The sequence below is a fragment of the Panicum virgatum genome, chromosome 7N (genome assembly GCF_016808335.1).
Source record: "Panicum virgatum strain AP13 chromosome 7N, P.virgatum_v5, whole genome shotgun sequence".
NCBI classification, from domain to species: domain Eukaryota; kingdom Viridiplantae; phylum Streptophyta; class Magnoliopsida; order Poales; family Poaceae; genus Panicum; species Panicum virgatum.
The window spans coordinates 31,697,902-31,767,568 of NC_053151.1; the positions used below are offsets into that span (position 1 = coordinate 31,697,902).

General features: G+C 46.8%; 7 protein-coding genes across 12 annotated transcripts; 4 read left to right on the plus strand and 3 right to left on the minus strand.

Moving 5' to 3' along the window:
• Positions 1-2,976: 2,976 nt before the first annotated feature.
• LOC120680770 (pentatricopeptide repeat-containing protein At2g06000-like) lies at positions 2,977-10,893 on the minus strand. 5 transcript variants are annotated; one of them, XM_039962296.1, is made up of 7 exons: positions 9,010-10,893; positions 7,883-8,652; positions 5,893-6,254; positions 4,753-5,090; positions 4,263-4,654; positions 3,961-4,134; positions 2,977-3,864 (listed from the first exon to the last, which is right to left on the minus strand). In XM_039962296.1, exon 1 carries the CDS (start codon positions 10,778-10,780, stop codon positions 9,116-9,118), a length of 1,665 nt encoding a protein of 554 aa, XP_039818230.1. In that variant the 5' UTR covers positions 10,781-10,893; the 3' UTR covers positions 2,977-3,864; positions 3,961-4,134; positions 4,263-4,654; positions 4,753-5,090; positions 5,893-6,254; positions 7,883-8,652; positions 9,010-9,115. The 5 variants fall into 5 exon arrangements, with proteins under 5 accessions (XP_039818230.1, XP_039818229.1, XP_039818232.1 ...); XM_039962295.1 differs by having other exon boundaries at positions 3,961-4,654; positions 5,893-6,040; XM_039962298.1 differs by lacking the exon at positions 3,961-4,134.
• Positions 10,894-12,130: 1,237 nt separating this feature from the next.
• Positions 12,131-15,373, plus strand: LOC120680772. Of its 2 annotated transcripts, XM_039962300.1 has the most exons (5): positions 12,131-12,185; positions 12,218-12,409; positions 12,764-12,916; positions 14,583-14,758; positions 14,951-15,373. In XM_039962300.1, the coding sequence occupies exons 2-5, from the start codon at positions 12,251-12,253 to the stop codon at positions 15,051-15,053; spliced, it is 591 nt and encodes a 196-aa protein (XP_039818234.1). In that variant the 5' UTR covers positions 12,131-12,185; positions 12,218-12,250; the 3' UTR covers positions 15,054-15,373. The 2 variants fall into 2 exon arrangements, 1 of the variants encoding a protein (XP_039818234.1); XR_005677787.1 differs by having other exon boundaries at positions 12,133-12,409; positions 14,583-14,867; positions 14,951-15,333.
• Positions 15,374-15,519: 146 nt separating this feature from the next.
• Positions 15,520-25,426, minus strand: LOC120680771 (probable signal peptidase complex subunit 2). Its single transcript, XM_039962299.1, has 5 exons — positions 25,202-25,426; positions 24,923-25,074; positions 24,712-24,793; positions 23,422-23,564; positions 15,520-15,849 (listed from the first exon to the last, which is right to left on the minus strand). The coding sequence occupies exons 1-5, from the start codon at positions 25,307-25,309 to the stop codon at positions 15,756-15,758; spliced, it is 579 nt and encodes a 192-aa protein (XP_039818233.1). The 5' UTR covers positions 25,310-25,426; the 3' UTR covers positions 15,520-15,755.
• Positions 25,427-27,606: 2,180 nt separating this feature from the next.
• On the minus strand, positions 27,607-28,727 carry LOC120680773 (proline-rich receptor-like protein kinase PERK9). The gene has a single exon (XM_039962301.1). The coding sequence runs from the start codon at positions 28,717-28,719 to the stop codon at positions 28,051-28,053; it is 669 nt and encodes a 222-aa protein (XP_039818235.1). The 5' UTR covers positions 28,720-28,727; the 3' UTR covers positions 27,607-28,050.
• A 7,555-nt stretch (positions 28,728-36,282) lies between these two features.
• Positions 36,283-40,281, plus strand: LOC120680774 (peptidyl-prolyl cis-trans isomerase FKBP53-like). The gene is made up of 12 exons (XM_039962302.1): positions 36,283-36,501; positions 36,582-36,655; positions 36,762-36,979; positions 37,200-37,305; positions 37,384-37,480; positions 38,373-38,667; positions 38,762-38,980; positions 39,084-39,309; positions 39,538-39,622; positions 39,706-39,747; positions 39,836-39,884; positions 39,965-40,281. Exons 1-12 carry the CDS (start codon positions 36,486-36,488, stop codon positions 40,041-40,043), a joined length of 1,506 nt encoding a protein of 501 aa, XP_039818236.1. The 5' UTR covers positions 36,283-36,485; the 3' UTR covers positions 40,044-40,281.
• A 659-nt stretch (positions 40,282-40,940) lies between these two features.
• LOC120680775 (pentatricopeptide repeat-containing protein At1g09900-like) lies at positions 40,941-43,139 on the plus strand. The gene has a single exon (XM_039962303.1). It carries the CDS (start codon positions 41,063-41,065, stop codon positions 42,848-42,850), a length of 1,788 nt encoding a protein of 595 aa, XP_039818237.1. The 5' UTR covers positions 40,941-41,062; the 3' UTR covers positions 42,851-43,139.
• A 20,156-nt stretch (positions 43,140-63,295) lies between these two features.
• Positions 63,296-64,737, plus strand: LOC120681153. The gene is made up of 4 exons (XM_039962686.1): positions 63,296-63,713; positions 63,803-63,890; positions 63,984-64,208; positions 64,417-64,737. Exons 1-4 carry the CDS (start codon positions 63,391-63,393, stop codon positions 64,735-64,737), a joined length of 957 nt encoding a protein of 318 aa, XP_039818620.1. The 5' UTR covers positions 63,296-63,390.
• The last annotated feature ends 4,930 nt before the right edge of the window (positions 64,738-69,667 follow it).

Here is a 69,667-nt window from a genome sequence, read left to right on the forward strand (position 1 = left end):
TGATTCCAAAGGCAAGTCATTGGGCTATGCAATTTAAGCCAATCATAACCAAGAATAGCATCATAAGCAGTCAAGTCCAAAACCTGCATATCATGTACCAGAGTATGACCCTGGCACCACCATTCCATCTGTGGTACCTTACTATCACTGACTAGCAGCTGACCATTAGGTAATTTAACCTGTTTTGGAGTGGTAGGGACTGTGGTGAGACCAGCTCTATTCAAGAAGGAAGCACTGACCAAAACTGTTAGAACTGCCACTGTCAATCAAGACAAGCATGACTTTGTTCTGGACACGGCCTCTGAGTTGCAGAACATCACCCACTGCAGTGCCAGCTAAAGCATTCAAGGATAATTGTTCCAGTTCTTGAGTGACAGACTCCTCCATAGCCAGTTGTGTGAGGATTTCATCAGAGAGGGGCTGATCCAAGTCATTGACTACCAAAGAGTGGACTTGATTCTGTGGTCTCTTGGAGCAACTAGCAGCATGAGCAGCATCAAATTTGTCCCCACAATACATGCAGAGCCCATTGGCTTTTCTGAAATCTCGTAGTTGCCTTTCCTTCCAGAGTGAACTTGTACTATTGTTGCTTCTGACATCAGACTTGGTGGACTGAGTACTGAACTTAGAAAACTGCTGGTATTTAGTAGCCTTGGAGGGTTTACTATCTGCTATTTGCTGCTGAACTCGAGCCAGCATAATAGCCCTTTGCATGGTGTCTGGTACTTGAGACTGAACACCAAATCTCAATTCAGGTTTTAGCCCTTTAATGAACTGTGTAACAAAATAAATCTGATCCATTCCAGTATTATACATGGTGATCTGATATTGAAGATTCACAAATGCAGAGATATAGTCCTCTAAAGCACCCTCCTGATACAAGGACACCAACTCAACCATATCATCTCTATACTCAAAGGAGCCAAACTGTTGTTCAACAGCCTTTATAAATTCAGACCAAGTGCTAACCCCATTAGTCAGTTTGTACATTTGATACCATTTAGAAGAATTTTCATCCATGTTCAGAGATGCTGATGTCACCCACAAACTCTCAGGGATGTTGTAAAAATGGAAGTAATCTAAGCATTTATCTTTCCAGATAGCAGGATTCACACCATAGAACATTGGAAAAGACAATTTAGGCAGTGCATTGCGAGAGTAACTGTGCTGCTCAGAGTGATTCCTGTGAATGTCACGATGATTGTAAGAAGGAAATACCTCGTTATCACGGGAACTGGTACCCTGCTGGAAACCCCTGTGGCGAGCATCATGGTGGAGGGGATGGGGAGACTCTGGTGGAGGATGATGGCGATCCAAAGTCAACTGCGCCACTGCCTGCCCAGTGAGCTCCATTTGCTTTGCGAGCGCTTCCTGGTCACACAACATCCTCTCTACCACTTGAGCACTCAGATCCATTTGGGTATTGAGCTGTTGCTGATTGTGATCAATCACCCCGACCTTGGCGAATAAGAGATCCACACTCTCCATGAGGTGTTCCCATCGAGCATCCTCACGCTGCTCGGCGGCAGCCATGGCTTCCAAGAGGAGCTGGGACTGTGCTGAAGGTTTGGGAGGCGCCGTTGTGTCCGCACCGCAAGTCGATCCAAGCGAGAAAGGAATTACGGGCAGTGACTCCGCCGCAGATCGCAGCCGGAATCACACACTCTCAACCGAATCGATTGCTCAGATCAAGACCGACGGGTTGCCGCGGACACGCACCTGAAGACGCTGTCCAACAGAGTTCGCCGGATTTCCGCGCTAAAACCTAAGCGGCAGAGGAGAATATGTGGACGGCGGCGCCGGGGCGGCTAACCGACGTGTGGCGTGGGTGCCGAAATCGGACGAAATCGGCGGAGCGGTCTCGCGCGCCGGGATGGCGGCCGGACCAGGTGGAAATCGCGACGGCGAGGGGGAAGCGGCGGCCGAGAAAGGCTGAATCTGATACCACTATAACTACCCTTGGCCTACAGAGATCGAGATCTCGAAGACGTGAGCAAGCCAGACATGGGCGGCGACCGGACGACTACAGATTCCTCTCCGAGAGTTTTCTTACTTCTTTCACAAGTTGGTCTCGTTCCCTACATGCCTAGCTTATAAGCACAGACTAACACAGCCACGCAGGGCCCACACGACAGGTCTTAAATGTAAATGAAATAACAAGGTAATTCTAAAACAAATCATAATCCTTCTTCCTTGTCACGCCGTGCCACCAGTGACGGTTGTGAGACGCCGCCGGTGGGTGCGGCAGAACCCCACCCCCTCTCACAAAGAAATGCCGGATATCACTGCTCAAGTCAGTACGCTGCGGTGTCCGATGGAAACCGCATCGCCCCAACAACCCATTTCTCAGAGCATCGATCATCACAACACTTTCACACATTGTTTGTGCAACCAAAAAAGACTTCGGATTCGGAGCGAACAAAAGGCGTAAACCCAGTCTCCACGGAACTCTCTGAACCTTCCGTCCACTTCGCAGCAGAAGACCAATGATCGAGCCAGCAGCATTTTGTTCGTCTTGCAGTAAGGTAGGAGGAGAACAAAAGCAAGTGCCCACAGATTCCATCTGCAAAAACTGAACTTCGCTGAGAAAAGATGCGGTCAAGTTTTCCTTTAGCAGGTGGTTGCTTAGTCCCAAAGGTTCGGTCGGAAGGGCTCGCCGGCAATTCCTCCGGCGGCCAGTCGGCATGTCAACACGCCGGCCCTTGTTAACTGGCTACGGCTTCGCTTGCCAGAAATGTTTGACGATGCCCCGGCAGCGCCACTGTTCGGCTTTCCCTGGCCACGAATAAACAGTAGGGTTAGGCAGGAGAATCAATTAGGGTTAGGCGCTTTGTACCAAAGCTACATAGAGGCTGAAACAAGCCAACAATAGGCCACAGCTCTAGGTGATGCTTGATCGACTCTTACTGCAACGGCATAGCCTGTTAACCAATGTCAGAATATGGGGGGGCATGCAGCTTAGAACACACACGATAATAAAAACACAAGCCACAGAGTTAGTGGTTGGCTTTACAAAATACTATGAAGAATTACAAATGTATTCTTTCCCCAAATCTCGAATAGTTCACCAATCACCAGCGAAGGTCAGAAATATAGGAGAATCAAGCATTCTTTTAGCCCAAAAAAGAAAGGCATGAACATTTAGAGTGCTCCAGAAAGCACCAGCGATGGAATATAGTCAAATCCTTTTCAGCCCAAGTGATATTCACATCAACAGTAGAAATGCAGTGCGCTTTTTCTTGCAAAGTGCCTCAGAAATCAAGGATCCTAAGATTCAACAGCTCCGGCCAGCATGATTGATAATTGATTGCATGAAAGGGACACTCAAGAGATATCGTCCTCCAGACAAAGAAAAGGAAAAGTTGTCAGCGACAACAAAAGGACATGATGCAAACAGTAGTGAAAATTTTTTTTTTTGCAGTAAAGATACCAAAGTCAACCTGCGGAATGGCAATAACAAAAAAAAATCTAAATTAAGAAAAATTTCAGAATTCAATCGCTTGCACTTTTTTTGAACGAAGAACACATAAAAAGGACTTCAATTCATATGCAATTGCTTGGACATTTAAATTCTAATAGTTGCACTCAAGACAGGCTAAAAAGAGATTCTCTTGAAAACACACAAAAATACAGGATTATAGGCGCCAATCAACGACACGCTAACAAGATGCAAGGCCCATTTCATTATTGGTAAAGCTTTGGCATTTTCCTTGAATAGGTTAATAGCGTGCTCAGCCAAGCTTTTGCCAAATTGGATTGGCTAGCAAAATCAGGTTGCCTGTTTTCATTTCCTTTCCTCCAAAGTCTTCTTTTCTTTCTGCTGACCTCCCAAAACATATCTGCTCCCATGCTAATCCACACGTTCTGCATAAGTAATTCTTGAGATTAATTTCATGACATATGAATTCATGAGCAAATGAAAGCATTAACAATTAGAAAACAAAAGAAATTATTGATCACCTGGGATTACAAACAATAGTAGCATGCAGAGAGCATGTGCCAATAGCCCAGAAACCAGAAATACTATTGCATGGACATGGATCCCACAAGGCTAACTTCATTCAGATTAAAGTACGCGTAATAAGAAATGCACCGGTTACAAATATTCCTGCCTTCTGGTAAAATTATTATCATCTAATAGTGCCATGCGCACATTTGAGATGTTAGAAGTTTGAGATGAAAAAAAAATCAAAAGACAGTTTGCAACCTCAAATGAAATGATTAAAATGCACATAAGAAGCACTCACAGAAGAGATACATACAATTGCCAAGGAGAAACTTCTGGGCGACACCGCCAGAAAGATGCTGCTTTATGAAAGTTGGACAAACTATATTCAACCAGAGCAGTTTTTCTTTTTTCAGGATTGCTTTATGCAGGGCTTTTGTCCAACTTGCAAGAGAAGTTCTTGCAGTGACTTTCCATTGTAGAGAGACTGAACCACACCAACCTACTGGATTTTCCTCATTGCTTCTCAGCTTGGGAGACTGTCTTGTTTGAAACGATCGCCTTTTGCTCCAATATAAGTACTCGCCTGCTGGCCACAGAACTTGCTAAAGGCAAGGCGGGCAAACAGAAACGGGGGTTCAGATCCAAGCAAGAGATTCTCTCCCTCCACTTTGTGAGCAGCATTAAGCAAAATGGACAACAGCATTCCTGTAGTTAGCAAGATTTTTTGCTCAGGCACTCCAACAATGCTGATGATCAGGAGACGACCCATTGTAGTGAATGGTGGTGGTTTTGTAGTTACTGACCTCAGTCATAATGTTGTCTTCACCGTAGATGGTTGTGGAATACTTGGATCCAAGGGAGAGATTATGGTCAAAGATGGCGAAGGAGAACCAATACTATTCATCTCTAAAAAGGTAACGGATCATAACTGCAAAATATCAATGCATGCTTTCTTGATCTTCAGTGCTTCACTTGAGCTAAGATGGTGAAGAAGAACCAATATTATGTTGATCCAATTCTATGAGCATACTTGCATCAATTCATACTTCGCTTGCACTGGCTAGCTCTTAAATTTTGTAGAGATGCGGCAACAGCTTTTTGTTCCAGCTCCCATAGTCCCATTTACAATAGGGGACTAGCTCTTAAAGAAGAAAATAGTGAGAATGCAAGAACTTCATACAGAGAAATGGCAGAAACATAAATGTGAAAAAGAAACACAACTATTTGTCCTACAATATCTTCACTTCCTATGTTTCTTTGATGTTTGCATTATTAAAACTCTAAACCGCAGGGAGGAATTGTCCAGGCTCTAAGCACTAGGAACAAATGGAATGGATACTCGATGGATTACCAAGGAAAAGACAAGTTGGTCTTCAGCCTAACTGATCCGAAATCATGCATAGCACAAAGTGCTCCAATTAGAATTCATATTGAACCCAAAAGGCACTGCAAAAATTGGGATTTCGAAATTGGTGGATCTTTTGCAGATAGAGACTGTAGAATAGTTGATTGCACCAGAAAAATAGTGGCCCAGGTATGCCATCCGGACCATTATAGTCGGCTACTCTTACCTCAGCTTTTGTAGTAAATTATCTTTCCGACATTCTTTTTATTGTCACTGAATTGATTAAGGCATACATAAACTAATTCAGATCATGATTAACAAGAATTATTCCATGACAACAGCAAAAACAAAGTATATTCTACAAATCTACAGTCATGGTTCATGTTGGACTAACAGAAGTGCTTAATCATCTCAAGCTATATTGCTACCCTGTTATCCAAATAAATCTAAATGCACTTGTCTATATGAAAGTGTAGAAGTGTATTGTCAGCATCACATTCATGCCACCAACATTTAAGCACCAGGGATTGGGATCTAACGCATGGTATCTGTTCTGCAGATGGGTAGGAGAGAACTGATAGGAGGCAAGGACTTTTACCATGTGGAAGTGCAGTCAGGATATGACCAAGCTTTCATCATTGGGGTGATGGCAATTCTTGACAACATTCATGGAGAATCAACCAGATGCTGATAGCATGGATGAGAGAATAGAGTAGACTCATGTTCAATAGCACTGATCTTGCAACCTACTTTCATCTTCAAGTTAGAAACCAATGCATGCTGGCACCATCATATGATTATATGCCGCACTGAATATCATTTTGAGGCCAGCTGATATGATCCTTTCGCTGCGACTCATTTGCTTCTTTGATAAAAATGGAGACATATAAGAAGCAAGAGGCCTAATCGACTGAGTGCGCGCGCAGAAGCATAGAGCATCCCTATTCCAATGTTACCCGCCTGCTATGTATTATAACTCAACGAACAAAAATTGCAATTTTCATGAATTATCAACAAAGTTGCTAAATGTGTACACCTTGTACCATGGTCCATGGTCACTAGAAATCTGGGTCAAAGTCAACCGGGCCGTGGGTAGCAGGTGTCTAAAAATTAGCAGGTCTAAAAATATGGGTCGCTATGATATGTCATGCATAAGTAGTTATAGAGGTTCAATACAAAGTAAAAAAAAGGACAAGTAAATTCATCCAACCCATCCAACCAACTACCCCACCTAATGTAACCCTACAATAGTCACGCATGCAGCTGCCTCCTGCGGTCCTGCGGTGCCTTGCTACTCGCTTTCTCTCTCCTCTCCGGCAACCCACCTCTGAAGTCCACAAATCAACCACTGCTAGCCAACATCTCGCAGCAGGCAGTAGTAAAATTGATTTCCCATGGTGTCCTCTTCCCTTTCGTGCCCTAAGTTTTATTGGAGACAGTTTTATTCTCTGTTGGCTGTTTCTGCTCCCTAAGTGGTGTGGTACTGTCAGCTATTGGCCGTAGACCTCTTCGATATCAGCTGTGTCCCACATCTCAGCAAAAGAAACCCACATCATCCCACTCTCCCTCCTTTCCCCTGTTTTTATGTACGGCTCACGTGCTCTGCTGCTGCAGAGTGGTGACCCAAGCAGAAATGGGGCATCAACCCTGCTACACCCTGACCCTGGATTTGGGAATGCGACATCTATCCTGACTTCTGTGACTATGCCTTGTACAGTCAAAAGTAGTGCTCAAGGATATTCCTTAAGCAGTGAAATAAGAAAGAAGGATGGGAAATGTCTTGACTTAGAAATTGAAATTATGACTTACGAGTTACGACTTACGACCACCTTTACTTGGACTTCAGAAAAAAGACGGGAAATGTCTTGACTTAGTAATTGAAATTATGAAGAACTTTACCACCTCAACATGTACTTCTTTGGGACAGCTTAAATTTAATTAAAAAAACACGGCTTGCAGGGGGTAGAAACACGCAAGCATTGAATAAGAGAAGACCTCTCACGCAGGCCGAGAAAACCCCCGAACCCTTGCCCCACCCTTAAACAGGGGCGCCGTTGCCTGAGTGAGTGCGGGCCGGGACCTTCCTTTATGCTTTGGCGTGGTGGCAGGTGAGGGGATTTTTTTTTAACCCCAAGCCGAAATTCACTCCCACGGGTAGTCGAACTCAGGACCTGGGGAGTGCTACTAAGGCCATCTAACCAAGTCAGCTTAAACTAAATTTTAATGCTCGAACAAACTGAAGTCCTTCCAAAAAGCGTGATATTTGAGGCCTAGCAGACAAGCCAACATGGAACTTTCATGAACAGGCCGAAGTCCTTTCATGGCTTAACTGATTCCAGCTCCTCAACAGACTGATTATGCTAGTAAAATTAGAAACTACTCACCACCTCAAAGGCAAGTTTAAAAATTGCAATGGAAAAAACATATATTCAAACTTGTGGAGAGATAGCTAGCAAAAATTGTGTACAATGCCACTGCAGACATAGCTATCTGGGCATGAAAAACGCACAAGTGTGCATACTCTTTCCTAAAAAGAATCTATATGAGGATGAACAATAGACAGAGAAGAAATAATACAACTGAAGTACCTCTGCTTGAGTGTAAATCACTTCCATCCAATTCTTCAAGCATAATCTTCAACTGAAGAAGGGATATAAGTCATATAATTGAAGTAGCTCTGCTAGAGAGTAACTTTACTTCCATACATTCTTTCCAACATTGAGTCTTCAACTGCTAGTTCAATTTTATTCGGTTAAAAATCTCCTGAACATAGCTGCTCTTGAATCCTGGCAAAATGCCCAAAGTGACTGTTGAATTGATCATTGAAATCATCCCACCAGAGCATATGAACTTGAGGTGGGGGCTCAATCTCGTCAGTCTCCCGGGTTCCAGTCATGTCTCTACCATCAGTTTCTCCCTTTTCTCCAGCTGGCGTAATAATGAGGGAGTCAGAGACTACCAACAACTTATTCTCAAACCTGGTGGCTCGCTTGATTGGCAGTCCCGTCCAGAGTAGAAGGTACAGGCCTTTTTAATAGATCAAATTCCCAACTCCAACTCTTTGATTTCCTATAGTAAGTGTCCATTCACCGCAGAAATTATGCTCAGATATAATGTTTACAGGAGCATGTCAAGCATCATCTGTGCAAGTTTTGTAGCATCACTGCAATGGACGCTCATTTGACTCCTCTTCATGAGACTCACCAAATCATTTCACTGAATGCACAGTGCACCAAATAGCTTAACCTTTCCATTCTAATTCAGAATGAACTTGGTTTGATTACTTTCTCGACAATTAGGTAGCCTTGGTGCAACCAACATCTCAATATTTACACTTGAGTTTCTTCAGATGAATGTCCTGCAAAGCGACAATTTTGTTTCATTGAATAAATTGAATAAAACTCAACTGGGAATGTGAGATTCACAGGATTGAGGCATGTTAACAAACTAAGAGGGAAACATGTCAATTAGGTCTTTAATTTAGAAATAGTAACATTATGACTGGGGCAGTTCACACCCAACATTTCTCTCGGATTAAACATGCTACCATATTTGCGGGGGGAGGGGGGTATTAAGGCATATCTTACACAGCTTACAGAATCAGAGTGCTGATTGGGTAATTATGAGTTAGAGTAGAAATGGAGGTAGTTCAAAAAACAAAATGTACGACCTAGCACAGTTGTGATGCAGGAGGAAACTGATAAAAAAAACTTACCGGGGCCTGTTGCTCTCATCAAGATATGTCCCAGTTCTACGATGCAATAAGCACCAGATAGAGTTAAGGTGCTCTTCCCTGCATTCTCTATTTTAGTATGATTCAACTATACAGCAATTGAAACATCTAGTCTTTGACTCTGGAGAGAACAAACTTTCTGACTAGATGAAGCATGTCCTGAAGCAATAAGCATTATGCGATCCACCTCATTAGGCATCCCAGCCTTCAAAACACAACTAGTAAAAGATTTAACCGTAATATCGTCAGGGTAACACCCAGTCTCCACCATTTTGTGGAAAAGGGTGATTGCTTCTGGTATCCTACCTTTCATACAGTGCCCAATTATTAGAATAGTATATGTATACTTGTCAGGATGACACCCTTTATCTTCCATATCCAATAGGATCAAGTTTGCTTCATCCACCTTTCCACCCTTGCACAGTATATCAATCACAGGGTTATATATGAACGTTCGTGGAGCAATGTCTTGCCGCATGTTCAATTCCCTCAGAAGACCAAGAGCTTCCTCTGATCTATTATGCTTACAAAGTGAGTGTATCATGATAGAGAAAGTGTACACATTCGGTTGAATATGGTACTGAACCATATCCTTCCAAATCCTCATTGCACCATCAAGCTGTCCACATCGACAATACCCATCAATCAACGAACTAAATGTCACAACATCAGGGGGGCAGCGACGGAGCATAAGCTGTTGATACATTCCCAATGCAGATTCAATATCTCCAGCCTTTCCATATCCATTAATAAGTACATTGTATGTGACCGTGTTGGGTTTTGTTCCAGATTCAAGCATGTCATTGTATACTGCCATAGCATCCTCCATCCTGCCAACCTTACAATAACCTGAGATCACTGAGGTGTATGTCACTACATTGGCCATGCAAAAACCATCCCTTTGGAGCCTCCTTAATATCTCATGGCCCTTGTTCACCTCCTTAACCCTGCATAGCCCATCAACAAGAATATTGTGTGTGACAGTATCCGGTGAACACCCAAACTCATCCATCCTTTCAACCAACTGAAGTGCCTTTTGGACATTCCCTACCCGACACAACCACTTAATGACGACATTAAAACTCCAGACATCTGGAGAATACAGCCCCTCTTGAATCCAATTCTCAAACAAAGCAACAGCATCCTGTGTGCGGCCGTGTGCAATAAACGAGTTCACGAGCTTGTTACACGCATACGGCTCAATGTGGCAACCAAACTGGGAGCCTTTAGCGAGCAAAGTTGCCGCGGCATCAAGAAGACCCGCATTGGTGCAGGATCCTGCCACGAACGAGAAGAATCCCGCATCGGGAAAGTACCCCGACTGGCCCATCATTTGGTCGAACAGCTTAAGGGCGTTGCTGTGGCGGCCGGACCGGCACAGCAACGAGATGACGTGGCGGTAGGAGTTCTCAGAAGGGGATAGGGAGAGCGGCGGAGAGTGCAGACAGGAGAAGATGCACAGCGCGGCGGCGGCGCACGGCGCGAGGCGGACCGCGACCGCGGCGGCGAGCGGGGAGGGAGCGAGGCCGACGAAGGCAGGGATGCGGTGCGGCCGGAGGAGGGACGCTGATGCGAGCGCTTTGGCGATCCAAAGCTCGGCGGCGTGCGGCGGGGCCGGGGCCGGAGCCGGGGCCGTGGACGGATGATGCGGCGGCGGGTGGCTGTTGGGGCTGAAGTAGTGGAGGAGGCGGAGGGGGTGGTGAGGAGGGAGGCGGATGCGGACGAGCAGGAAGGTGCTGTGGAGGAGGAACATCGGAGAATGCGAGGCCGGAGCGGCGGGGCGTAGACGAAGAGGCGGCGGCGGCGGCGGAGGTCATGGACTCACGGCGCGGAGAAGAGGCATACGTGAGAGGAGTGCGCGTTGGAGGGAGAGTAGAACGAGCAGGGTTTTTTTCGGTGTTTAGCGGTGGTTTTCACAATCAAAACCGGATTCTTTTTTTCAGCAAATTCGAAATCTATTTGAATAAAAAAACACGGCAATCGGAATTCTTAACGCAAAGATACATCAACACTAGTATAATTAAAAATATACATACCTCTTTAAATAAAATTAGATGATTTTTCATTCCAATAAAAGTTTAGTAGAAAAACAAGATTATATTTTTTTAAACGATTCATCCTATTTAACAAGAATAAATATAATATAAGTATAATATTTGAACACTAAATGTGTCCTAGGAGCGTCCACTTATTCATTAAGATTTTATACATATCTTATCATACATTTAACCATTCAAACTAAATATGAGTTGTCAACAATGCTGGTGCTTGGCGCTACCACATCACCTCCACAAAATACTCCTAAGTTTTAAAGCTTGACAAAAAAAAGTAGAGTTAATCATAGAATCCTCGACGATTTAGTTCCTCTCTACTGTATAGTTGTATTGAATTAGGTTCTTATGCTTGATCAGCTTTAGCAACATGAGCGACCTTCTTAATATCTTGATAATTAGTAGAGAACCTGCTTTCTCGGTTTCTTTTCTGAAAGTACAGATAGTTGCAATTTCTATAAAATCAAAAAGAATTATAGCATAAGCACAATTTAACATTTATTCTCGTTTACCAAAAAAAATCCGGAATAATCACTCATATAAAAGATATAAAAATTATAGCATATAAGCACGACGCAGAATCTAAAGAATGTGAAGGTGCGATGTGAAAATCGCCAAAACACCCAAGTAGATTACGGCCGGGTGGCGCGGGCCGGCCGATCCGTTCCACCGTGTAGACCTGGGCAAACGTCGGGTCGGGTCGGGTTCGGGTCGGGTCGAGGTCGGGTCACGGGTCGCATAGGACGGCCCGCGCCCGACCCGTACCTATCACCGGGTCGGGTCGGGTTGGCCCGTGCACCCTGCGCGGGCGTGTCGGGTCGGGTTTTTTTTCGGGTTGGGTCGGGTTTTTTGGCCTTTGGGTCGGGTTTTTCGGGTTGGGTCGGGTTTTGGGTCAAAAATCACGGCCCGTGCCCGGCCCGTTGATTGTTGCGGGTCAAAAAATACGGCCCGCACCCACCCGCCACGTAGCTCGGGTCGGGTCGGGTCGGGTTTTTTTCGGGCGGGTTGGGTCGGGTTGTTCGAGTCGGGTGACCCATGCCAGGTCTACCACCGTGCCCCGAGAGGCCGGGGCCGTCGCCGCGCCGCCCAAATCCACCGCCGAAAGAGAAGAAAAAACCTTCGCAAAAAAAAAGAAAGAAGAAAAAAAAAGTCCCCCACTCTCTCCCGTGAAGATGGCCTCGAGCTCCAGCAGCGGCGTTGGGGCGGAAGGCGGGGTCGGCGAGGGTCCGACGACGCTGGACGAGCTGTACCAGATCAACGTGGTGCCGGCGGAGCTGCACTTCAAGTTCCGCAAGGAGCTCCAGGGCCTCCGCGTCGGCCTCAACCTCGAGGTCTCATCTCGACCCATCCTAAATCCTAAACATCGTCATAAACCCTAAATTGCTGGATATGGATTTTCGTCACACGTAGTTTTATTTGTTCGAACCGTCCAATCGTTTCCCTCTGGTAGTAAAATTGATCCCCACAAGCTCATTGGTTTCGGAAATGTCAAACCCCAAATCCCCAATGACTGCGTTTGAAAGAGTAGTTTCGTGAATTAGCCTCTCTTTTTACACATCGACCAAAATGTTACCCATCTGGAAAATTTTAGTGTTATGCCCCCATAGTGATGATTATTACTATTCTGGTTTAATCCTTTCTGCTGCTTCATAATGTCTAAATGTGATGATATATTGTCTTTGCAGTTCTTCAATCTTGAGGTGAATGATTTTGAGGCGAAGGTAGTACTGAAGCCTCTAGATTACGACCGGAAGTGGAAATTCCAGTACAAGCCCATCAATGGTGACATACAGCTGCTCTCCAAGAAGATACCAGTTACAAAGTTTCTAAATCTACAGGTTCTTTTCTTCTGCAGAATCCTGTTAATTGGAATATTGTTTTGTGACAGAAGACAGCCAGCTACTTTATATTATTGATATATATTGGCGAGTAAAGTCCATCATCGGTCCGCTGTGTCATCCCAGTCCCTAAACATGCAAATTGATTGTTTAGGTCCTCAAACTTATTCATCTAGGTTATCTTGGTCCTCAAACTTGTTCGGCTGTGTCATATCGCTCCCTAAACTTAGAAATCACTCGTTTAGTTCTTCAAACTTGTTCAGTTATGTCATCCCGGTCCCTAAACTTGGTTTTGAGTCTTTTCTAGGTCAAAACAATACGATCTAAAAACTCTATATCGAAAAATAATTCGTAATTTTTTTATACAAACTTGAATGAAGACAAACTTTATATCAAAATTGTAGCCCTCGACGCAATCTATAACTTTGTAGTTGAAAATTTTCTGATCAAAACTGTTTAAGGACCCAAAATATTGCTATAAGTCTATAGATTTTGAAATTTCACTAAATGACTTCAAATAAAAAACTTTTCAACTACAAAGTTGTAGACCGTGTTGAGGGCTATAATTTTGACATAAAGTTTATCTTCATTCGAGTTCATATCAAAAAGTTATGAATTATTTTTTAATATAGAGTTTTAGATCGCCCTATTTTGATCTAGATGAGACTCAAAACCAAATTTAGGGACCGGGATGACACAACTGAACATGTTTGAGGACCTAAATGGGTGATTTCTAAATTTAGGGACCAGGATGACACAGCCGAACAATTTCGAGGACCTAAATAGTCGATTTGTGAGTTTAGGGACCAGGATGACACAGCCGAACAAGTTTAGGGACAGGTGATAGACTTTACTCTATATTGTCCATGAAACATGCATCTGATGAGGTGGCTACCAATGTTAATTGGTCAATGCGACTGAAAGTTATGCATTTGATTCTTAAGTAAACACATGGACTTTATGCAAGTAGAAGTTGGAAATCAAAATACTGGTATAAGTATTCTTATGTATTTGCTGCCTTGATTCTGATAGCATAATGTTGAAGAAAAATATCGCAATACACCTCGGCAAAGGATAATTATTATCTGTACAAAGTGCAAGCTGCCTCTTGTATATGCACCAACTCTGGCTGCATATTCTTTAGAACTATTCCTTGGGATGCATCGACTTTTATTACAAGAAGCAAGAATAATGTTTTTTATTTCTAGTTACATGAAGTATGAAACCACCTAAATACTGTGTGGATGTCTAGTATCTTTCTCTTTTGTTATTTTACATTTCCATGAGCAAATGAGGGTAGTTGATAGCACAATGTAGTTGATATGCTAGTCTTCCCTATGTGTGATTTGATGATTAAAGGTTACATGCTTAGTTCTTTATCCTAGCAGAGAATTGGTCATTTTAAATGGTCCTGAAATTGCCATGCTACATTAGGAACAGAGTATATACCATTTTCCTAGCCAGGAAGTCCACCGAAAGGTGTGCAGTAATCATCAGCATCTAATATAGATGCCATAAACATGATAAGGTAGAAAAATCGCAACAGTTGCCCATCCCATCCATGATTAACATGACCAAACCCAGAAATGCTTAATGTTTTGATTTTTAGAAGTTCCTTTTGTGGCACTTATAGTGCATGAAATTTCTAACAGCATGGGTTACACAGGTTGGCATCGGTCACAATTTTCATCTGAATGCAACTGGATGGAAATGGAAGCTTTCCACTTGTCTTGGGGGAGATGGTGTCTCTCAGATAAGAAATAAGTCTAAAATCAGCATGTTCCCAGGGTTTGATTTGAGGATTGGATGGAGAGCTGAATATGTGCTTCCTGAGATTCATGGGTGAGTCTGGGTCAACGCTAACACTACTTAAATTGCTTGACCATTAGAAGCATTCATGCAGGATCCTAGACTCATCCATAAAAAACCTACTACATGAGGAACATTTGAAGTTACGAACACTACATCTCAAGCTTTTCTTTTTTCTAATCAAGACTGCAACTCAACTGTGGTTGTCATCTTTGCTCTATGCAGGGCTCTTGGCACAGGAGAACCTGCCTTCAGTATGAACTATGGGCGGCTGCATGCATCGATAGATCGGTTAGAGGCCGTCGTTACCCAGTCAGATCGGTACTGACCTTCCATGGTGGAAGTCAAAAGGCAAGAGAGTTTCTTGATCAACAGCAAACCTGCAATGATCTCACCCAGATCCTAGGGTTTATTAGGAGCATTTTGAAGCTCCGTGTATGATGTACAGCAATAGCAAACGTTCACGCTAGGACAACTTTGAGAAGCATCTTGAGATTCTCCAAACCCTAGGGCGGCTTTTCTTGTTTCTGAAAGCATATAACGAAATAATGTTCGAACTACTTGTGTTTGGCACTTAGGACGTTTATCAAAGAACATGCTCGCATACACTATCTGAGTATCAGTACAAGCTGCTGTAACCTCATTCCACACACTAGCAGTTGCTAGCATGATCTTTAGACATACAGATTTGCATTGTGTTCGCTTACACCTTGCGTGAAGTCGCAGCAAGGAAATACGTGATTCAACGGTTTTCATTCCTCTTCGAAAAATGCTGAGTGCAAGGCCAGCAGACGAACTTGTTGCACGCCCAGACTGTGGTTCTATAGAATATGTAAGTGCCAGATAGTTACTGGGATAGCCACGACACAAAACATAGAACCAAGGTTTATGTCTTGAAGGGTATTCATTCATTGATCAACCAGTACAGTATGCAAAAATGTCTGTTTAGATTAGACTAAGCTCTCTTCCATAAGAGGGGTTTCCCTAGATAACCAATGTTTCTCCTGACGGTCCAAGACGAGCTACCGATTCATTTACTCTTGCGCTCGCTGTTGTAGTCATCAATCAGCTTCTCAACATCCTTCCAGAATAGACCTTCCACAAGAACCCCTTCCTTAGTAAACCTGCCAAAGGAATACCGTTAGTATGTGTGCAAATGAAGATTCAGGAGAAAAGGAAATAGTTACTACTTACTCTCCCTGTCCCAAAATAGGTGCACTTATATCTTTGTCCTAATTGAAACTATCCAAAATAGGTGCACTTATATCTTTGTCCTAATTGAAACTATCTTAAAGTTTTGATTTAGTTTATAGAGAAGAGTGTCTATTTATGTCACCAAATAGATGCATTATGAAAATATATATCATGATGAATCTAATGATATATATGTCGTGTCACAAATATAGGTAATTTTTTGTATAAATTTGTTCAAAAAAATTTAAGATGGCCTGACTTTTTTTATAAGGATGGCCTGGCTTAGGATAAAACTAGAAATGCACTTATTTTGGGAAGGAGGGAGTATGTCACAAGGATGTTCTAATAGGCTTTTATGCAATGACATACAACAAAAATTCGCAAACAACATCAACATCAACAAAGCCTTTTAATCCCAAGCAAATTGGGGTAGACTAGAGTTGAAATCCAACAAAGACCATTATTCATGGTTCTGGCACGTGAATCGCGGCTTTCCAAGCACTCCTATCCAAGGACAAATCTCTAGGTATACTCCAGTCTTTCAAGTCTCTTCTAATTGTTTCTTCCCATGTCAACTTCGGCCGGCCCCTGCCTCTCCTCATATTACCGTCGTGCTTTAGGATACCACTATGCACTGGTGCCTCTGGCGGTCTCCGTTGGACATGTCCAAACCATCTCAGCCGGTGTTGGATAAGCTTTTCTTCAATTGGTGCTATCTCTAGCCTATCCCGTATATCATCATTTCGAACTCGATCCCTCCTTGTATGCCCACAAATCCAACGCAACATGCGCATTTCTGCAACACTTAATTGTTGGACGTGCCGCCTTTTTGTAGGCCAATATTCCGCACCATACAACATTGCCGGTCTAATCGCCGTTCTATAAAACTTGTCTTTTAACTTCTGAGGTACCTTCTTGTCACAAAGGACGCCAGATGCTTGGCGCCACTTCATCCATCCCGCTTTGATTCTATGACTAACATCCTCATCAATATCTCCATCTCTCTGTAGCATCGATCCCAAATATCGAAAGTTATCCCTCTTGGGCACTACTTGGCCTTCCAAACTAACATCTCCCTCCTCATGAGTGGCGCCGAAATCACACCTCATATACTCAGTTTTAGTCATGCTAAGTCTAAAACCTTTGGACTCTAGCGTTTGCCGCCACAACTCCAGCTTCCTATTCACTCCCGCACGGCTTTCATCAACTAACACGACATCATCAGCGAAAAGCATACACCAAAGAATATCACCTTGTATGTCTCTTGTGACCTCATCCATCACTAGGGCAAAAAGATACGAGCTCAAAGCTGATCCTTGAGGTAGTCCTATCTTAATCGGAAAATCATCTGTGTCACCATCACTTGTTCGGACCCTAGTCATTACATTATTGTACATGTTCTTAATGAGGGCCACTGTTATGGTAGGACAAGTGTATGAAAGGCGCCGCCGTGGCTGAAGAGAAGACAGAGCACGCACCCACTACGTCGTAGCAGTTTACCCTATGTTTGAATTTGTATTTCCCAAGTCAGTTGTAATCAAACCTATAACTATCGTATCCAGTGGCTAATGGAAGTTATGCTAGAGATCAATTAGATCTCTTGGCGTCCCGCACGTCTTTGCCTCTGTTTCCTGCGCGCAACTTCTGCTCCCGCTCGACGCCGGCCGCCAGGACGGCGTCGCGCCCTCACCGTCGCCGGGACCCGAGTCCCCGGCCACCCGTCCACCATAGCTACGCTCTACGCCGTGCGCACTCTGACATTTTGGTATCAGACGTCCCCTCGATGTCTGGGACCGCAGCCGCATCCTCCTCCGTAACCGTCGCCGCTACTTCCGCCACCAGCGCCTCGTTGCCGATGGCCGTCGCCCCCACCTCCGGCCACCACCAACCTCCACTACCACCCCCGCCGCCGCCACAAGTACACCACATCCCCAATGCATCGGCTTCGGATAGCTCCTCTGCCCTGAACACGCTGACCTCCGCCATTTATGGCCTTCAGCGGCAGATGGGCCAATTTGCAGCTCGTCTCGCCACCGTGGAAGGAAGACCATCGGGGGCCGCCGGCGAATCCTCTCAGGCCACGCGCGGATTCGCCCAGGCCGAACCACCTCTTCCGCCGCCCGGGTACCCAGTGCTCGGTATGCCGGGGTACGGCGAGATTCCTCCTCTGCAGCCTTCACCGTCGGTCATCATCCATACCGATACTTCACACAGACCAATTCCCATCACCCAGATCCCATTTCCCCACTCTCCATCCCAAATCCCAATCTTCCAGCAACCGCCGCAAGAAAATCTCGATGAGCATGATGATGGCGCTGCCATTCCGCGCTATCACAAATTGTCCTTCCCAGTCTTCGACGGCAAGGAAGATCCAATTGGTTGGCTTAATCGCTGCGACCACTTCTTCCGCGCGCAGCGAACTCGTGAAGCCGACAAGGTGTGGCTGGCATCCTTCCATATGACTGGCGTCGCGCAACATTGGTTCTACATGTTGGAACGCGACGCCGGCGACATCCACGCCATCACCTGGCCTATGTTTAGGTCCTTGTGCCAGCAGCGTTTTGGACCCCCACTCGGCACAAATCATCTTGCCGAGCTTGCGAGGTTGCCATTTCGCGGATCAGTCTCCGATTATCAAGAGACATTCCAGATGCGCTTGGCGCATGCGGGACCACTGTCCGCGGCACAGCAGGTTCAGCTCTTCACTGGGGGCTGCCGCAACCGCTTCGCACTGATGTCGAGTTGCACGCTCCTCAGGACCTGCAACGTGCCATGGCTTTGGCGCGCGCGTTCGAGCGTCGGTCATCCTCGCTGCCATCATCGACTTTCAGTCGCGCACCAAGGATACCGCCTCGTACCTCTACGGCTGCACTGACAGCATCACCTCAGGCGACAGCTCCAGTGTCCCTTCAAGGTACTTCCAGACCGCTTCGCCGGCTAAGTCCTGCTGAAATGGCCGAGCGTCGACAGCAAGGACTCTGCTACAATTGTGATGAGCAGTACATCCGCGGCCACAAGTGTCCCAAGCTTTTCTATCTGGAGGTAACTGATTTTGATGATCTTGATGACACTGAACACACAAGCACAGAAGAGCATGAGGATCAACCACCTGTCATTTCATTACATGCCATTGCTGGACTCACAACCAATGACACCATGAAAGTGAATGTGAAAATTGGAGAGTCTGTACTATGTGCACTGTTGGATTCAGGCTCTTCGTCCAACTTCATCAGTTTGGAGGCAGCAGACCACATTGGCTTGCACCTTCATGACAGTAATGGAGCTAGTGTCATCGTCGCCAATGGTGACCGAGTGGCATGTCGTGGCCTCGCTCGTGATGTGGCAGCTCGCATTGGTTCTGAATTCTTCTCAGTAGAATGCTATACCATTCCACTTGACTGCTTTGACATGGTACTTGGCATTTCTTTCCTCAAGACATTGGGGCCTATACTCTGGAACTTCGATGAACTATGCATGTCATTCTGGCATCGTGGGCATCGCGTAGTGTGGAGAGGCATTGGATCGCCACAACGTGCTAAATCAACTCCTGGTCACATTCACACACTGTACACTACAGAACCACCCTTGCTGGAATCACTATTGACCTCTTTTCAAGATGTCTTTGATCCACCCACAGGATTGCCCCCAGCACGTGATTGTGACCACCGCATCCACCTGCTACCACAGTCAGCACCAGTAGCGGTTCGTCCCTACCGTTATCCACAGCTGCAAAAAGATGAGCTTGAAACACAATGTTCAACCATGTTACAGCAGGGAATCATCAGACCGAGTACTTCTCCATTTTCAGCACCAGTTCTACTTGTTAAGAAACAAGATAATACTTGGAGATTTTGCGTGGATTATAGAGCTCTCAATGATATCACGGTCAAAGACAAATTCCCAATACCAATAGTTGAAGAGCTCTTGGACGAACTCCATGGTGCCAGATTTTTCAGCAAGTTGGATTTACGTGCGGGATATCATCAAGTTCGAGTACACCCCAATGATGTGGAAAAGACAGCATTTAGAACACATCACGGTCACTTTGAGTTTCTGGTGATGCCGTTTGGGTTAACTAACGCCCCAGCAACATTTCAAGCATTGATGAATTCAGTCCTGCACCGATTTCTCAGAAAATGTGTCTTGGTATTCTTTGATGACATTTTAATTTACAGCAATTCATATTCTGAACATCTCCAACACTTAAGAGCTGTCCTTTCTACACTGCGTGATCATAACCTCCATGTTAAGAAATCCAAATGTGCATTTGCTACTCAGTCAGTCACCTATTTGGGTCATGTTATATCAGCTTCTGGAGTAGCAATGGACAGTGACAAAATTTCTGCAGTTGAATCATGGCCAACACCTAAAACAGCTAAGGAATTGCGTGGGTTCCTTGGGCTTGCAGGCTATTATCGACGTTTTATCAGCAACTTTGGAACTATAGCTGCACCTTTGACACAATTGCTGAAGAAAGATTGTTTCTCCTGGTCAGATCAAGCATCATTAGCTTTCTCTGCTCTTAAAAAGGCCCTGTCATCTGCACCAGTTCTGCAGCTCCCAAATTTCAGTGAGTCCTTCATTGTTGACTGTGACGCTTCAGGCTCTGGGTTTGGGGCAGTATTGCACCAACATTCTGGTCCTCTAGCATTCTACAGCAAACCATTTGCGGCCCGTCATTTCAAACTAGCAGCTTATGAAAGAGAACTTATCGGGTTGGTGCAAGCAGTCAGACATTGGCGTGCATATCTTTGGGGCAGAAAATTCATAGTCAGAACAGATCATTATGCTCTGAAATTTATGCTTGATCAAAGGCTTTCTACAGTACCCCAGCACCAATGGATAAGCAAGTTATTTGGTTATGACTTCATTGTTGAATATCGGCCTGGTCGCCTAAACACAGTGGCAGATGCTCTTTCCCGCCGTGTACAACCACAAATGGAACTCTCACTTCTGTCTGGGCCTTCATTCCAGTTATTTGCAGACCTCAAAGCTGAACTAGAAAGTACTGCAGCCCTATGTGAGCTTCGGGACAATATCACAACAGCTCGTGGCACTGAATGGAGCGTCCAAGATGGCCTGATCATGCATGGTTCTCGTGTCTTTGTACCCAGCAATTCAGCTCACATTGATAACATTTTGCAAATGGCTCATACAGCTGGGCATGAGGGAATTCAGAAAACTCTCCATAGATTACGCCGTGACTTCAGCATTGACAATGACAAACAAATTGTTCGCAGTTTTGTCAAATCTTGCACAACCTGCCAACGAAACAAAACTGAAACACTTCACCCTGCCGGCCTACTGCAGCCATTAGAAGTTCCTTCTCAGATCTGGTCAGACATCTCCATTGACTTCATTGAGGGACTTCCCAAAGTAAATGGCAAAAGCGTCATTCTCACAGTGGTCGATAGATTTTCGAAGTATGCACATTTTATTGCACTGGGCCACCCATACACGGCAACTTCAGTAGCTCGAGCATTTTTTCAAGACATCGTGCGGCTGCATGGATTCCCAACATCTATTGTCAGTGATCGCGATCCTGTGTTCACGGGCCATGTGTGGCGCGATCTCTTCAAGCAGGCCGGAGTGCAACTCAGCATGAGCACGGCATTCCATCCACAAACAGACGGGCAGTCAGAAGCTGTCAACAAAACCATTGCTATGTATCTCAGATGCATTACAGGTGACCGCCCTCGGGCATGGTTGGATTGGCTCCCTTGGGCAGAATTTTGCTACAACACAAGCTACCATACAGCTCTGCGCACTACACCATTCCAAGTTGTTTATGGTCGCCCCCCACCACCAGTGCTTCCTTACAATGCCAATTCAGCCCGTACTACAACTGTTGACACACTCCTGCAAGAACGAGACATATTTCTCGCCGATGTCCGTGAGCGCTTGCTTCAAGCTCAAGAATACGCTCGCCGGTATTATGATGCTCATCACCGTGCTGTAGAGTTCCAAGTGGGAGATTGGGTGTGGCTCCGACTACTACATCGTCCAGTGCAATCCCTCATTCAAGGATCACGCAACAAGCTGAGCCCAAAATATGCAGGCCCCTATCAGATTACAGAACGCATTGGAGCACTAGCTTATCGGTTACAGCTGCCAGAAGGAGCTCGACTTCATGATGTATTCCATGTGGGTGTTCTCAAATCATTTCATGGTACAACGCCTGCTGCAGCACCCTCCCTACCACCTATGCAACATGGGCGTCCCCTGCAAACCCCAGAACGTGTTCTCAAATCACAGCTCCGCCGAGGACAGTGGCACATTCTTGTCCAGTGGTCTGGCCTACCCCCAGCAGACACTACATGGGAGCCTGTGGACAAGTTTCGCGAAGCATACCCTGACTTCCAGCTCGAGGACGAGCTATTTCCCGAGGGAGGGAGAGATGTTATGGTAGGACAAGTGTATGAAAGGCGCCGCCGTGGCTGAAGAGAAGACAGAGCACGCACCCACTACGTCGTAGCAGTTTACCCTATGTTTGAATTTGTATTTCCCAAGTCAGTTGTAATCAAACCTATAACTATCGTATCCAGTGGCTAATGGAAGTTATGCTAGAGATCAATTAGATCTCTTGGCGTCCCGCACGTCTTTGCCTCTGTTTCCTACGCGCAACTTCTGCTCCCGCTCGACGCCGGCCGCCAGGACGGCGTCGCGCCCTCACCGTCGCCGGGACCCGAGTCCCCGGCCACCCGTCCACCATAGCTACGCTCTACGCCGTGCGCACTCTGACAGCCACATACTTTGTTGGGACTTTATGCCTATCCAAAGCCCACCACATCACATTCCGTGGTATCTTGTCATAAGCCTTCTCCAAGTCAATGAAAACCATCTGTAGATCCTTCTGCTCTCTATACCGCTCCATGACATGTCTTATTAGGAAAATCGCTTCTATGGTTGACCTTCCAGGCATGAAACCAAACTGGTTCATAGTGACCCGCGTCATCCCTCTCAAACGATGCTCAATAACTCTCTCCCATAGCCTCATAGTATGGCTCATCAACTTAATTCCCTGGTAGTTGGTGCAGCTTTGAATATCCCCTTTGTTCTTGTAGATCGGCACCAATATACTCCTTCTCCACTCTCCAGGCATCTTGTTCGACCGAAAAATACGGTTGAAAAATTCGCAAACAGCATTTCAGGAAAACTAGAACATCAGTTCAAACAATAAGTTATCTATATGCACTTGAGCTTGTGTGTTTTCTCATGTCCGGGAATAAGACCCAGAAAGCAACCACTATGATTTTTCAATTAACACCTAATATACTATGGAATCACATAGGAGTTTAGGTACATCATACAAGAAATATATTTAGTAGCAGCCATGCGTGAACTACCTAATCAGATTATCTTAAAGTAGGACAGATGTGTCAGCTCTGGATAGTAAGCATTTCAGTCAGATTTAAAATACAACTAGAAAGACATGGCTCACTACAATCCAGATTAATTCTCAAAATTTTATAATTCTCAACTGAATGCTATTTAATACATACCACTTTGTCACGCTCTTAGTGAAATGGACTGGCTTATTAGCAGAGATAGATTGCGGGTCTGCACTGGCTATTGTGAGGGTGTACATGTCCGAGAACCTTGGTAGCTTAGAAGAAATAATGAGGCCGGTGCTGTTGAAAGAACCCTGGGAGAAAATCATAAGTTAGCAAAGGTATAGACAAATACTGAACAAGAACAGACATCTCAAGAAACTGGCAATCACAATTCTCCATAGTTCAAAATACGATCACTTCACTATCTAATAAGCGGGGCATTCACTACTACATCCATCTTGAAGGCAACACATACACCAAAAGGAATTGCTGGGTAAATAACAAGTACTGCTTCATAAAACATATGATTTAGCGACTCCAAGGACTGGATAGCAGAGCAAATTTTAAATTACGGTCAAAGGTCTGGAAGCAAAATAGCTAAATAATAATCATCTATATATATAAACACCCTGTTACTGTCTAAACTTGGTTTCATTTCTTCTAAATTGAGAATTTTATAGTAACATGCAAGTCGTGGCTAAATAAAGTAGTTGTTTGCGTTCAAGCAAAAGTAGTGCACAATATTGCAACTACTCAGCATAGAGCACCACCCCAGATACAACTAATCCACATAGGGTATCACTGTGACTCGGACTGAAAAGCTCAAAATCAAAGGCATGTGTTGAGCAATGAGGAAGCAAAATACACACAAGCACATGGCTCCCTAAGTGAAGGATAAAGAATAGAAATCAAGTTGTCCAATGTTCAACAAGCATGAGAAAAAGCTACTCCATTGGCAACAAAAATGTTCATAAAGTGGGATTAGAAAACATATCACAACTTTAAAATCCAGAAACTTCCAGTGTGATTGCAAATAAGATAGCAGTAATTTGTGTCATCAGAATTTGCAACAGGTGAAAACTCCTTAACATTGTTCAGCGTGGGCAAATGACTTCCCCTGCAGGATACTTGGTTGAAGAACAACCGCTTCAGTTGGTTAAATATAGCATTATTCAACACTCTACAACAAGCAACTTCTTCAGATGATTTTTTAAAAAACACAACTACCTCCATCAGAACTTTAAGATGGAACACAGACAAGAACTTCGTACTAATGTCAGTATCATAATTTCTTCCTACTCATGATCAACCATATCTAACAGATGCAGATACCCAAACTGAAAATAAAAATACAAAGTTTCATTCTGATACAGTTACAGTCATGAAGAAAGTAGAATGGATAGCATATTAACATCTACACATGAAATTCAAGAGCAACAGGCAGAGAAGGTGACTAACCATAGGAGGATGGGTGAAGAGGATGGCATCCTTCTCCTTGGTGTAGCTAAGGATCAGCAGCACCACATTCAACACCACATACGTATCGACCCAATCAAGTCAAGGACTACAGCAAAAATCAACAATTCCACACGATTCTCAACCGAAATCAGATCTAGCGCCGATCCATCAGAAGCAAAAGAGCGGGCAAACCCAGAGACGAAAAGGATATAATGCGATGCAGCCGAGGAGGAACTCGCGGTTCTGTGGGAACTTCTTCGGGTAGAACTGCGCGAGAAGGGCGACGGCGATCACGGCCGCCCCGATCCCCAGCTTCAAGTTGCCCAACCGCGTGTCCTCCGTGTACCCCTTGCTCTTCACGACCTGCACGCACCACGGAACCACCTCGTCAGATGGGAAATCTAAAGGAACCAAGTGGGAGGAGCGATCGAGAAGGGGCGGGAAGAGGGAGGAGGGTGGAGGGACTAGGGTTTAGGGTGAAGCGCCGTACATCGGAGATGGTCTCGTCGAGGAGGTGCTTGATGGAGTGCGGGTCGAGGAGGTTGGCCTTCTTCGGGGTCACCTTCGCCGGCGTGGCTGTCGAGCCGTCGCTCGCCATCTGCGCCGCTGCTCCGCGAGATCGTCGGCGAGGAGGAAGTGGGGAAGACCCGGGCGAGTGAGGGATGAGAGATGCGGGGCCGTGGGTATATTCGGGATGAGTCGATGACGGGTGGGGGCCGTAGTACTGGGGCCCGAAACGTCAGTGAGAAATACGGGCTGCTTGCTGGTACGCTGGACAAGGTCTCAACGCTGAGAGTGCGGACCAATGGGAGATCAGGAACGCGTCATTGGAGCGCCATGTCAGCACTGTGATTAAAAAAATCGAGTTCAAGGCTGTGTTTAGTTTCTTCCGAAAATTTTATTGAGAAAAATCTTGCTATTTAGGAGTATTAAATAATTTTTGTTTACAATATTTTTTACATAGATATGTCGTAAATCACGAGATAAATCTAATAAATCTAATTAATTCATAATTAGCGAATGATTACTATAACGTCTTATAATATTTAAATGATATGCTAGTCGATGAAAGGGTGAAATGAAACTTTGTTTTGGGATATCTTGTTTCATTCATCATTTCAAATGCCTAAAGATGACATGGCACTTTTGAAGAACCTCATAATGAAATCTTGCAAAAGGAATAGCCTAAGTAGAACCTTTCTTTTTTTGTCAAACATGCTCCCTCCGTCCTGAAATGTGAGGTATTTTGTTTTGTTTTAAGTCAAAGTAGTCTAAATTTCACCCAGTTTATAGAAAAAAATATTAACATCTAACATATAAAAAAATAAATTATAAAAATATATTTCATAATAAATCTAATTATTCTCATTTGACATTCAAAATATTATTACTCTTTTCTATGAACTTAGTCAACTTTTCAAAATATTATTACTCTTTTCTATGAACTTAGTCAACTTAGAATAGTTTGACTTAAAACCAACCAAAATACAAATTTTAAGACGAAGGGAGTATGCCTTATGAAAAGCCTGACAAGGAGCCAAACAATCGATCGCCTTTCGCTACATGATCAGAAAGACAAAACAAGGCTTGCCCGAGGATTTATCACAACTTGTCGTCCAGACTTAGCCAACCATGTTAACTTTTGGCTTGAATGATAAGTGCACAGTGACGCAGAAGTTATCAGGGATGCTTATTGATGTAATAATCTCGGAACAACATAATTGGCTAACATAATGAGTTCCTGGGCATCCAATTAACACTGAAGTTGGACAGCAATAATCACTCAGCTGACCCTTCTATAAACTCACCTCATAATAAGCATGCTTTCGAAAGATACAGAGAATAGTCACAATTCAAATACCAGTCAAAGATTCAAGAACATTCCAAGTTTTGGAATTCAGCAAACAGCTGCTCTTTCGAGGTCAGTAAATTTCTGATGTCGAGATCTGAGCACTATAAAAAAAGATAAGATTTGTCGAGCTGTCCCAGATGCATGCCAGAATATACGAGTGAACAACTACTGACTGACTTGTCTCTCACATGCATCGCCATCTGTTCACATACATTTCATAATCAAAACATTTGATCTTGAACAGCTGGAAAGTTTTTTTCTCCTTGTTTTTTTTTGTCTAGTTAGAATAGCTGCTGGGCAATTCAGATGAAATAGCACCTATAAGCAAATGTGTTTAACACATTCTTGAGCAGAACAAGGCATGCATCATGCATAAGCTTCTTCCTGCAATACATAAAAGATTGTACAAAACTTGGGACATAGTTCTCATGGTCTCATAGACTGTGAAAATGAACCAGCATCTGAGACCACTACCTCAATATACCTTATTTGGTTCCTTGTATTATGTAAATGGACAGAGAATTTCAGCTTATTTGAGATCTATTCCAAAATATGTTTCTGCATAAGTTGGCCTTATGTCACTGGGTGCAACACAGAAAATAAGAAAATTATCCAGTCTGGCGGCGTAAGATGAAAAGGTACAATTGCAGAACTGCCAACAAATTTTATCTTATGTAAGGAATTTTGTGCATAAGTAAGAAAATAAGTCTTCCCGCTTCAAGAATGAAAATTGAGCCACTGCGTATGTTTTCTTTTGAATTTTGGTGTTGGAGTAACATTGACATGGACTACTCAAATCCAATAAAGTTATGTTCACTAGACACATTCCATATGCTTAAGTTATCCTGCACTTTCCTAGGGGATGGAAATGGACATTCTTGAAACCATGGGAAGTAAATTAAAAATCTTACAAACTACTAAGCTCTCCTGTAATAACGAGTCCCAGGACGATGTGGGGATCGGGATCAGAATCTTAAGTGCACATTATCTGTTTGATTGTTTGCTCAATCATTCCACATGGAGTGATCTTGATTGTGAAAACAGAAAAGTGCAACTGACAGGTTAGTTTATATCGCAGTACCAGCAATAATTGGAACAGATCGCTTTGTACATGACTACACGAAAGCCCATTTAACCACCCAGCTTTAAGTATGCAATTCTAACACAGGAACAGAAGCAGCAGCAGCTAACCATCTAGATCAGGTAAGGGACGGCAACAATCAAAGCAGCAGCACAAGTCTCAATCTCTCATATCACATAGCCTCTCAACTAGAGCCTGCACGGAGCAGGAGCAGCATATTGTACACGGTAGCAGTACAACAAAGAACGGAAAGAATGGCGTCCAACACGGACATGCCGCAGCTACTGCACCCCGGATCCCTTTGCAGCAGCATCAGATCAGATCACAAATAAGTCACGGACCTGACACCCGGACGAGCTCGAGCTTCGGTTGGCGCGGGCGGAGGGGGGGGGGGGGACGGTGGCCGTCAGGTGAGGGGCGTGGAGGAGGACACCTCGGCCCTGTCGAGCCGCCGCAGCTGCCACGCGCGCAGCGCCAGGAAGGCGCCGAGGAAGACCTGCATTGCGACGGCCACGCCGGCGAAGGCGATCCCGAGCCGCTCGCCGAAGTTGAGGCGCCGCCGCCTGGGCGGCGGGGGCGGCGGCGGACGGTGCCTCCGGTGCCGGTGCCGGTGCCGGCGCGCCGGAGGGGGAGGGGAGGCCGGGGGGTCCGGCGCCGACGCCACCTGCCGCTGCGCGGCGGGGACCGCGGACGGGGGCGTGGGGACACCCGCGGCGGCGGCGGCGGCGGAGGAGGAGAGGGACGCAGAGGCGAGGAGGAGGAGGAGGAGGAGGGTTAGGGTCGCGGCTCGGGCGGGTGCCGACGAGGGGCGTGTCGCCATGGGAGGGGGCGTGGCATCAAGCTGAGGGAGAGGGAGGTGGGGGCGTCGAGGCGAATCTGGTGGGATTGGGGAAGAGGTGGTGGTGGTAGGAAGAGGGAAGGGAGGAGGGGAGGTGAAGCTCGAGGGCGCAGGGGCTGGGCGGAGCTGAAGGTGAGGTGGTGAGCTGGAGCGTGGCGAGGGGGAGCTGGACGCGTGGTTCGGTTTCTCACTTGCGTTCGGTGGGAGGCGGCACATGCCCGGCTGGCTGGATGGCATGGCCTGCTTCTTCGGTTCGGTGCCGCCGATCCGGACGGCCACGAGCCCACACCGCCGTTGCGTGTACTCCCTCCGTCCCATAATAGATATTTTTTTTTGACTTCGACATATCGTGTTTGACCATTCATTTTATTTAAACATTTTAAATAAATATTATTTATTTATTATGATTTATTATATTACTAAAGATATTTTAATAATAAGTTGTTTATTTTATAATTTATATAAAAAATTTGAATAAGATAAATGATGAAACATGATGTCTGAAAGTCAACGAAATGCACTTATTATGTGACGGAGGGTGTACTAGGCTTGTGGGTGTGTGACAAGACGGCAGGTACCTGTCGGGACAGCTCCACTCCAATGCGCGTGAAGAAGTCGACTGCCCTCCGGAGTCTGGAGTCTGGTCTTGCTCGCTCTGTTCATCTGCAAGATGGAAATACTACGCGATCCCTTTCAACAGTTTCACACCTCCAAAGTGTAGCATGTACCTGATGACCTTGTTGTCATTACTCATTTCTAATTTTTAGTATGTGATTTGTGAGAAACCAGCTCAAATTGATCCCACTGTGACATCCCGAAAAATTCACTAAAATTAAATCACGCGTTAAAATAATTTTCATCGTTGAGCTCAAAACCTTCCTAAACCCCTGAGCCCTAATTCCCGAAACTTGTCCTATCGGATCTCCGCCCCGACACCCGAAATCAATCACTTTGCCGTCACTTTCTTTCCCTATTCCGCGCGTCGCGTACCGATGACCGCCGTGCCACGCCCGACGGCGCGCGTGCGCGACCGGCCACGGTCGCCGCCGCGAAATCCGCCGAGCGAATCTCTCTCTCTTTCCCCTTTTTCTTTTTTCCATTTTTCTTTTTCTTTTCCATTTTTCTTTTTTTCTCTCTCTTTCCCTCCTCTGCCACGCTCTCGCACACGCGCAGAGCAGCTCGACGCCGCCGTGCCCCTTGCGCCGGCCACCGCCTCACCCCGGCCGCTCCCTGCCCGCGCACGCCGGCCCCTGTTCCCTGCCTAGCTCGCACGCGCTCCCTCCCGGCCACCTCCACACACCCACGCGCGCCCCCGCGCACGCGCTCCGCGTGCTGCGACGCCCGCCGCGCCGCTCGCCGCGCACCGCACGCCGCGACACCGGCTTGCCTGCGCGCGCGTCCGTGCCACGCCGCCCGCCCACGCGCGCAGGCTCGCCTGCTCAGCCCGCCAGCCGCCTTCCCCTCCACGCGCCCCACGCGCTGCACGCGTGTGCTCTAAGTTCGCCGCGCCGCCCGGCACAGCACCACCGCCTCGCCGCGCGAGCCCCGCTGCTCGCGAGCCGTACTCGGCGTCGTTTAGCCACGCTGGCCCCTCCTCCACGCGCCCGCCGACGCCCTCGACGCCCGAGCTCCCGCATCCGCCAGCGAGCAGGGCCACGTGGGTGCCCCGTCTTCGCCGCCGGCCGTCCCCACGCACTCCGCAGAGCTCGCTACGCCGCTCGCCTTGCACAGCACCGCCCCATCGCCTGCCCGAGCCGTCTTGTCGTCCTCGCCGCCCGCGCGCCGCTCGCCGGCCGCCACCACCGCCTCACTCCCTCTCCACCTCCTCCCCCGGCCTATAAGTAGCACCCCCGCGCAGCTCACCTCCCCCATGAGCTCCATCGCCACCCCTAGCCCCTTCCCCGGCCTTGCAACGCCGCCGCCGCAAGCGTCTCCGCCCGCCGCCGCCGGCCCTCGTGGTCCCGCCGCCTCGCTCCACCCCAGCTCGAGCTAGGTGGGGGAATCAAACCACCTCCTCCTCCTCTCCCTTTTCCCCCTATTCCGGGCCGCCACCGAGCCCCGGGCCGCCGGAATCGGTCGGCGCAGAGGCTCCCCCTCCCCTCCTCTGTTTCCCGTGGAGGGAGGAGAAAGAGGGTGGCTCTTTGCCACAAAACCCCCTGGCCTTCCCTCTATTTCCTAAAAGAACCCTCCCCTTTGTGTCACTTTTGTTTAAGGGCCCTTCTACTTTTAGCTATTTAGGAAACTGACCCTCCACCATGTAAACTTAATATTAATTAGATCCCTACACCTTTATAGTATGCCCCAAATATTTTCTAAAATTATAACCAAGCCCTTGCCCTCTCATAAATGATTACAAACAGGTCCCTGACTCCTTGTTTAACCCCTAAACCTCGCTGTAACCTATCATTTCATGCGCCAAACAACCCCCGATTGACCTGAAACTTTACCACACCATTCCTAACATAGTTTTGGCCATGCTATTAGGAAATCGCCCAAAAGCATTACTCCTATCTCCATATCTTAATTGTTTCCGATTCGAGCTCAACGATAAAGCTTTTATTTCTTTTTCTTGATTGTGTGTTTGTTTGTATGCGTCGTAGATCACGGTGTGAATGAGGGAGAGCCCGTCGACGAGCAGTACTACGAGCAAGCGAACAAGGACCAGTTCTGCGACCCCGAGCCCGAAGGACAGTACTTCGATCATGACCTCCCGGAAGACTTTGAAGACGGCAAGTTCAATCCCGCCCTTTGATGCATGTTTTGCCCTAGTTTTTATAAACACAACCTATTGGCCTGTTTTATAAAATTGCATATGTTTTGCCTGCTGCTAAAACATGGTTGGATAGCCACCCCTTGATTTGTTATAATCATTCCTTGACCACCTAGATTAATGTCTGAATGTGTTTGGACGTTAATCGCTGCTAGAACGCATAGGACCTTAAACTCGGTATAATTTGTTTTATAAAAAGAAAATATGTGAGTGTGTGTGGGAAGGGAAAATGTGGAATTTTCGAAAGATGAGTTTAGACGGGATGGATGGCATTTCTGTGTGATTTGCCGATTGGTGTGCTCGTGCCTGTGTGGTAGAGCAAGGAAAGGAGATATCCATCTTGTCACAACTAAGGATCGAGTTGGTGTGTCATCTCACCTAACTCCACTATCGTGCAAACCACTCGACCGTTGAATGGGCAACGGCTTAGCATAAACCCCACTAGTTAGTCTGATAGCCATCAGGAGAGCTGAGAGCAACGGGTGATCAAGGAGAAGGGATTGGCTCTGTGTGACTTATGCCCCAGTTAAGACCTCTGTGATAGGTCAATGACCCCTTGGTGGATTCTGTGATGGCTAGTCAGGTCTAGCTAAGGTGGGTAATGGCTTTGTTGGGATCTGCACCGACACTAAGGTGATCGAGCTGCGGTACCCTGCTTGTGGGTAAAGTTGCACACCTCTGCAGAGTTAAAACCTATTCGAATAGCCGTGCCCACGGTACTGAGCGAGTTACGGTGTGGTCACATAACTAGTGTTTATTATGGGATGAGTTGGCGTGAGTTATTTTGGGAATGTGTCCGGCAGTTGTGCCGTGTGCTACGGCGGATGATGAGTCCGGTAGCAGCTTAAAATTTGGGTCCTATGTGGGCCAACATTATGTGTTATTCGGTACAAAGAAAACTTGCTTTGAAAATCCTTTCTTTCAAATGAACCCTTGCATAAAAATCAGCTTTCCGCAAATTAAACCCTAGCCTTATCCTTGATTTATCCTGTGCATTATATTATGTTTATACCCCTCCGTGGGTGTGGTTAGACTTGCTGAGTACGTTTGTACTCACCCCATTCTTAATTTTTACAGAGGAAGATCCAGACTTCGTTCCCGAAGACGTCGAGTAGAGGTTCCGTCCTGCACCCAACATTGCCTGTGGATTAGGGTCACTAGCAGGAGGTTCCGCATGGCGCAAGACTCTGATGACTCCTTTTTCGTATTTAATATCGTTGTGTGTGTTAGTTGTTATCCTCGCGATAGTGGCGTTTCACTGACCACTTCCGCGTAGAGTTGTACGGTGATGTATACGGTGATGTACCATCTGATGTAATAAAAGTGTTATCAGCCTCCTGGGATTGATATTGTATCACTTTTAAGTCTTCTCTTATGAGGGGACGCTTCACCCGCCTAATCGAGTCATCGTCCTTTGATCGACTCGATTAGAAAGGACCAACCCCGGTAGTCTTTGGAATGTGTCATGAGCGCCGCCCAGGATTTAAACACACTCCACTAGCACAACAGCAATACCATTACATAAGCACATCCACACACAAGTTTATATTACAAAGAGGTTCAAAGTACATTACATTAAATTTTCAGAGTTTTTGCAGCGGAAAATTCTACTACTGGCACTCCATACATAATGCAAAATAAGAAGGTAAACACTATATGCTGATAGTGTCCTTCACGTAGCCACCGGCCATCTACTCCTCACCCGCACCTCCGTCCGCGGGGTAGAAGTAGCCAAACACGGCCTCCGGCTGCGTATCACCTGCAACAAGTTTAACGATAGCACTATGAGTACAAAGGGTACTCGCAAGACTTATCCGACATGTGTATATAGCCCGACCTCAAGGAGAATGCATTTGGTTAGTAGCAAGAATAGGTCAAGGGTTATAATTTTTGCATAAAAAGCATTGAACTTTGATCAAGTTATAATAAGCAAAAGACAAAGGATCTATAATCTCTATGTCATTCATCAATACAATTGCATAAGTAAAGTGATCATATATAACTTGAGATCAATCTTCCATGAACTCCATCACAAAACTCTACATTAGAGCGAACCTCAAAGAGCATGCTCACTGTCCGAGAGCGCAGCTATTGCAATAGATTAAAGACCCTGTAGGGGGTACAACTTTACTCACACAAGGATAAGACCAACGCTCATACCCACGGCCAAGGATAAGGGTTGATTCATACCTCAACCTTTCACACAAACACAACCGACTCTGAGCGAACGGTCGGGAAGGACAAGTGCACCGGAACCGCCGATCACACTCCATCACAACTCGCATCAAATCCGATCAAGGCAAGGTGTGGCTCATGCTAATTGGCTTACCTTCCCATTATTAAGCATGTGGTTTGTACTAAAAGGGTGCTCAAGAGACCGGTGACCAAAGAGACGGTCCTTAACCAACTCAAGCAAGACTAACCATTTGGACTCCTTTCCATCATGGCCCTACCATTCTTGCTCAAGTCCAAATCATAATTCATAGTTGCTCACATTTTATTCATCATCAACTAGGAATGTAGAATTAATCAAACATCCTATAACTCGCGAGCGGTGGTGCCCTTGCCACCTCTCGACTTCTACCATAACTATGCAAGGCTAAGCATATAATTCGTGATGCCTAACAAGCATACTTAACTAGGAGGGATTATCCTAAGTAAGATTGGTAATGCATCAAATAGGTTCTAAGCAAGTATTGATGTATATACATAGATAGTAGCTCATGCACAATCAAGACACATATATAAACTTCATTGATCCAAAATATGGGGTAAGAGAATGCTTAGGTGCCTGCCTTGAGTCTCAATGGTAGCGTCGTCTCCCACGGGCTCTGATTCACCCTCCTCTTACTCCGGTGTCACGGTCTATATACGAATGCAAATGATGCTTGAGAAATGAGCATGTCATGAATGTATGCAATGATGTGTAAATGACATGAGGAGGCGTGTTCTAACAAGGCCAACCCATGATATAGGATCTAGGTATAAGGTGCATAAGTGGGTTGTTCATGAATGAGTGCAAGAGTGCTGAACAGGTAGGTGCGGATTGTCCGGTGAAGGGAGCGGACCGTCCGGTCTAAACGGTGGACCAAGAGGCGGACCGTCCGCCGGGCTGTCGCGGACTGTTTCAGGGTGAAAACATGGTCTCTGAGTAACTCGCGGACCGTCCGCGTGAGTTAAGCGTACCGTCCGCCTCTCAAATTTTGAAAGGCTGGAAATTGTGCAGAGGCTCTGTTGGTTGGGTCGGGATCTGGCAGACCGTTCGTCCATGTTTGCCGCCGGCGACACGGCCGAGGCTCACCGGCGTGTTTGCCGCCGGCGATTCCGGCCATGGTTTGGGGTGGGGTTTGTCCTTAAAGGTTCTTGGGAGCTTAGAGGGTTCACTTTGGTCACTAAACTTCACATGTATTAGGGTTTCGAAGCTCTATGTCATCAATGGTGATTTGTGCTCTATGTGGGTTTTTGGCCTCAAATCCTAGGCAATGGGGACGGATTGGGAAGGGGGGTGCACTCACATGCGTCGAGTAGGATACCGGCAAGGGCTCCAAGGCGACGGGAAAGGCTTGAGGGAGCTCGGGGTCATCTTCCTTGCTTGGAGCTTGAGGAAGGGGATGAAGTTGAAGAAAAAACTTGTTGGGGAAGCTCCTCCCCAAGGAAGAAGAGGAGATCGGGATGGTGCAGCTCGCCGGCGTCCTCCGGCGATGCTTCGGCGAGGTGGAGGGGCTTCAATGGTGGTGGAGATGGTGGAGCTCCTCCATGACTTTGGAGCTTGAGAGAGAAGGTGAGGAGAGTGAATGAGAGAGAGAGAATGCTGGGAGGGGACTCCCAGGTGTTGGAGAGGCGGGATGACGAGTGGGGCCAGGGGAGGGACGTGGCAGCAAGTCTGTGCGAGTGACACGCATCGGGGATGCTCTAGCAGACCGTCCGCGGGTGGGGCGCAGACTGTCCGCTGGTGGGTGACGTGGCAGGGAAGTCGATGTGACCGAGGTTGACCGTGGTCGGCCACGAGGCAGAACCGCGGACCGTCCGCCATATAGGGGCGGACTGTCCGCCACCACCAATTTTAGTGGATTAGCCTAACAATTTAATCCCTTCTATGTGTGAGCTAATTATGCTTAGTGCTTAATGATGCACATGATGACATGTTTCTCCTGTTATTGGGCATAGGGCCGTTACACGATTTTAACCACTATTTCTAATATACTGTTATGATATAACATTTTTAATGTTGTTATGGAAACATTTTTCCATAGGAATATGGTTGTTCTAAAAAAACTGAGTTATTGATAAGCCAAAGTTTGACCAAAGTCCCAAATCCTGAGTATTTGATCAAGCAAAGTATAAAATTGTTGTAGAAAAAAATGGTAAATATGAAGAAGAAAGTGATAAGTGAGATGAAGATAGTTAAAAAGGAAACATAAATGTGTATTGAGTAAAATGGTAGACATGCTGCACATAGCATTGAGTAAAATGCATATTGCCTGCACCTTTTAGCGGATATCATGGATGCCAAATGATGCTCATGCATACAATCGAGCTAGGCCAAGCAAACAAATACATGTTTGGACCTTGATGTAGCTAAGAGGACACGGAATCAGGAGTTAGTTTCTTTTTTGTCAGGTACCACACAAGCAATACACCTTTGAACAATTTTCAGTAAACTTATACTCCATCTATACATGGCAACAAGGTTGACAAAGGAGAGAACGTCACGTGAGCATAATCACTCGGCCCAGTTGATGAATTCAAAACACGAGCCCGTTTAAGAATTAATCTGAAATGTTTATGAATACATGAGCAAACTGATGTCAAACAGGAACTTTCTCACCCTCGTATTTTTTTCCGTAACACATAATCAGGACTACTCGGAACTGATCAAATTTCACTTTGAGTTACACCAAATTTTTTCAAATCGGAAAATAGTTTATTGGTCCAAATGGGCCTCAGTGTCACGAACGGCCCGACCCAAATGGGTTAGACAATATCACACATACTCGAGGGCGAAAGTACAAAACGACACCCCTCCGCCGCCGCTCCCCCAAAACCCCATTCGTTAGGGTTTATCGCCGCGGCGCGCCGCTTCCCGTCCTCCTCTACCCGCCGCTTCCGGCCTTCCACTACCCTCTCGAAGCTTCCACTGCTCCACAGCCCCACCCATATCAACCCCAACCCCCTCCCGTCTCGTCGCCACCGAGACGCCGCCCCGCGAAGTACTCGCCGAGCCTCTGCAGCCATGTCGACTTTCTGGGGTAATAATCGTTTCCGCCACCACCGATTTTGCTTGCAATTTCCATTATGCGGTCTGACCGGATTGTTGTGTGCTTCGCAGGCGTGGAGATTAAGCCTGGGAAGCCCTACAAGCTCACCCACAGCGACTGCGGCGGCCGCCTGCGCCTCACCCAGGTTCGCTTCTTCTCGGCTTCTCGCAGTTTGACAATTTGACGGTAGTAGCTCCTACCTGTGATGTTGTGTTAATTTTTTTGGGTTGGATTGACAAATGGCAACGCAGGCAACCCTGGGGGATGAGGTCGTCAAGGGGGAGAAGGGTGCCGGCCGGAAGAAGTGTGTGCTACAGTGCAGTGTCGAGAGCAAGGACCCCGTTTACCTTTGTGCCCTGGTGCCGGAGCAGTGCGAAACATGCCACATGGAGCTCGAGTTCGATGAGGAGGAAGTCACTTTTTCGGTGATCGGGCAGAGGAGCGTCCATCTCGTTGGATACTACATCGCGTATCCTCTGCTGCATTAGTTTCAATTTATGATTGATCTCTTTGCAGTGGGTTGCTGTAGGATGCCTTCAATCGATTATTGTTCTTTCTAGTGTGCTGTAGGATGGTTTCAATTGCTTATCTTTAATTGCTTATCTTTCTTTGCAGTAGATTGCTGTAGGATGCTCTTTGTGTTGGGATTTGTTGTGGAGCTTGTTTTTCCTTAAGTATTTTTTTGTCAGTGATGCGAATGAGGAAGATATGAGTCACAGCGGTTCTGAGAGTGACTCTCTTCAAGGCTCAGATGAGGATGGTTTCTTGGAGGATGATGATGATAATAATAACATGGTAATGATCGACCACAAGACAACAGGCAATACACAGATTTTATCCTGTTGCACAACTCATGCTAGTATGTTATGTTAGGTTATGGGATATTCAGACAGTGAAGATGATTCGGACTATGATTCAGAGTCTGATGATGAAGAGATGGAATACAATCAGCCTAAGGGCAAAAGTTCAGGTAAGCATTACATGTTGTTCCATTGCCCTGCATACAATCAATCAAAGAATGTCCCTAGAAACGTGTGAATGCTACTAGTATTCTCTGGCTCACTGATCATTGTTCTGGACCTTAAATTTGTTATGTCTAGGTGTCCGTCTTTTCCTTTCGTAGTCATTTTTTGAAAAGCCATGCCGGCAAGCTTTATTCATCAGATAATATTGTTACATCATTTGCTAATAGAGCTGTAATAAAAGTGGGTTGTGAATCAACCCAAATACATGAAACTTTCTCTTCTAAAGCCTGCCTAGCTAGCTCATGTGCGACTTGATTCGCCTCTCTGTCACAATGCTCAATGATGGCCAATGGAAAATCCCTCCATAAATCATAACAAACCTCCATAAATCGTAGTCATTAGTGTTGTTAGCCTTGTATTTGCCTTTGTATTTTGGGGTTGACAGAGGGAGAACAGATGAACCAAAACTACGATATTAACTGGTAGTGGTAGGGATTGTAAGTGCATTTGTCCAGTGAATAACTGATGAAAACAAATGTAACATTGATTTGAAGTTTACATAGGAGCATGTTAACAGATAGTATATACATTATAAAATATATCATAGAAATATGCCATGGAATTCTTTCGCTTATGCATATTGCCAGAGTGGAAGTTCTTCTGAAACTTCTTTAGTATTCAAATGTGCATCGTGAGGTTATGGAATGTCTTATGGGAATATTGCAAACCACCCCATTTTCCCGATCGCATTAGAGAAATCATACATTTCCATTTTTTCACTTAGTTTCAGTTGCACTTCTCATTGGCATTGAAGTTTCCTCATATGCAAGGGATGTTGAATGCCTAACCTGTCAGGATCACATTATGGGTTTCCTTACCTGTTACTAAATTTTGCAGTTGTTATTGAGGAAATTCAAGAGGATGAGAAGCCTTCTGCGGGCGAAGGGCACAAGGGATCAAACAAGAAGCAGAGCGGTGAAAATGGTGATAAGTCTCAACTTCAGCTTGTTGTGAGGGCTCCTGCTACTGAATCCTTGGAAAGTGAAGATGAAGATGGCTTTCCTGTATCGTTCTCTGAATCAAAGAGTTCTGAGAGTGTGTCGAAGAAAAAAGGGGGGAAAGACAAGGAGGCTAGCAATGAAGACCGGAAAAGGAAAAGTGGAGCCATTACTGATCTTGGCGACTCTTCAGGGTACATGCTATCTCACGTGTTGCCCCAGAATTTGCCATTAATTAATGACCTGGTAGTATGCCCTAATACTTTTCTAATTTACCTATGGTTCTAGGGATGTAAAGGCTGAAGATGATGGGGCATCAAAGAAAAAGAAAAAGACCAAGGACAAAAGCACTGCTATGGACAACAGAAAGGTAAATGATGATGTAAAGGAGATTAAGCAACAAGTTTCTCCTGCTGATCCTGTTAGTGCAAAACAAAAGAAGAAAAATAAAAACACAAGTGTTTCTGAGGCCGGCGCTGATGAGCAATCTGCTAAGAAAAACAATATGTAAGTATCTTAAGATGCTGCATTTCTTTTTTACTTTTCACATAGAAATGTGTTTCACATGGTTCTATACTATATAACAACCTTACCTTTTACGTAATTCCAGTCAGAAAGATGGTGAGGAGGTGACTGCTCAGGAGGCTAATAAAAAGAAGAACAAGAAAAAGAAAACACAGGACTCAAACACAAGCGAAATTCAGTCACCAACTGCAATTGCTGAGTCAAAGAGCAAGGAGAAGCCGCTACAAACACGAACCTTTGCTAATGGTATGATAATTCAGGAGATGGCGTTGGGCAAACCTGATGGTAAAAAGGCCACCAATGGAAAGAAGGTAAACATTTTTGGCTTCTCTGGAGCTTCAAGCTACCATTTTACTTGTAACTTCTCACTGACTCCTGCAATGCTGACATCTGCATGCTCCAGTTTCAGTATCTTTATTATATGGGCATTAGTTGCATGATTGTGCATGGTTATGATTGATTGGACTGTTTAAGAAACTATTCATTGTCTGATTCTATGTTTACTTTTACTGAGAACTATGCCCCACGTTTTTCCTTAGGTTGCTGTTAGATATATTGGCAAGCTAAAGAATGGCACGATTTTTGACTCCAATGTTAGTGGAAGACCGTTCGAGTTCAGACTAGGTACTTCTTCCTGCTGATGTCGTGCTCTTTACCATCTCTCAAGAAGAGTATTGGGGTTGATTTTAATGGTATGTTGCCTGCAGGTGTTGGGCAGGTTATCAAAGGATGGGACGTTGGCGTCAATGGTATATGAACCTTCATCTTGTTTATATCAAACACAAGATTATCAGGTAGTCCATATTTTCATGATTTTGGCTTGGTGCTTGTTAACAGGTATGCGGGTTGGTGACAAAAGGAGGCTCACCATTCCACCTTCAATGGGGTAAGACATCCATCACATTGATTTGTATCACCAGCAGTTGCTCGTTCCAATCCAGTCCTGATTTGTAGCTCCTTTTGTAGGTACGGGAGCGACAGAGTGGGGAAGATACCGCAGAACTCAACCCTCATCTTTGATGTGGAGCTAGTGAACGTAAAATGAAGCTGAGGACCAAGATGGCATGAAGGGTTTTGGAGCACCGTCTTTCTTCTGCAATGCTATTTCGTAGCCGTAGGGACTTGTTCAGTGAATTCCATGCCTTCGTTTCTATTGACATCATATTGTAAACAGGAGCGATCAAAGGCTAATTGCCGGGTCACAACGTTTGGCCTACTTGCGCTTGATCATACCGCAGTTGATTCCTTTTGGTCCCGTTTTGATTGAGTCATCTACCCTACCATATCATATGAAACCTATTGGAATGAATTGATTAACAGTATTGGAGTTTATGTTGCTGCGCTTTTAGAATGTCAATTAACTCTGTTGCTTCCAGGTCAGAGACAGAGACCTAGTGAGCGATGTCGCTGACTGGAGTAGTTTGGGTTTTGCTGCTAGCTTTCCGAACCGAATCTCCTTCCGAAATCCCAATTTGGGGTGGCGGCTTTTACGAATGCTCCATATTTGGCCCTGTTTGATCACTCTGTGCTACTCGTTCTACAAAAAGAATTTTTCATGTATGGAGTACTAAATAAAATTTATTTGTAAAATTTTTTCAAAAATAGATGTAGACGAATTTAATGACGATAATTAATTGATGATTGACTAAACAGTGATGCTATAGTAACCATCTTCTAATCATGTAGTTAAAAGTCTCATTAAATTAATTATCCTCTAATTATGCGGTCAAAAATCTCATTAGATTCGTCTCGCGGAGTAGCGCAGGGTTGTGGAATTAGTTTTGTAAACTGCTTATATTTTCTTGTTAACTCTTGCGTAGAACAGGTAAATTTTCTCGTTAACTTCACCTGAGTGTCTGCCATCAGTCCATCAGGCTGCCCTCCTCCCCTTGCTGTTGTTCGACGCGGCTGTCCGATACGATACGACTTCCACAGTTCCCACGAGTAGAGCGGATGAGCAGGCAGTGGCAGTGAGCGTGGCACCAAGCGGCGCGCCGGGCGCCCACGCGACCACAGCCACCGCCACGGCCCATCACTTCCCGAGAGCCGAAATCCAAACGCAGGATGCCTTCGCCGCCACCGCCCCCCACCGCGTGCGCTCTCCTCCTCCCCTTCTCCCCCTCCCGTTCCACCTCCGGCCTGCCCCACCACCCCGCGCCCCGCCGCCTGCGCGTCCGCGGCTCGAAGCCCAGCCCGCCGGGCCTCCCCAAGCCCAGCACCGGGGCCAGGCCGCCCCCGCGCCGCCTGCACGAGGCGGACCGCCGCCTCAGCTCCCTGGTCCACCGGGGCGACCTCGACGCGGCGCTCCGCCTCGTGCGCTCCTCGCCGCGCCCGCCCGACGTGCCCCTCGCCAACCGCCTCGTCCGCGACCTCTGCCGCCGGGGCCGCCCCGCCGACGCCGCGCGCGTCGTCGAGGCGTGCGGGCCGGAGGCCACCGCCGCCACCTACGGCGCGCTCGTCGACGGGTACTGCCGCGCGGGCCTGCTCGAGGACGCGCGCCGCGTCGTGGGCGGCATGCCCGCGGCCGTGCGCGCCACCAGCGCCTACGCCTACAACCCGCTCATCCACGCGCTCTGCGAGAGGGGCCGGGTCGCCGACGCGCTCGGGGTGCTCGACGGCATGCTCTGCCGCGGGTGCGCGCCCGACGTGGTCACCTACAACATCCTCCTCGATGCGGCGTGCAAGGCGAGAGGGTACCGGCAGGCCATGGACCTGGTCGACCTCATGCGCGCCGAGGGGTGTGAGCCCAACAACGTGACGTACAATGTCATCATCGATGTCATGTGCAGGGAAGGAGATGTGGACCAGGCACGCGAGTTCCTCGCCAGCTTGCCATCTAGAGGTTGCCAGCCCAACACTGTCAACTACAACACTGTCTTGAAGGGATTTTGTAGCGCCGAGCGATGGGAGGATGCCGATGAGCTTCTAGACGAGATGGTTCGAGAGAATTGCCCACCAAACGAGGCAACCCTCAATGTGATCATCAATGCCTTGTGTCGGAAAGGATTGCTGCATAAGGTTACTCGGTATCTAGAGAAAATGTCGAAACACGGCTGTGCAGCAAATGTTGTTACTTACAATGCTGTCATCAGTGGGATCTGTGAGCAAGGGCATGTGGATAGTGCCCTGGAGTTGCTTAGCAATATGCAATCCTATGGTTGTAAGCCTGATATCGTGACCTACAACACTCTGCTGAAGGGTCTGTGCAGTGCTGAGCGATGGGAGGATGCTGAGGAGCTAATGGCTAAGATGACCCAGAATGATTGCCTCCCAGATAACATGACATTCAATACCATAATTAATTTCTTGTGTCAAAAGGGATTGATTATGCAGGCCTTTGAAGTCTTTAAGCAAATGCCTGAGAAAGGCTGCAATCCTAACTCAATCACTTACAGTACAATGATAGGTGGACTTGCCAAGGCTGGCAAGCTGGAACAAGCCCTTGAGTTGATAAATGATATGGCGAGCAAAGGATTCAATTCAGATAAGATGTATCACTTGTTAACTGAATATCTGAATAAAGAGGATAAAATTGAAGAGGTGGTTCAGGCAGTTCATAAACTGCAAGATGCAGGTATATCACCCCACACTGTACTCTACAACACAGTACTGTTAGGGCTTTGCAGAAATGGGAAAACAGATTATGCTATCGACATGTTTGCTGATATGGTCTCCTGTGGTTGTATGCCTGATGAATTGACGTACATCATACTCATCAAAGGTTTGGCTTATGAGGGCTATGTGAAGGAGGCAAGAGAATTGCTAAGCAAGTTGTGCTCTAGAGATGTTCTTTCTAACAGCTTGATCAGGAATGAAGCTTTGTTGTTAGGTCAAAATATTCATTCTTCTTGAGTAATGATTAATTCGAGGGATGTGTGCACTTTTAACTACATTACATATAGTGGTGGAGTAGGTTAGCACTTACACATTGCTTCAATTTTGATTGTAAGTTCTCTTTGCTTCAGACATGTTGTAGTGTAGAGCTTAGTTCTCCATCTGTTTAAGTTGTTTCTGTAACGATGCTGTTCAATATCATGCCTGTTTGGCTGATTGTAGTCGCACATTTTTATGCATACTTACAGAATTGATCACATTGGATTGTAAACATGATCTGATGATTACTTGATGCACATCTAGTTAATACACCCTTGTACTCTATTTTAAGTCAGTATTCTTAGTTTATGTTTGATGGAGATCCTTGCTCTAGGATTTAAGCTAAGATGAATGTGCAATCAGGTTTAAGGAGCCGGAATATTGTAGGCCTGCACCTATATAGTAATCTAGGAGTTACTGGAGTACTTCCTCTAGGATCAAGAGGTCAAATTTTTAGTGGTTATATATAAAACCAAAAATGGATATTAGGCCTCTGAGAGCAGTATAATAAGTGTTTCTTTGTTTTAGAATTTAGACTAGAAAAAAGGCTGACCTTAATGTGAAGTCAAGTCCTAGTTATGATTTGCTTTCTTTAGCATAGCAGAAGTAACATTTGAATAATAATTATACAATTGGAGCTCAAGTTACTACTGATGGATGGCAATTATTATCTTGTAATGTGTCCTTTTTAGGGCTATCTTGTAAGGTGTCCTGGACCCCATTTTGTACTATACTGCTATTTCAAGATAACCCTCTTCATGATATTTTGCTTAGTCTGATAATCATAATGTCAGTTCGTGCTCTTTTGAGTTAGCTATTTCAATTGACTTGGAGTAGATTTCACGTGTGTCACAGAACAGTCCAAATAATACCGATCAAGTGCACTATTAACCATTTAACTTAATCCTCCGATACTGCACTTCACCAGCACACTCAGACTGCCTGTTTTAACCAGGATCGATTGCACAGGAACTCTCGCCAAAAGACGAGCACAGGTGATTACAAGTAACAAAGGTTTTCAAACTTAACTTACAACCAAAGTTAAACAAAAGTCTCCAAATTAATTTACAATAAACTTTTACAAGTCAGGGTTACATTTCGAATACAGAGTTCAAACGCAGCGGAAAAATACAAAACAGATTAAAACAAGTTTCGAAATACCGTACGGTAAATAACGTCGATGACAAAAGACGAGCTTCACATCTTGCCCACTGATGTGAGGCTCACCTGCCTGCACTTCACGGAGAAGGCGGAACCCACTCGAACGTCCAACCTGGAGGAAAAGGCTGACCACTCCAGGAAGCACTGATTTCCTCGAAGTCTTCCGGAAGATAGCCTGCTCAGAAGGGTTACAACCAAACCCTGAGTATTCTAATACTCAGCAAGGCTTACCCGTCTATGGGTATACTTAACCCATTACCTAGACATGCATAGCTCTTTGGCTCTGGGTTATTTTGCTGAAAAGCTACTAACACTGGATCCTTACTTTCAATATTTTAGCTCCAATTGTGTTGATACCTAGAAACTAGGTTTGCCTAATTCTCTATAGCACACATGGTTAATCATATTATCTTTTCAAGAACATCAACAAAAGTCCAACTTTTCTCTTTCTGTCCATTCAATCCTTACTACGATGCGACGCATTGACCAAGGCTCTCATATCCGCGAGTCACGGCGAATCGATCCGATTTAACCTTGCAAGGTGGACCTAACTCACACGACACGTGAAAACCCCGTCGGGCCACACACGTCAACTGTTCCCATAATTACCCCGAAGTCTGAATCAAGCCCGCAAGCACCCGGATGATGAGCCCCGCACGTGCGAACACCCAGTGAACCCGTGGGCTACTTCACCATCCGTCAACCCTACCCAGCACCGCAGGTCGAGACCCAGATTCCGACGCAATTAAGGTAATTAGCTTACCGGTTTCGACTACCTCCTACTTCCGGCATGTGGTTAGTACTGTTCAATCCTAAGTCAAAGGGCCAACAACGGAACGGTCCTCAATCGACACAGGCGGAGACTCAACTTTCTTACTCAATAATCTTGTCCAACTTTCCCTCCGCCCGGTCTCCAATTTCCTTCTCATTGCATTATTTCTCATAACACTGCCTGCAGTAACAACCTATATCTCGCGGGTGACAGGAAATCACCCGTCTTCTACCGAGTTTACTTAAGCATAGCAGTGCTAGCGACACCTACACTAGTAAGGACACTGGGTAATTAAGATTATGCATCTATGGTTCCAATCAATTCCTTGAACGTAAATGCACAATACTTTAATATAACATGGAGTAATTAAAATAAGGGATATGCTCCGGGGCTTGCCTTGCAGGTCAGTGGGGTTAGCGATTTCTTCGGAAGCGTGCTCGACTGCGTCCTCCTGCTGTTCTCCTGCTTGTGGCTCCTGGACCGGCTCAGCAACCAGCTCGTGGACCGCTTCGTTCGTGACGTCTACACGTATGAAAAGATGCCATGCAGGAGTTACAACGGTGCAAGGCACTCAGGAGGCAATGCAATGCGAGTAAAAGAAGATATGACGGGCAATCATTTAACGAACAACCATGAAAAACTAGCGATAAAGGAAACCACTTGGTGCTGTTTGGCAGGTTTAATTTCCGACTGAGCTTAGCCTGAAATGTTTCCTTTCAACAACACTACTAGACTTGCATTAAGAAGGCTAGGTGCACCACAAACAAAAAGAAGCAATAAGGCATTGCTTAGCCACGGTGAAAATAAAGAAAGACTAAAGCTAGGAACTAGCTAAACACAAAAAAACATAACAAACCGCAACGATCTAGTAGCACAACTTTTCTATCATGAAACACTACTGATAAGGAGTGTATAAATAAATTTCCAACAATTACTGATATATAAAAGTATTTACTTTAACTCTAGAAAAGGAAATCAAACAACAATAGATCCACAAACCTACACATAGGCCATGCACCAGGAAATTTTTCAGTGGACTACACATACAAAGAGTAATGTACTGAATAAATTTCAAAATTTTTCGACAACTATAGCTGTAGAAATAAATTAAACAAGCTTAAGCACAAAGCAAAATATAGCACAAGCAACACTGATGTAACACAAGCAAGGATAATTTTCCTCTAAAGTTCTGAACCTCACGAAGCTAACAAAATTGAGTTTGAATTTATAGCATTTTCCTGTGATTTATTATGCATTTACAAAGCTTCAGCCGAAATAAAAAAAAAGAAAACTAAATCTACTCTAACCTCCCCCACTCTCCCGGACCGCGGGTCACCCGGCAGTGGAACAGAGAGGGAAAGGGGAGATCCCCTGCTCTGCCTCACACGCGCACCGGCGGCGCGCTGAGCGCGCACGCGGCGGCCGGGAAGGGGGCCGGCTGGCCAGCCGGGCGGGCGCGGGCGGAGCGTTCTCAGGGGGGCCCGAGCGCCCGCGGGGCGGCGTAAGGGCGCACGCAGGCGGTGGCGGCGGCAGGACGGCGGCAGCCCGCGGCGGCGTGCGGCGGCGGCGCCGTTCCGGCCGTGGCGGGGCAGGAGGACCGCGGAATGGGGCGGCGCGACGGCGAGGGGTGCTCGGCGACCTCGGGGCGCGCGGCGGCGGTGAGCTGGCTCGCGCGAGGGTGGTGCGCGGCGTGCGCCGGCGGCGCAGCAGGGCATCCGCGGTGGCGCGGCGGCGCTCCGGCTCCGGGGGTGCGGGATTCGAGCGGGGATAGGGTTGGGAAGGAAGAGGGGCGCGCGGAGAAGCTCACCGGCGACATGATTGGAGCGGAGGGAGGCCGGAAGGGGGTCGTCAACGGCGAGGGCGAGGCTCGGCGGGCTCGGTGATGGCGGCCGGCGGTCTGGGGCTTCGATTCGGCCCGGGATTGGCGCGAACGAGTTCGTGGAGGGACGGAGGAGCTTCGGGGCGAAGTCGCGAGGCTTGGGGCGCGGAGAAACGGGCGGGGGTGGCAAGGATGGCCGTAGCGGCGAGGCTCGAGCGGCTCTGCTCCTTGCTGCGCTATGGAGAAGAAATGGAGGGGAAAACGGACACGGCTCCGGGAGAGGGAAAACAGACACGGCTCCGGGAGAGGGAAAAGGACGGCGCGCGAGCGTGGCTAGCGAGGTTCGCCGACGTTCGACGCGTGGCGTCGCCGCCGCTGTTGCCGTCGGCGCACGTACGGCGTCGAGAGCACAGTAAACTGGATGACTTCATTTCATTGATTTTGACCAAAGTTTGACCGCCCAAAACTCCAAATTTCATATGGGAACATGAAATTTGGCCAAAATAGAAGTTGTAGAGGAATAGAAGGTCTACAACTTTTGTTTTGGGCGCAAGTTGAATCGAAGCTCGGATCATGGAGAAAAACGCGCTCGAACTCGGCTAAACCAATGTTTACCGCGCAACTCGATTAACGCTAACGACGGTGATTAACCCTAATTAGCGATTAAACATGATATTAACGCCAAAACTAACACCGGGGTGTTACAGCCTTCCCCCCTTAAAGGAACCTCGTCCCGAGATTCACGCGCATAAGGGACAGATAAGGAGGGAAGATGTTCGTTAACCAAGGATATTAGCACTATCCTAGTCTTACCTTCCCCAAACTGACTTACCTTCGGAAACTTTCTTAGGGGTAGCGCATTCAGCGTGAACCATTCCTTCTCGATGGTACCATGTGCCGGACTTGTTTCTATCGCATTGCTTATTTGACCTCTGACCTTGTGTAGATGGTTCATACTGTGCAGCTAACATCCGAAGCAGATTGCTTGAGTCGCCTCCCGACATACGAACACTGGATAGTATCTTTGCCCAGTTCAGATTATTAGAGGTGCTAACCGAATTCAGTGGATCTTTCCAAGTGGATGAACGGCAGTCCCGGATAAAATGGCCGTATTCGCCACACTTGAAACAAGGTTGACACCCGGTGCAACGACATTTCTTCTTTGATCTCATTGAACTCCGAACCGGTGAACGAGTTCTTGCTCTTATAGCTGGGTCGACATCAGTAGTACTCCTAACTCGCCTTCTACCACGTGGAGAGAATTCTGTGCATGTAATTTCCCATCCACTCAAGTCTATGCTGCCTGCGCCGAGCTTGGGAGTCCGACAATCTACCTGGTGATCTTTAAGTCCCATCGGAAGTTGCGATGGTGGCATTAAGAAGTCTGAATAAACATTCTGCGTCTTTTCTTGCTTCCAATTTATTTCCGGTATGGGGTTAGTATATTCTTCAAGTACTTCGTTGTGTTCACTTTTCTTTTCTTTGGAGCTGCTTCGTAGACAAGGGCGGTCGTACATCTTGCAACAGTGGCAAGGCTCAATTTGCCTCACTGGTGCTTCGGTTATCACGACGTCGGAGGGTAGAAGGTTGATATGCCCCTGACCAGGGTCCTTCCTACTACTTCTCGCTGCATACTCCATTATTCACCTGAGAAACAGAATAAAGTGGAGACATCTTTAACAGTAGGACAACTTCTATTTCGGGAGGACCCACACAACCTCATACACATAAATAGCTATACACAACAATGCATACACGAGTTTCTAGCCCAAACTAAGCAAGGTCGTTTAGGGAACTCAAGATTACACATGCAGTCCAAAACCAGAATTTCCTACTAAGGTGAAAGGAACTTCTTCTAGCCAAAATTCACACTTGCTGAGTTTAGCATATAGCTGATGTTCCCTAAAACGCTAGAGTACTATATGAAGATGCTGAGCATGTTCTTCTTCTGTCTTGGAATAGATTAAGATATCATCAATGAATACCACGACGAATTTATCCAGTTCTGGCATGAACACCGAATTCATGAGATACATGAAGTAGGCTGGAGCATTGGTTAATCCAAAGGACATGACCAAATACTCATAAAGACCATAACGAGTGGAGAATGCTGTTTTTGGCATATCCACCGGTCCGATTTTGATTTGATGATAACCAGATCGTAGATCTATTTTTGAGAATACCTTAGCTCCAGCTAGTTGATCATCTCGATAAATTAACCAAGGTCCTTTGTCTACCACATCTTGTAGTCTTCTAGCATTTTCGTCCATTAGCAGTTCTTTGAAAAAAAATCAATCCCCTTGGTAACTTCGGAAGAAAGACTCACTAGATTTAGGTCCGGGATAGAGATTTCTAGGCAAAACGGCGAACGATAGATGCGGGGAATGCCCATGAGGAGATATCACACCGACACAGTGGTATAAGGGATCATAATTAGCAATCTCCATACCAGCGTGTGTCGAGTAGTACAAGCATGTGTTGATTGCTCAGAGTAGGCTCTTGGTTTCATTGCGGCGCCGTCAGGCATACTTCCAACGAGAATCTCTTGTAGCACATATAGATCGTGCATGTATAAGCATTACAAGACGAAGGGTTAGCAAGGAGGTGATCCAAAAACGGGGCATGACATGAGAGCAATAGGGATTAGCTGCCACAGACTGCATGAAAATAAGATTCTTGCTTAAGCTTCACATACAGCTTCTGTCCACCGATGAGATTACCTGATTACCGATCAATAGGGGATTCGGTCCGGTTGGACAGTAACATGAGATCAAGTCCGCTAACCATTCAGGAACCTACGGGAGCTATAAACGAAACCAGCAGACACCTGGAACAAAACTGATGTACCTTCCAGAGACTTACCTGATAAAGCAATGACGTGATTTACAACGGAACGATTTTGACGCTAAAAGAGAAAAGGAGATTAGCATTACACAAGATCATTCTTTACATGCAGTCAGGGATGCCTCCTGATGACGACGATGATTTTAAGAAACATCCGGGCTCAATTCTTGCGAGACTCTTCGAGTAGAATAGATAATTGAGTGATGTAAGATTTTCTGTTCAAGAAGAAAAGGTCAAACAAAGCAAGGAATGATGCTGAGACAAGGTAATCAAGCCTTCGCAGCGCAGAGATCGCAACACGAGGAGAGCAAATGTCATTGAGATTCATCACAAGGCTCATGAATAACAAGTGAGGGTAAAACGGAAGGATGGTTTAGGAGGTGTTTTCGGAATATCCTTGCTCAGGATTATATTATCTGATGAATTACACAAAACATGCTTCTTTATGCCAGTACAATGCCACCATACCAAGGAATAAAGATAAAATGGTTCACCCATAGTGCAAATGCTTGATGGCTCGGATAATGATGCACCCCTGGAATGCATGATTGCAATGCTGGTGCACACGATGATAAAATGTTCCATGCACAATGGAATGGTGCATATGAATTGATGCATTAGTTATGATGCTGGCCCAATGATGCATACACCATAGTGCAAGGATGATGATGCCCATGTTTTATGCATATAGGAGGTGCATAAAATATGATGCATACACGCATGAGTTTGCGATGTACACAATAAAACACGCATCTTAGGACCGTTCTCTTGCGCGAGACTAACCTCTCGTTAACCCTATACCCTTGAGAGGGATTAGAAGTTAGGACACTAGTAAGGTTGCATAAAAGGGAATTGCAGTGAGTTATGTCACATATACCTTGGCACCAGCGCGCTCCTAGTGGCTCAAACATGTGGCTGCAGCACACATGAGACCCTAGGTTCCGTCGCGGCATCAGGGTTATGTAGCTAAACACAACTGCAAGAGAAACCGATAGTAGCTACCCAACTGTGCCAACAGCAAGATAAATTAACGAAACCGAAGACACCCGAAGTGTACTCGGACGCATACCCGTTAGTCAGCCTACGCATTTCCGATCATGATGCAACACAATGCACTGACCAATGAGGTGATGCAGGATGTTACAATGACTCTACTCAAAAGTTATCATTATCATAAATCTTTGTAATTTCTCCAAAAATTAACTGAGCAAGAACGAAGGTACACGATTTCAAATGTTGTAATCGAAATGCCCAACATTGAGAGATACTAGAAGATTCATTGGACCATGGATCGAAAGGTTTTGTTGACCGACATCAAGGTTTAGACAGCCCAAAAGAGAAAGAAACAACACTTTTGCTGGAATAGGTTCGAGGTATAGATCAAGAGTTTAGATTTGAATGACAAGCTAGACTACTGGTAAGGTTCTCACAAAACTCCAATCCCCCGACTTACAAAAGACCTTCTCAACTCAAGATCAACTAGCAGATTACGTTGGCCTACTACCACATCACGAACCTAGGAAGACATTCAGATAAAAACATCACAATTAGCAAACGACGCAACAAGCATGACAATCAATCAAACTCAAGATTATGCCAAAATGCATGCACGTTCTATCGTTTCTCACCCAAGCAATTACCAAATATGGTATACGAAGACGACTAGTGGCACAATTACGTACTCTCCCTATATATGCTAGTCGTTCCTACGATCAAGGATTCATAATGTGCTTACGTAGTTAGTGTTCCTGCAGACAAACCAAAACAACAAGAGAGATATAATTATCCATTTCTGGACCCCTCGTGCCAGCACACACGAACGGCCCCCATATGTCCTGCGCCACACGGGTAACGCATATGCAGTTTCCCACATATTCACTCATACATTACCGTCCACTATAGAGACGGCACCCAAACGTTTGACGCTGAATGGGCAGCGCTGCATACATCATAACAACGTATTCACTTCCCGTACACTCGCCTTACGGGACATCCAAGGGTAGACGTGTCCCAAGGGTCACGGTCATGGCCAACCGCATGACAGGTTTACATCTCGTAACATTGCCTTACGAGATGGCCGTGATCACAATCACACGGTAAGAAATCCGCACTCCATATCAGGCGGCAGATAGCGACAGGCTCGTTTGAATTGAGCCTTATCACCTCCTCGTATGCTCATCATACGGGACCCGCGCACGTATGAAACACGTGGGCTATTCTAAGGACTACCAGAATGCTTACCTTGCTTACCTCAGCGTAGGTGCGTCGTTACAGAATAGTAGTTGTGCACAAAAGTAAGGTTTAACGAGAAGTAATTGCTGGAAGTTCTGGAATGAATAGATACTTAGATGCCTCCTAACTTATAACACATAATTAGGGCATACGAACTATCTATCCTATTCCTTAAAGCATCTAGCGTCAACTTTTCGAAAAACCCAAAAATTTTGCAGTTAAGCACTCAAGTAATCACCCCAGTGCAATTAGCTCTGATACCAGCTGTCACAGAACAGTCCAAATAATACCGATCAAGTGCACTATTAACCATTTAACTTAATCCTCCGATACTACACTTCACCAGCACACTCAGACTGCCAGCTTTAACCAGGATAGATTGCACAGGAACTCTCGCCAAAAGACGAGCACAGGTGATTACAAGTAACAAAGGTTTTCAAACTTAACTTACAACCAAAGTTAAACAAAAGTCTCCAAATTAATTTACAATAAACTTTTACAAGTCAGGGTTACATTTCGAATACAGAGTTCAAATGCAGCGGAAAAATACAAAACAGATTAAAACAAGTTTCGAAATATCGTACGGTAAATAACATCGATGACAAAAGACGAGCTTCACATCTTGCCCACTGATGTGAGGCTCACCTTCCTGCACTTCACGGAGAAGGCGGAACCCACTCGAACGTCCAACCTGGAGGAAAAGGCTGACCACTCCAGGAAGCACTGATTTCCTCGAAGTCTTCCGGAAGATAGCCTGCTCAGAAGGGTTACAACCAAACTCTGAGTATTCTAATACTCAGCAAGGCTTACCCGTCTATGGGTATACTTAGCCCATTACCTAGACATGCATAGCTCTTTGGCTCTGGGTTATTTTGCTGAAAAGCTACTAACACTGGATCCTTACTTTTAATATTTTAGCTCCAATTGTGTTGATAGCTAGAAACTAGGTTTGCCTAATTCTCTATAGCACACATGGTTAATCATATTATCTTTTCAAGAACATCAACAAAAGTCCAACTTTTCTCTTTCTGTCCATTCAATCCTTACTACGATGCGACGCATTGACCAAGGCTCTCATATCCGTGAGTCACGGTGAATCGATCCGATTTAACCTTGCAAGGTGGACCTAACTCACACGACACGTGAAAACCCCGTCGGGCCACACACGTCAACTGTTCCCATAATTACCCCGAAGTCTGAATCAAGCCCTCAAGCACCCGGATGATGAGCCCCGCATGTGCGAACACCCAGTGAACCCGTGGGCTACTTCACCATCCGTCAACCCTACCCAGCACCGCAGGTCGAGACCCAGATTCCGACGCAATTAAGGTAATTAGCTTACCGGTTTCGACTACCTCCTACTTCCGGCATGTGGTTAGTACTGTTCAATCCTCAGTCAAAGGGCCAACAACGGAACGGTCCTCAATCGACACAGGCAGAGACTCAACTTTCTTACTCAATAATCTTGTCCAACTTTCCCTCCGCCCGGTCTCCAATTTCCTTCTCATTGCATTATTTCTCATAACACTGCCTGCAGTAACAACCTATATCTCGCGGGTGACAGGAAATCACCCGTCTTCTACCGAGTTTACTTAAGCATAGCAGTGCTAGTGACACCTACACTAGTAAGGACACTGGGTAATCAAGATTATGCATCTATGGTTCCAATCAATTCCTTGAACGTAAATGCACAATACTTTAATATAACATGGAGTAATTAAAATAAGGGATATGCTCCGGGGCTTGCCTTGCAGGTCAGTGGGGTTAGCGATTTCTTCGGAAGCGTGCTCGACTGCGTCCTCCTGCTGTTCTCCTGCTTGTGGCTCCTGGACCGGCTCAGCAACCAGCTCGTGGACCGCTTCGTTCGTGACGTCTACACGTATGAAAAGATGCCATGCAGGAGTTACAATGGTGCAAGGCACTCAGTAGGCAATGCAATGCGAGTAAAAGAAGATATGACGGGCAATCATTTAACGAACAACCATGAAAAACTAGCGATAAAGGAAACGACTTGGTGCTGCTTGGCAGGTTTAATTTCCGACTGAGCTTAGCCTGAAATGTTTCCTTTCAACAACACTACTAGACTTGCATTAAGAAGGCTAGGTGCACCACAAACAAAAAGAAGCAATAAGGCATTGCTTAGCCACGGTGAAAATAAAGAAAGACTAAAGCTAGGAACTAGCTAAACACAAAAAAAACTTAACAAACCGCAACGATCTAGTAGCACAACTTTTCTATCATGAAACACTACTGATAAGGAGTGTATAAATAAATTTCCAACAATTACTGATATATAAAAGTATTGACTTTAACTCTAGAAAAGGAAATCAAACAACAATAGATCCACAAACCTACACATAGGCCATGCTCCTGGAAATTTTTCAGTAGACTACACATACAAAGAGTAATCTACTGAATAAATTTCAAAAAATTTCGACAAATATAGCTGTAGAAATAAATTAAACAAGCTTAAGCACAAAGCAAAATATAGCACAAGCAACACTGATGTAACACAAGCAATGATAATTTTCCTCTAAAGTTCTGAACCTCACGAAGCTAACAAAATTGAGTTTGAATTTATAGCATTTTCCTGTGATTTATTATGCATTTACAAAGCTTCAGCCGAAATAAAAAAAAGAAAACTAAATCTACTCTAACCTCCCCCACTCTCCCTGACCGCGGGTCCCACCCGGCAGTGGAACAGAGAGGGGAGAGGGGAGCTCCCCTGCTCTGCCTCGCATGCGCGCCGGCGGCGCGCTGAGCGCGCACGAGGCGGCCGGGAAGGGGGCCAGCTGGCCAGCCGGGCGGGCGCGGGCGGCGTGTGCTCAGGGGGGGCCCGAGCGCCCGCGGGGCGGCGTAAGGGCGCGCGCAGGCGGTGGCGGCGGCAGGACGGCGGCAGCCCGCGGCGGCGTGCGGCGGCGGCGCCGTTCCGGCCGTGGCGGGGCAGGAGGACCGCGGAATGGGGCGGCGCGACGGCGAGGGGTGCTCGGCGACCTCGGGGCGCGCGGCGGAGGCGAGCAGGCTCGCGCGAGGGCGGCACGCGGCATGCGCCAGCGGCGCAGCTGGGCATCCGCGGCGGTGCGGCGGCGCTCCGGCTCCGGGGGTGCGGGATTCGAGCGGGGATAGGGTTGGGAAGGAAGAGGGGCGCGCGGAGAAGCTCACCAGCGACTCGATTGGAGCGGAGGGAGGACGGAAAGGGGTCGTCGACGGCGAGGGCGAGGCTCGCCGGGCTCGGTGATGGCGGCCGGCGGTCTGGGGCTTCGATTCGGCCCGGGATTGGCGCGAACGAGTTCGTGGAGGGACGGAGGAGCTTCGGGGCAAAGTCGCGAGGCTTGGGGCGCGGAGAATCGGGCGGGGGTGGCGAGGATGGCCGTAGCGGCGGACGGCGGCGAGGCTCGAGCAGCTCTGCTCCTTGCTGCGCTATGGAGAAGAAAGGGAGGGGAAAACGGACACGGCTCCGGGAGAGGGATAAGGACGGCGTGCGAGCGTGGCTAGCGAGGTTCGCCGACGTCCGACACATGGCGTCGCCGCCGCTGTTGCCGTCGGCGCACGTACGGCGTCGAGAGCACAGTAAACTGGATGACTTCATTTCATTGATTTTGACCAAAGTTTGACCGCCCAAAACTCCAAATTTCATATGGGAACATGAAATTTGGCCAAAATAGAAGTTGTAGAGGAATAGAAGGTCTACAACTTTTGTTTTGGGCGCAAGTTGAATCGAAGCTCGGATCATGGAGAAAAACGCGCTCGAACTCGGCTAAACCAATGTTTACCGTTCAACTCGATTAACGCTAACGATGGTGATTAACCCTAATTAGCGATTAAACACGATATTAACGCCAAAACTAACACCGGGGTGTTACAACGTGCCAGTCAGATTAAACTCTAGGCTCTAAGTCTTTAGTGAAACTATGCTAGTGCTGCATATTTTGCTCGAACACTCGTGCTGCCTATTTACATGTACATCCCCACCCTTTTTTTTCTGTTGCTGCAGATAGGAGTTAGGAAGTAAGGCAGCTACTATGCTTTGAATCATAGTAATATAAGCACCGATATTGCATTATCTGATAGTCTTCACATTTGTCTATTATGACCATTGCATGAGTTCATATATTTTCTTCGACTTACATCCATGGTACCAAATTAGTCCAACCTTCATCGGTGATTAACTGATTACCATTTTACCATGTTTATATCTTACACCCATGACTGGTTGCTTTGTCCACTTGTGAAGAGTTTTAGTTAGGCTAGGTTACTAGGTTAGCATGCAGTATCGTTTAGTGTTAGAAGATATATTGGCCCTGTTTGTTTCCGATTATAATCAGCTTATCGGTGGAAATAAGCGATAATCCCACCAAACGCCTCGATTATTTTCGCTTCTCTGGTAATCCGCTTCAGAGATTTGAACTACGAGAAGCGAGAATCGAGAAGCGAGAAAATCTTCGCTTCTCTCGACCACGCTTAGATTATAAGCTAAGCGAAAACAAACAGGGCCATTGTATTGGGCTAGTTTGGGCTGCTGGGACCTGGCCGCACAGCCCATCTGGTTTGTGCGCCAGCCCTAGCATCAGGATAAATAAGGTTGATTGCCTTGATAGGCAAGGATCCCTTGATTGGTCATGTTTCTATAAATCATCGTGATCCTTGCCTATATATGTGTAACCCTTGTTCACCATATGCAATCAATCTATTATTCCTAGCCATCTTCTTTCATGGTATCAAGAGACCGGGTTCCTTGACCGCCTCACCTTCCGCTGCCCTAGGTCGCGCGCCAGGCCGCCCTCTGCGCCAGCGCCGCGCCCATCCACCCCCTCCCGATGGCCGGGTCGCCACACCCCTCCCCCTCCGCGGCCGCCAAGGCTGCGGCTGCTGCTGATCTCGCCGCCCAGGCTGAGATCGCAGCCGCCAAAGCCAAAGCCGCCGCCGATTCTGATCTCGCCGCCGCCGCCGCTGAGCGCGAGAGCGCGAGCGCGCCGAGCGCCAAGCCGCGCACCAGGCTGCGCGCGAGGCCGCCGAGGCCCGCACCGCCGCCGCTGCTCAGGCTGCTGCCCGCGCCCGCGAGGCCTTTGCCCGTGCGGAGCAGGAGCGCGCCTCCTTCTCTTCCTCTGACGCGCCCAGGAACCGCCGAAGCCTGCTAATCTCCGCCAAGCCCTGCTTCTTCACGAGGCAGCCGTCATCGTGAACCTCCACGCCCAGGCGGTCGCCGTGCAGAGTCTCATTCACGTCACCCTCGATGTGAACTCCGGTAACTACATCCGCTGGCGCGATCTGTTTCTTCTCACCGTCGGGAAGTTCTCTCTACAGGAGCACGTCCTCTCCAACGAGCCGTCCGCCGGCTATCCAGACTGGGCACGCATGGATTGTGTTGTCAAGTCCTGGATCTTTGGCACGATCTCCGACGACCTCGCCGAGTAGATCTCCGTGCGCGGCTCCACCGCTCGCGCCGCCTGGCTCGTCGTGGATTCTCAGTTCCTCGGCAACCGCGAGACACGCGCCCTCTACCTCGACGCGAAGTTCCGCGGCTTCCCCAGGGAGATCTCTCCATCACCAACTATTGCCGCCGCCTCAAGCGGATGGCGGACGACCTCGGCGAGACCGTCACCGACCGTACCCTCGTCCTCAACCTCATCCGCGGCCTCGGCGAACACTTCTACAACATCGGCCTCCATCTTCGCCGCAGTCATCCTTTCCCCTCGTTCCTCGAGGCCAAGGATGCGCTGCTCTTGGAGGAGCCCACCCTGGCGCATCAGTCTTCTACGCTGACCGCCTTCATCGCCTCCCAGTCGCCCTCCCCTGCACCAGCGACTGCAGGGGGTGGCGCGTCCGCTGGGGGAGGCGGCGCCGGCCATGGTGGCGCCCCTTCATCGTCCAAGGGTTGCTGCGGCAAGCGCGGCAGCAAGAAGGGCGGTTCTGGGCAGCCTGGCGCCAGCGGCAAGGCCCCCCAGACTGCCTCGGGCGCCCCTTGGCCCACCTACTGGAACCCGTGGACCGGGACCATCCAGATGTGGCCCGGTCCGCGGCCGTCCCTTGTGCCGATTCCGCAACCGCACCCCCTCAGTAGGCGCAGCAGCAGGCGCACCAGCTCCACCTGGCGCACCAGCATGCGCTGCTGGCCTACCCGCCGTCCTTCCAGGTGCCCCAGCCGGTGCAGCAGGTCGCCCTGGCGCCCCTTCCCGCAGCTCAGTGGGCACCGCCGACCCCAGGGTCCTACAACCCGATTGCTGGTCTTCCCTCTTGGGACTAGCAATCCCTCGCCTCGACGTTCAGCACTATGACGCTGCCCCAGTGAAGCGTTCCCTCATAAGAGGTGACTCAAATGTGATACAAATATCAGTCACAGGAGTCTGATACACATTTATTACATCATATAGTACATCACCGTACAACTCTACGCGGTAATGGGCAGTGAAGCGCTACTATCGCGAGGACAACAACTACAACCCAAACAAGAACGTGAAGCACGAAGAGGTCATCAGAGTCTTGCGCCATACGAAGCTTTCTGCGGGTGACCCTATCCACAGGCAAGGTTGGGTGCAGAACGGAACCCCTACTCAACGTCCTCGGGAATAAAGTCTGGATCTTCCTCTATAAAAATTAAGCAAAGGTGAGTACAAACATACTCAGCAAGTCCAACCACACTCACGGAGGTGGTATAAACAGAATATATGCATAGGATAAATCAAGGATAAGGCTAGGATTTAATTTGCGAAAAGCTAATTTTTATGCAGGGTTTATTTTGAAATCGTGTTTTTTCTTAAAGCGAATCTTTAGCAACTGAGTGGAGTTGATCTTATACCAAGGATCCAAGTTTTAGACTGCTACCAGACTCCTCATCCGTCGTAGCACACGACACAACTGCCGGACACTTTTCCAAAACAACTCACACCAACCCATCCATTCCCCGAAGAAGTACTAGTTGTGTGACCAAACCGTAGCTCGCCCAGTACCGTGGGCACGGCTATTCGAATAGATTTTTATACTCTGCAGAGGTGTGCAACTTTACCCACAAGTGGGGTACCACAGCCCAATCACCTTAGTGTCGGTGCAGATCCCAACAAAGCCATTACCCATCTTAGCTAGACCTGACTAGCCACTACGGGATCCACCAAGGGGTCATTGACCTATTACCGAGGTTTAACCGGGGCATAAGTCGCCGCAATCTTATCCCTTCTCCTTGATCACCCGTTGCTCTCCGCTCTTCTGATAGCTATCAGACTAACTAGTGGAGTTTATGCTAAGCCGTTGCCACATACAACGGTCGTGTGGTTTGCACAATAGTTGAGTTAGGCAAGATGACACATTAATTTGGTCCTTAATTGTGACAAGATGGATATCTCCCAGTCTTGCTCAACCACACAGTTACGAGCACACCATTTGGCGTCCCACACAAGAATCACCATCCATCTCATCTAAGCATGTCTTTCCTTTATTTTCCAAAAATCCCATTTTTCTCATTTTGATACCCACGCCTTTCTTTGTTTTGAAAACATTTAATAATAATATTTGAAGTGCAATGAGTAACCGGGTCCTAAGCGTTCTAGCAAGGTTTATCATCCAAACAGAGTAACTCATATTCAGAGACAAACCTAGGTTATCAAGGAATGAACCAAGCAATCAAGGAGTGGCTATCCAATCGGGTTTTAGCAGCAAAACAATATGCAGTTTTGAAAACAGGCTAATAGGTTGTGTTTATAAAACTGAGACAAAATATGCATCAAAGGATGGGATTGAACTTGCAGTCTTCGAAACCTTCCGGGTTCCTGCTCGCGGTACTTGTTCTCGGGCTCGGGGTCGCGGTACTGGTCGGCAAACTCATCGATGGGTTCTCCCTCGTTCATACAGTGATCTATGGCACACAAACAAGCACAACAATAAAATGAGCTCAAAGGAGAAGAAAATATAAGAAATAAATAGTCTGTGATTTTATAGGAATTTGGGAAAAAGAATTAAGGCCTCGGAGTGCTGGAGAGTGAGACGTGTGAGGTGTAGTATAGACTGGTGATTAAATCAGAAAACAAAATGAATCGGTAGAATTCATTTGCTTGTACGTGAGTGGCTTGGTGTGGGCTTAGTATGTGCTGTGTGTACTTGGGCTTTTAGACTGGATTAGTACTTTGGGCCTGGGAAGAAAATAAACAGGAGTGGATATGGGTGGATAGGAGCTTCGTGCTCCTCGTGCATGGAAGACGGAGGAAGCTTTCTACAGCTTTCCGGACGGCAGCACGGGCCACCACTCAGGAAACTGAGAACATGGGGAGATAGAGGAGGATGAGGGGGTGCCAACATGGTGACTTCGGACATGGGAAATGAAGGTCGACTCCGGCCGCTGGACAACCATGGCCGTAGCGTCTTAGCTCGTCGAGCTCGGCTCAGGAGAGGAGCCTACGATGGGGTGTGTGGGACGACTCTCGATTCTTGTGAGTGTGGTGGATTAGCTAGTGGAGCGGGAAGGCTTAGAGAGCACTGGATGGCGCGGCAGGGAAGAGAACTCGGCGTCGCTTTTTATAGGCTGGGGATGGGAATGCGGTCGGAGACACTAGTAGAAATGTGCATATCAATGACGATTACCTAGTGACATTTAGAATTTTCGTCACAAAACATGCTTTATCAGTGACAAAGTTTAGGAATTCGTCATAGTTCTTCGGTGACGGAGACCAACGCACAAAAGATTATGACGAAAGCATCATCAGCGTCACAAAACAATGAATATGATGGTCACAAATGATATACGCCATATAGGTCGAGAATCTGTGACCAAGGGCCCACGTCATTCATGTGGGACCCACTGTGCCCTTGTGCTAGTTGGTCCAAAAATTAGGAAAAGGGCCTTGGCATGAATCGAACCGCGGCCGCGAGGTTGGGAGAAGGAGGTCTTTACCATCGCAGTACATGATCTTTTGTGCTCGTGGTGGGTTTTTTTTAATTATCAATATTTTGAGCGTGATACTCTGTAACCTGAGTGCCCCTTCGTGCCCCTTCGTTCAGATTCAGATTCAGATTCAGATCCGAGAGGACTTTGACTCGAGCGTGGGATGCCCTGGTGAGGGCGGTCGGCGGCGTGGGTGATGCGCGCGGCCTCGGCAGGCGGCAGCGTGGGTGAGGGGCGCGTCCTCGACGGACTGCGGCTCTGGTGACGGGCACAGCGTCGGCGGCCGGCCCCGGCGTGGGTGAGGGGCGTGGCGGGCGGCGGGCATCGGCGTTGGTCGTGGGCGCGGAGTCGGCGACGGCCAGCAGGACTGCGGCAGCGGTGGCGACTCCTCAGCAGACATTCGACGAGCAAGGCTGCGCCGCAGTGGAAGGTTCCCGATTTGCAGTTGCATATCCGAGGTAATTGCTCGTTCTCTTAATTAATGGATGGCCAATACAGATTTATGTGAGAGGTTTAAGCATTGGTTTGTTTCTAGCTTAGGGTATCGGAATTCAACTCTTGCTGTGAATTTGGTCTATAAATTTGGTTACAACTTAATATTGCTATGTTGAAAACAGATGGACAGAATATGGATACATGGAACACAATTCACACCAGAGTATATGGAGGGAGTCCACCGGTTCATGGATTTTGCTGCCCAGAATTTAGGGAAAGATGTTGATATACCATGCCCATGCAGAAGATGCCTAAATCTCGAGTCATGGCCTCAGCCAAAAGTAGATGACCACATACATTTTTTTGGGATGTCAGCTACATACACTCGGTGGATTCATCATGGAGAATCAATGGATGGTATGGAGGTTGAATTTGTACAGGATGAGGTTCATGAAACTGACATTGATGGTTCTGGGATAGATGTGGGCGAGTATGCTATTGATGAGGGCGATAATGAAATGTCTGAGCTGTTAGGAGACCTATATAAAGCGGCAGAGGAAAATGGAGAAGAACCAAAATTCCATACAATCCTTGAAGATGCAAAACAGATACTTAGCACGGGATCGAAGTATTCAAGATTCTCTTTTCTTGTGCGGATGCTCCATATCAAGTCCAGTTATCGAATCAGCAATAGGGCATTTTCTGAAATATTGAAGCTACTGTCATATGCATTTCCAGATTGTGAAATTCTAAAGTTGTATGATGAGAGCAAGAAGTATCTCCGGGAAATTGGCCTTGGGTATAAGTCGATACATGTATGCAAGAATAACTGTGTGTTATTTCGAAAGGAGTATGCTGATATGGAGGTGTGCCCAAAATGTGGTGAATCTAGATGGGAGGATTCAGATGGCAGCAAGCAGTTTCCTCATAAGGTGTTGAGGCATTTTCCACTAATACCAAGGCTGAAGAGGATATTTGCCAGCAAAACTACAGCTGAGAGTACCCAATGGCACAAGAAACAACGTGTGCCGGTGGAAAATGAAATGAGCCATCCAGCTGATGGCGAGGCATGGAAGTACTTTGATAGGAGAAATCCATCTTTTGCAGATGAACCTAGGAACCTAAGGCTTGCCTTAGCTACAGATGGGTTCAATCCCTTTGGGAAGATTAGCACTACTTACAGCATGTGGCCTGTCCTTGTGAAGCCTTTGAGTCTTCCACCATGGGAATGCATGGACGAATCGAATTGCTTTATGTCATTACTCATCCCAGGCCCAACATCTCCAGGAAAAGATTTTGATGTATTTTTGGAGCCTCTTATAGAGGAGTTGCTTGCATTATGGGAGGGTGTCACAACATATGATGCATTCAGTGGTGACAAGTTCAAGCTTCGTGCTGTTGTATTATGGTGCATACATGATTACCCTGCATTGAGAACAATATCTGGGCGGACTACAAAAGGATATTATGCATGTATTCATTGTGACAAAAACCTACTGTCACGGCCACGAAGGAATAAGATTGGTTACCTAGGGGATCGTCGATACCTTCCATTGTCTCATCGATGGCGAAGAAGCTTGGCCTTTGATGGACGCCATGAGAAACAGACTGAGCCAGGAAAATTCAGTGTGGAGGAGGTGCGAAGAGAACTACAAAAGGTTAAAGATGTGAGGCCAGGTAAACAGGACACAATGAAGAAAAGAAAGCGTGAAGGGAATGAAGGACCCAAGATTTTTAGTCGTTGTAGCATTCTGTGGAAGCTCCCTTACTGGGAAGACTTGCTGGTGCCACATATTCTTGATGTGATGCATATCGAGAAAAACATTTGTGATAACATTCTAGGAACATTGCTCTAAATTGAGGGGAAATCAAAGGATACTCATAACGCTAGGCTGGATTTGTATGACATGGGCATAAGACATGCCTTGCACTTACAGGAAGATGGAAATTCAGTTCGAATGCCTCCAGCTTGCTATGTTTTGAATAAGAAAAACAAAATTGGGTTCTGTAACTTCCTAAAGAGCATCAAGTTTCCACATGGGTATGCAGCCAACCTATCAAAATGCATAAGTGGTGATGGTAGTAAGGTACAGGGGCTGAAAACTCATGATTGTCATGTGCTGCTACAAAGAATTATACCAGCTGGGCTTCGGGGATTTGTGGAGAAGGAAGTATATGAAACCATTGCAGAACTTGGAAAGTTCTTCAAGGAATTGTGTAGTAGAAATCTGAGGAAAGATGTCATAACACGACTGAAAAGAGATATCCCATTGATCATATGCAAGCTTGAGAAGATGAACCCCCCGATATTTTTTGATGTGATGGTGCACTTGCCTGTCCACCTACCTGATCAGATATTGCTCACATGACCTGTACAATATGGATGGATGTACCCAATTGAGCGGCGGATGGGTACTTTCAAGAATTCAATGAGGAATAGGGCAAGACCTGAGGGTTCAATTGCTGAGGCATATGTGGCTAATGGTACCTTGACATTTTGTTCAAGGTACATTGAGGATGTGGACACTAGGTTTAATCGGGATGCCCATGTAAGTAGCGAGGATGAATATCTTGAAGATGACACCTCTGTTTTTAGGCACGGTGTCAAACTCATGGGAGCAAACAGGGTCCAGTACATGGAAGAGGAAGAGATGGAGAAGGTAGTGTGGTATGTTCTAAATAACTGCGAGGAGGTTGAGCCATATGTGCAGTAAGTATCAAATTATTTTTTTATCAATGTACATATAAAACTATGCTATTATGTCCTAATACAACATTCTGTCGTACTTTGTTATGCAGCTTGTTCAAAGAGGAGTTAGAGAGAGATGGAGGTCATGATGTTGACAAAAGGCTTCAAAAAGAATTTCCTAAGTGGTTTAACAACCATGTAAGTGTTGTCACGAGTATTTGTCTTGCCGTCAAAAAAATATTAGTATTTGTCTTGTGTGTGTGTGTGTGGTGCTGAATTTTTCTATTTCAGATCAGGGAGCTCAGAAGACAAAAACCGGAAGAGGTTAGCAAAGGGTTGTATGCATTGTCATGTGGACCTGATCTTCGAGTCAAGAAATGTGCGTCTTGCAGCATAAATGGAATTCATTATAGCACCCTAGACCGTGAGAAGTTCCGGCATACACAAAATAGCGGAGTCATGACTGAAGGTACACATGAAGGGGCAATCATTGATTTTTATGGTGTCCTTAGGGAGGTTGTACCGCCGGACTGTTGTTTTGTTCCGCTGTGATTGGTACAATTGAGTTGGGAAGACAAGAGGGGTCAGAGATGATGGACACTTCAAATCCATCAACATCGAGTCACTATGGTACAAATCTGACCCTTTCATCCTAGCAGCTCAATCGAAGAAGATATTTTACTTGCCTGATACAGCTTTGGGCAGAGATTGGCGGATTGTGCAGAAATTTGAACATTGGGATATTTATGATGTGTGTGAAAAAGAGGCTCGCCACGGTGAGGTACACCAAGATGATAGTTGTTCTGATACAGAGCGTGAAGTTCAAGAATTTAATGTTGATGGAGACCTGCACATGGTACAAGATGATGGAGAAGTCACTATTGTTGAAGGTAATTTAGGCGACCTAATAGCAAGGAACAAGAAGGCGACCATGGAAGGGATTGATGATGAAATGGAGGAAGATGACACCATATTGCAGTACTGCAGTGATAATGGCAGCACGGAAGTCGATGATATCGATAGTGTAGACAGCGATGATGATTGATCCACTAGCATATTTGTGAAACTGTCATGTACATCAAATTTGTAAATGTCATGTTTAGGAGGCTATCTGTGAAACTGTAATGGACGTGAACCTGAGACTTAATTTGCACATGGTTGCAACATGTCCTACTTATTTGATTATGTGTTCATATTTCCACATGTTGGTCTGCATTGTACTAATCATATTCTTCCAACATATCCAGGAAATAGGAGACATGCTGCCAAATTTTCCAAAAATTATCAGATCACATTACAGTCAAGTGCACAAACATACATCACAGACACAAGGTGACATGGATAAATTGTAGCATGTCAAAGTGCAGAACCATACATCAGTGACACAGAGTGACATGGAGCAATTGTAGCAAGTCGAAGTGAAAAAACATACATCAGTACACCTACTTCAGTGTTTTCCACACAATGCAGAAAACCACAAACACTAGCACAAAAAAGTAATTTTTTTCCTAGTTTTGCTCTTGTCATCAATTTCTGATTTCATCATGGCCAACTCCTCCTTCATCTGATGCATTCCAAGCCTCACTTCTTCCATTGCTTCCATCAGCAAGTCAGGGACAACAGCCAAATGTGAGAAATTTTTAGGGTCTTGCAGGTACTCCTCATAATCCTCCTGGAACATGTAAAAGCGGCATCTATCCTTCACCTGTACAGAAAGGCACAAGTAAATTGACGATGAACAAAGTTGTCACATTTCATAATGAAATTGACTGAACCACTAACCCAATCATTGTTCCTTGGACACTTGAAAAATCTGCGGCCGCGATTCGCAGTCCACTTGCATGTAGCAGCAACAAGCCTCAAATCCTTACACTTTGGGCACACAATGAGAGGCAAACCTGTGACATCGTCAACCATAGGTGGGGGTACAACCTCCAGTGGCACTGGGTGCCCACTCCCTCGCGGCGCTGGTACAGAAGACGAAGAGCCCCGCTAATCCGCGAGTCGCCGGCTCCACGTAGAGGACATGGACGCTTGCGACATCGAGCAGGCCGGGCGCAGAGGAGATGGCGTCCTGGAAGCCCGGGCGCAGAGGGGATGGCGTCCTGGAGGGCCAGTCGCAGAGGAGAGGTAGCGTGGGCGGCGAGGCAGAGCTGGGTGAGAGCGATGGCGTCCTGGAGGGCGTGGGCAGCGTGGGCGGCGAGGCAGAGGTGGCCGAGCGCAGAGAGCAGGGTGGCGGCGGCGAGAGAAAGGCAGAGGGGGAGGCCCCGATTCGATCTCACGGTGAAAAGGATAAGGGCAGGGACAATTTTGTCTATTTGTTGCTGGACACGTGGCAAGCAGAGGTTGTTTGATACATCAAGTTTTTTCCTTTTTAATCCGTAATAAAAACTTGAAACTAGTATATCTCGGTCATTGTAACTTCAAATGAATTGATTTTTTTCCTATTTTTTTTCAAAAAAAATATGAACTTTCATTTAATACTATTATTTTGTATGTTCAACACTATTTCATGATTCGTAATAGTATAGTTTCATTTCTCCCAAGAAGAAGAGACCACAAAATGTATTCTTGCATAACATTTCATAATGTAACTTCATATTTCGTAATGTCATAGTAAAGATAAGGTTATATTTCAATTTGAAGTTTGTACGTATTTGTTAAAGGTTATATGGTACTTAGATCTCATAGTTTAGTTCAATTGTAAGAACGTGCTGTCGCCAACGCCGTTGCTGAGGCGTCCTGGCTGCGATAGCTTCTCCAGGAGCTCCATGCCCCTCTTCGTCGTGCCGTGCTGGTCTATTGTGATAACATCAGCACGGTCTACATGTCTTCCAACCCCGTTTAACATCAGCGCACCAAACATATTGAGATTGATCTGCACTTCGTCAGGGAGAAAGTCGCCCTTGGAGCTGTTCGTGTTCTACATGTGCCGACTTCGTCACAGTACGCCGACATCTTCGCCAAGGGCTTGCCATCTTCTGTGTTCACTGAGTTCAGATCCAGTCTGAACGTTTGCGGTGCTGCCAATCAGACTGTGGGGGCGTGTTAGAAGATATATTGTATTGGGCTAGTTTGGGCTGGAGGGACCTGGCCGCACAGCCCATCTGGCTTGTGCGCCGGCTCTAGCATCATAATAGATAAGGCTGATTGTCTTGATAGGCAAGGATCCCTTGATTGTTCATGTTTCTATAAACCATCGTGATCCTTGCCTATATATGTAACCCTTGTTCACCATATGCAATCAATCTATTATTCCTGACCATCTTCTTTCATTTAGAAATTCTCGTTATGCCATGGGATTCATGAATTTTGCGGAGTCTGCACGACAGCAGAAAGCTCTTCAGCCTGGATACCTTGGAAAGACCGAACCTGGGGTATGGATGATCACCTTTCACTTATCTCTTGGTGGATCCTCATATGGTCGAATTTGTTGTGTGTGTAGTTGTCACCTTTTGGTGGATCCTCATTCAGAGGGGATAATCCTTCCGAATATGTTCCAGTGAAGTTACTTCGTGTAATTATGTGTTTGAACATATCTGGTTTAATCTATTCTAACTTCCTCAGACTTCTTTTCTAGTGCCAAAGTGGCGAAAGGTTGTACTGCGACTTGCCTACTCGTGTTGCCATCTACTAAGCGGTTCAGACCTTTATTCTCTTAAGTGGAATCTTGGAAGATATCTGCCCCCTGATATTGATTCTGCATTCCTTGTTAGTATCTTGCACCTGCAGAGGCCCAAGTAGCAGCATGGATGGCATGGTAGTTTCCTAACCCATGGGCCTTGAATCATGAATTGGTGTGACGTTCTTTCGTGTGTATCAGTTGCACAAGTTCAATACTCTGGCGTTTTCTAGATTTTTCGGAACAAGCAAGCCAACAAAAAAAATCTTGCATATGTAAAGTACTAAATGAAATTTATTTAAAAAAAAATTCACGGAGATTCGTCAGAGTTGAGTTAGTTTTGTAAACTATATTTATTTAATATCTGTAATTAGCAGTCAAAATGTTTTTTTTAAAATTTTAAGGAAGAAACCAAACGGGACCAGAGATAGGCTGAACACCACGAAATTCTGAGCATAGTAGTCGGTAGCCACCTTCCGGGGCCTGAACTCTTTCTACTAAAAACTGTCCGCCGCTCCAAGTAGTAATTTTTTTTTGGAAAAGACGCTCCAAGTAGTAATAACTCCAGGTAAATCATCCCAGGTTTCTAAAGACTCCTCCAAATGGCCCTTCCTGTCGGTGTCTCCAGTCGTAGGTAAAGTTGCCGCTAACCACCGTCACGCCGTGAAAGGAACAGTACGCGTGCTCGTCTGGTCTTTCTCTCCGACTCGTTTTTGCGGTCTGGTCACCGATGATGTACATGTACTCTTGTCTACTATTCCACTCTTTTCAAAAAAGCAGGTGCCGTTCTTAAGCCACTGTTCAAACTCCAGAGTTCAAGTGCACTTTGGGCTTTCTCGCTGGCTGCTTTTTCTCTCTCTCTGCTTGCTGACCACGGAGCAGCATGATAACTCGGATCTGAAACTGGAACCTATGCCCTACGAGAGCAAGGTTAATAATACAACTAATTGCTGCCTATAAGAATCTTTATCATCTACCTCTCAATCCACTCGATGTGGTCCATTTATTCATCTCATAAATTTTTTTAATTCTGTGTCGAAATCGTTTCTCATCTCTCCTCTTTTTCCTTTTTCACCTTAGCCTTCAGTCCTCCTCTTCTTTCTTTTTCACCTTAGTCTTCAGTCTGTCTGGAAGTATGGATGCATGCCGCGGGACCGACCCAATCGGAGGACGGGGATGCTGACCAGTGAACCCTAGAAAAAAATATGCTGCCAAAAGCCTCACCTCGTCCGTTCGACCGTTCCCCACCCACCCACAGGAAAGCCAGGGTTGCGTGCCGGGCCGGGCCGCCTGCCTTCACCCGCACGCGCTCCGCCCCGGAGCCGCGGCCGGAGCTCCTGCTCCTCGCCTCGCCTCCGCCAGTCCGCCCCCCGGTCTCGTTGACAACTCGCTGCTCCGCACAGTTTGGTTCGAGTGTTTGACTGACGTTCTCGGCGTCAACGCGGACTTGCCCTCCGCCCTTTCACACCTGACGAGCGCGGATGTGTGGACTCTGGAACTCGATCGGCCGAGCTGACCGTGCGTAGCGGCGCGGCCCCCGTTCCGTTGGTCGTGACGTGTCCCGTTTGACCGCCTCCCGCTGGGAGACTTACCACTAGCTAACTAACCAGCCTGACAGGTGGGTGGTAGTAGGAGCAGTAGCAGATACTGTAGCTAGACCCGTCACACTGCACTGCACGTCTGCACCCCACGGCCCACGCGCCAAGTCTCCTTCCTGCCCGTCGGCGTCACGTGCGCGAGTGGGCGAGGAGGCTGTTCTCCGGCAGCACTCTGGAACGGAAAAGCCGTTGCCGTTTCACAGTGGCAGTGGACTTCGCCGCGAGGTCTGAAAAATCCGGTTACGGCACCGTGGTCACCGCCAGCGAAACAGCGTGGTGGGGAGTCGTCGTTCGCCCTAGCAGGCAGCAGCAACGGCGAATTTAAATACCAAAGGCATGGAACTCGCTTGGCACTGGCTAGCAAAGTCTCTTCCTTTTCCAACTGAAGCACTGGTCACAGATGACAGATCTCAATGTGTACAAACATCGCAACAGATTCTGCTGCATCCTCTCTAAAAGCGAAAGGCCGGCCCGCGAGGGCCCGAACGGGAACCCAGCAGGCCGCCGAAGCCGCCGCACGAGGCGAGACCACCACGTCGGCGCACCCAGCGCGGGCAGGCGGGGCCTCCCGTTCCCCGGCATGACACCTGCTAGCGCTGGTTGGTCAAGCTCCGGCCACCCCCCGTTCAGAGGCATGGACGGCGGCCGGCGCGGCGCTCGGGGACCCGGCCGGACCTCCGGCCATGCCCGCCGCATCGCGATCGTGCCTTTCGGCAGCCCGCGCTTCGCCGTGACTTTTGACTGGTTACCGTGGC

Bases quoted from the DNA above. Each gene is read 5' to 3' on its own strand.
- LOC120680774 (XM_039962302.1), top strand. The intron at 37,481-38,372 runs GTAAGCATTACA...TAAATTTTGCAG, and splicing joins GCCTAAGGGCAAAAGTTCAG to TTGTTATTGAGGAAATTCAA. The intron at 38,981-39,083 runs GTAAGTATCTTA...ACGTAATTCCAG, and splicing joins TCTGCTAAGAAAAACAATAT to TCAGAAAGATGGTGAGGAGG.
- LOC120680771 (XM_039962299.1), bottom strand. From the start codon at position 25,309: ATGGCGAGCGACGGCTCGACAGCCACGCCGGCGAAGGTGACCCCGAAG. The intron at 24,794-24,922 runs ATATCCTTTTCG...TTGGGTCGATAC, and splicing joins CTCCTCGGCTGCATCGCATT to GTATGTGGTGTTGAATGTGG. The intron at 23,565-24,711 runs GTTAGTCACCTT...ATTTTCTCCCAG, and splicing joins TCTTCACCCATCCTCCTATG to GGTTCTTTCAACAGCACCGG.
- LOC120680770 (XM_039962295.1), bottom strand. From the start codon at position 10,780: ATGTTCCTCCTCCACAGCACCTTCCTGCTCGTCCGCATCCGCCTCCCT.
- LOC120680775 (XM_039962303.1), top strand. From the start codon at position 41,063: ATGCCTTCGCCGCCACCGCCCCCCACCGCGTGCGCTCTCCTCCTCCCC.
- LOC120681153 (XM_039962686.1), top strand. From the start codon at position 63,391: ATGTACCCAATTGAGCGGCGGATGGGTACTTTCAAGAATTCAATGAGG. The intron at 63,714-63,802 runs GTAAGTATCAAA...TTTGTTATGCAG, and splicing joins GAGGTTGAGCCATATGTGCA to CTTGTTCAAAGAGGAGTTAG. The intron at 64,209-64,416 runs GTTGTACCGCCG...CGGATTGTGCAG, and splicing joins TTTATGGTGTCCTTAGGGAG to AAATTTGAACATTGGGATAT.
- LOC120680773 (XM_039962301.1), bottom strand. From the start codon at position 28,719: ATGCCATCCAGCCAGCCGGGCATGTGCCGCCTCCCACCGAACGCAAGT.
- LOC120680772 (XM_039962300.1), top strand. From the start codon at position 12,251: ATGGCCTCGAGCTCCAGCAGCGGCGTTGGGGCGGAAGGCGGGGTCGGC. The intron at 12,410-12,763 runs GTCTCATCTCGA...TTGTCTTTGCAG, and splicing joins GCGTCGGCCTCAACCTCGAG to TTCTTCAATCTTGAGGTGAA. The intron at 12,917-14,582 runs GTTCTTTTCTTC...TGGGTTACACAG, and splicing joins CAAAGTTTCTAAATCTACAG to GTTGGCATCGGTCACAATTT.